We start from the raw sequence: 72,089 nt of genomic DNA, 5'->3' as shown, positions 1-72,089 counted from the left end.
TCCTGTTTGTGAGGCCATTTGTGATGCCCTCAACAGTCTGCTGACTCTGTTGACTCAAAAATCAGATACTGTAGGTATTCAGGTTAAGTTTTGTGCAAGACGTCCCTTTTTGTAAAGGGATTGTGTATTTTTGTGAATTGTGTCCTCCGTCGTGCATGCTTTTAATTGTGTGGCTCAAGAAGTCACTTTATCTTGTGTGCTTTTTTTTTCTTTCTGTAAAATACTCATGAAAAGCAATTTGTGACTCATGTTGTTAAATGGACCGGATTAATAGAATGTATTCACTTTCATACGCACTTATTATTTCACACACACCAGGGTCATGGCTACAGAAAGCACCCGTGAAGGTTAATCTTAATGTGATTTGTGCATTCAAGCTGTCATGGTCACAGTTTTCAAAAAAGTCAATAGATTTACAGAAATTGCAGGACAAGAGAACATGTTGTTTTATTTTCATTGTAGTGTCTTCCCTTAGTTTTTGTAAGTGTACACTTTTTTTTTATCACTATAACTGTCAGTTGTTAAAGCTCATTACGGCTCACAGAGCTTTGGATTCTACTTTCACTTGGAAACCAGTTGTTTTTGTTTTATTTTTGAGCAAAAATAACAGACAACATAAAAAACAAAACAAAAAAAACAGCTCTCAGTTGCAATAAACTTAACATTTCCTGTTGAAACTACTCAGATGTCAGTGTCTCCTCTTCGTTTGTGCATCCAGGGAGTACAGATCACTAACAAGGGGACATTTCAGACACACTCTAGGGAACTCTGAGAGACTCTTATCATTTAGCATATCTCTAAAGCATCCAAACTCAAACAACACATTTCCTCAGGGTGTGTCGAAAAAGCGAAACCCTCTCAGAACCATTTGCTGTGGCATTGTTTACCCCCTGCAGAATGTAAATCATCAGCAGAAGTTTTGGGTTTAGAACTATGAGTCTGGATTTTTCTCTTTGAAAAGCTTCAAAAACTTCTTCTTGAAGTTTATTGTTTTCATCGGAGCTTATGTTTTATACAGTTTATCTGTTAGTCACAGAGAGTTTCGATGCAGCAGCTGCATTTGTCGGCAGAGCTGTCAATCATGGCATTTTATACGTTTTAAAGCTTAAAATAATAGTCAAAAAATTCTCTGAGAATTGGGTTATAATAAATACCTTGCAAGACTGAGTTTGAGAAAAATGTATCTGTTCATTTGAATTCTATATTTTGACCCGTCTCCCTTATTTTACTTTGGAGGAGGCAGGCTTTATGATGAAAATTCTTGAATGCGACGTCATATTTAGTTTGAATAGTGCGAAAATATGCGGATTCAGACACAGCCCGTCTCTTTTTTTATTTTTTAAAGATTTATTTTTGGGCTTTTTATGTCTTTATTGGAGAGTCAAGACAGAGGAAAGAATCGGGAATGAGGGAGAGATAGAGCAGGGACTCTGGGGAATGACATGCGGAAATGGAGCCACAGGTCGAATTTGAACCCGTTCTGCCTCGATGGGTGCACAAACTAACCACAAGGCCACCAGCGCCCCAACACAGCCCATCTCAATTAAAGACTGTGGCTCTTAGGTATCATCTTGTTATCGTTGTTATGAGTTGACGCTATACAAATAAAAATTGATTGATTGATCTTGCTGCTGTATATTACTCTTTTTCTTCATGTGTTTGTTGTGAATGCGTCTTCTTTTCATTTGTCTTTGTTTGTTGTTTACTAGCAGTTACGATCACTGCTGCCTCCTGCATTTGGGTGTGAGTACCGCATGCATGATTGCCTTTTTTCTCCACTTTTTTCACCACTTTATGCACCAAACCGTGGCGTCACTGGACAAACACAAACACCTGTACGCCTTGAATAAGATGTAATGTTATTATTGTTAGTTTTCTGTTCTACTGAACGATTAACATCGCACCTACCTGATACAACAACAACAAAAACGTGATACCCCGACAGTGCGGTAACAAAGTAATCTTCCCCCATCACTCCTCTGTTACTATCTCTGAAGGCGATGAGGGCAGTACGACTTCACCCCATCATTCTGCCTCTGTGCATTACCAAAGGCAGAGGTAACATGGGCGTTTGTGTCGGCCTTGAACCCGCAATCTGTAAGCGCCAAATCTAACCAGGGGTCAGGATTGAGCTCTTTTTTTTATTTTGTCTTTTTGCCTTTATTTGATAGGACAGTGGATAGAGTTGGAAACCGAGGAGACCGTTCAATGAGAGGAGCCCCAGGTCTGTCTTGATCCTGGGCAGTCCGCTTGAGGACTCTTGCCTCAGTACTTTTGGGGGGGGGGGGATCCAACCCCTTGGCCAACAGCGCGCCCAGGATGGTGATTTTGATTTTGATTTGATTTTACGTTCTGGCTTCTAGCCTCTGTATGTTTTTTTTCGTTGTATTTATCCCTTTTATTTTTTCTAATAAACATTTTATCTCATATCAAATCCTGTTTGTCTATGAAGCCTTGCAATAGAGACAATTTAAGACAAGACACATAAAGTTGTTTTTCCACTGGGATCCTGTTTGTGACTCAGATTCATGACGAAAACCCAGAGCGAGAAGTTTTCAGAGACAAAGAGAGAACAAGCAAACACTTTGTCATACCACGCAATACCGGAGGTGTATTTATTTGTTTCATTACAAAATGTGCTTGAGTGAGAGTGGGCTGAATGAAAGAGAGGAAATGTTCTTAGACACAATTTTTGAAGGGACTATATTTTTAAACTTTCCATCTCTGTGACTTTTTCAATGGTGATGACACATGCCTCAAGTTTCTCATGTTCAGTCTTTTGATTTCATAGTTTGCAGCAGTTCTTTTATAAAGAAAGTAATTCCACTGTGTAACCGCCCTCAAAGTACTCTGAGCAGGATTTCACAGACCGAGGAATTCTCAGTGCAAAAAAATAAATAAAATCCATTTCATGGATGAAATATCTTTAAAGTTGATTCATCTTGCTATTCCCAATGCCGTTTTCTTTCTTTTTGACTTTTGTTAAATTGTCACATTGTAAAGAAAAAAATCCTGCACAATACTCTTGGTAAGCATCTCCAATTTATGAGTTTAAAAAAGCATAACGTTTCAGGGTTGTACTACCATAAAACCTTGTCAGTGCTTTTCTAAAATAATAAATTGGTGATGCTTACCAAGAGGAGTGTGCAGGATTTTTTCTTTACAATGTGCCAGTTGAATGTCCTACGCACTTACTTCATGAGATAGTTTGACGTGCGAACACCTCCTTTAAAACAGACATTTGTTGAATCAGAAAAAGATCTGGTTGCCTGTCAAACTCAAGGTGGTGTTGAGACGTCATGTAGAAGTACGTTCCCAAATTAGGTAACAAGATATGGTGTTGAAACCATGTATAAGTGAAGGACAGCTGATTTATTTTCCCTGAAGTCTGTCCTACACTAAAAGGTCTTTAAATTCTTTACAGATGATACAAATGGAAGACCCTCTGATTTAGTGTGTAGAGAGCAAACGATTTGACCAAAACAGAACACCACACACTAACAATCGGTTCATGAACAAATATAATGAAATATCAGAAAATCTCTTGTGGTCAAATGTGACATTATGGGGTAAAACAAACAAACATGGGGGACGATGGGCAAGAAGGGTTGGCATTATTTAAATAAAGAAAAAAGTAAAGCTATGGATGAAGTCGTGGAGGGGGAATAAACATGGGTTGATTTAAAAATCTGCAGCCCCGGAGATTACTCTTTACATAACCTCACACAACGGGGAAATCTGGCAAGATAATCTTCAGAACCAACAAAAGAAACAAGCTGATGCTGAAATTGTTTTTCTTCTTGTGCACTCTCTGGAGTACAAGTAAAACAGCTATTGGTTTTATCATTTAAAGAAAGGCCTTTGTCAGCTTAAAAAAAAAAAAAAAAATCAAACATTCAGTCGACAACATGTCCACCGCAGACATCTGACATCTTGTCTGAAAAGTGATGACGTGTGTTAACAAGCTTACAACAAGCTGGAAATGTGTGACAGCAGCAAGTGGATGTCCCTGTGCTAAAAAAAAGACCTCGAGCGCCAATGCCTCTTCTTATCAGTATGAAGAAGAGGGTTATTAAGCTGTTAACATTGTTTGCATTCCAAACTGTAAACCTGTCGTGCATCTGATGAAATGCAGACATCCAGCACAGCAGATGTCTGTCCATCCAACGTGACACATTTTACTGCCAGCTTAGACTGGAAGTTCAACGACCGAATAGCTGAGTCTGAACCCTGTACACACACAAAAACACATTCCATCAACACAAAATATATCAGATTTTAAACAGTGAAAAGATCAGACTGTGATGGAAGGAGGAGTACATTTGGCGTGTAATGGCACAGTCAGAGTTCCTCAGATGAGAGGAGTTATGAATCAGTGCTCACAGTTTGGTTCACATCAAACGGTTGATTCACAAAAACGATGAACAATAAGAAGGGGATTTTCTTAAAGGAGCAATATGTAAGATATCTACTAACCTGAATCATAAAATGACCTTACTATATGATCAGACATTAAGGAAACATGCTGTGTTGAAGTGCTGGCTTCTCTGACAACAATGCAGCAGCCAGTATGTCCTCCTCCTAACTTTAGATCCTGGTCCTGAATGCTCTGGATTTGTTTGGACCAGAGAAGGTATACGCGGTTTACAGACACCCCGACTCAGCCGTTTTGGACATGCCTCGCTTTGCCAGGCAAACGGCAAACTAACAGGTGTTGCAGTGATGGAATCGGGCAAGCTATCTGGCTCAGATAGAAGTGATTGTACCCGACCTAAAAAGCCTCTGCATGTTTCTAATAAGCTCCACGAGCAGAAATGTGCTCAAACTAGGATCAATACTGGAGATGCTTTTGAAAAATGGTGAGAGGTAAGCGCACAGAAACAAGACCCATGCAGAGCTGGCTAAACACTGAAGCTTCAGTGTCCGCATCGACTCCAGGGAGGAGGGGTTGGGGGGGGAGACAGCTCCCTCTAATGTTTTGAATTTACACTGCAGTACATATTTCAAACGCTAGCTGTCAGAGTAACATGTTGCCCCCTTTAAACAACACAATCTGTTTTTAAGAAAAGGAAACGATTGTAACTTCCTCGGGGAAGAGGGCCGGCCAAAGTTCATAAAGGTTATGCGTTATGCGTCGGCCAATATGTTAATATCTAAGACGAAAACTTCCCTTTGGCAGGAACACACAGAGAGAGTGCTCAGGACTAATCGTGCATCATGCTCTGCTGGAATAAAAACTCCATAAATAAAGTATTCTGTTACTTTTTTTTTGGAAGTGCAGGAGGTCACATTGGGTCGTCAGGCCGCCACTTAAATAAAATACAAATGAATGGTAGGATTGAGGTAACAGAGATTTCAGATGATAAATCCATGTTTTGATGTTAGTTCCCTGCCATCTGGACTGAAAGAGAGAGAGGGTCTTGGGTTGTCCAGTCTGATGTGTTTTAGTGTTTTAATAAATACATATTTACCTTGAGAGGCAAGAAAATGTGGAAGCCTGAACCTCCGTTTGTGCTGACATATTTCTTGTGTACTTTGAAGTACTTACCATGGTGGTGTTATTTGATTGCTGTGGCCTCACCACACTGATTACTTCCTCGTTCTGCAGATCAAAATCTTTCCCATCGCACAAACCAAACAAGCTGTTATCAACCACCTGTTATAAACAGGTCAAACAACTCTCCTTCCCGAGTGTAAATATGTGGCTCTGCAGATCGTTGTTCCAGCTTCTACACTCAAACCTACAATTGAAATCAGCCGACACCTTTCATGTCTCAGATAGTGAGAATGTGTCGTGAACCTTACGAAACAAACGTTACTGTCATCATCTAGAGTGCTGATTTCAATAATGCAGGATATGGGCCTATTGTCCACAGACATCGATTTTTGCACCGGCAGCGCTGACAACAACAGATTCAGAGCGCTTCTTGTTTATTGTTGCCATGGTTACCTCCACTTCCCTTTGTGCTAACTATTAGATGTTTTATAGCTCTGTGTGCTTAATATTTGTTTTTATTTAAAGGATGTATCACCAAGAAAACTTGAACTTGGAGTCTTTTCCTAGCATTAACAGCTCTAGACCTGGAAATTGAACCTTGGATAAGTCAAGTCAATTGGTTTATCCTCCGCCATAGTCGTTTACAACGCTGATACGACAAGTCCCGCCCCTTCTTGATTTTCATTGGTAAGTGTGGGAGAAGAGACGTTGAAGGGCGCCACGCTTTTTCAAAAGTTGAACCGTTTTCAATTGAGACTATTTGAGCGCCGTGCCACTAAACAGCTGATGCTGAGGGCATGTTAGCGCCATCGGTTAGCGCTCAGGACGCTGACAATGAACTGCATGGTCTTGGTGTAAAATGGGCACTGCCAGTGCAACAAAAAAAAAAAAAGCTCTCTGTGGACCCAGGCCGTAAAGGTGTGATGATATTATGAAATATTGATTTTAATTATGTGTCTGCTCAGTGTGTTACTCAAAGGAAAACCATGCTTAATTATTGTAACCCTCCAACACAAACACAGTCCTTAGAGACCGAGTCTTTCCCTGAGTATGTGGAGTGTAATGAGTGATCAGAGTGATCATGCTGATCTTTATCCAGCCCTGTGTTTCACTTATTTGAAGCTCCTCGTGGAGACATAACAGCACGTCACTTGCTCAGACTTGCCAGCAGGAGACAAGAGCAGCCTGAGGAACTGATCATGACGACTGCACCGGTGCCGAGATTGGGTGTCACAAAAGGTGACTCACAGGGAGATCACTTCAGGAGGAGAAACTCCCGAGTCTGAGTACATACGTTACTTTATCTTCACACGCCCAGATCCAAGACGCAGCTTAACAATGCCAGAGATATCTTGTTCTTTCTTTGTGGCTCTTTTAAGGCGTAGCTCTGCAGAGCTACCAGACACGTTTCTGTCTGTCTGTCTTAATAAAATAAAAACACAGTGATTACATGTCAAAATTGTTGAATATCTTGATTGCATTATCATTGTTTCCTGCTAAGCATTTTCAGTGATGATGATGATGATGACGATGATGATGTAATCTAATTTTCCACATTAATTTGATCTAATTAAAGTTTTTTTTGTCTTAATTATTATTAATCATGTAATGAAATTTGGAATGGATTTAATTTCCTGACAACGTCTCAGTAATACACGTATAAGATACAGGAGATTTGGCAGGAAAGGAAGAAATGATTTGTATGAAATGTTGTTGCTAAGATTTAATTAGTGATAAAAAGAAGAAAAACATGTTCAACTGAATTCATAATCCGTTAATCATCTTCCATCTTATGATGACAGAATAAAAAGAGAACATGTCTCATCACCTCAAAGTCTCATAGATGTTTAAAATGTGCAGCTGAATCAGGAACATGATCGGTTGTTAGTGTCGTTTTATCCTGTCAACGCTTTGAGGGAATAATGTGATGATTTTGAAAACAAAATTGATGCCTGTCTTGCAGGGAAGTAAGATGCTAAATTGATTCCATTTCACATGGACAGCATTTATGGTTAGCTTAGCAAAGTTTAACATTTAGTCTCTAGCTTGCTTTTTCAGGATAATGAAGTTGATGTTTAAACACATAGTCGGGATGAAACAAAAGAGATATACAGTGTATATCAGTGGTGTCCAAACTTTTTTTCTTGCGGGCCAAAATTGTCGTGTTAGAATCGCTCGCGGGCCACAGGTTTTTTTTTTTTTTAAATATAGTTGAAAAAATAGTCAAATCAAATATTTTGATTTCTTCGTTCTACTTTATTTGTTTTTTTTACGTGGTTCATGTTTTTTGGAAAAGCTTTCTGTATTTAGCTCAGGTCATTAAACGGTTAAACAACAGTCCGCTTGTTTGCGAAAACTTTGCATACGTTTTTCTTCATAGTTTACAAAAAAATGTGGAAAATAGTAAAAGCTGTAGATTAAAAAAAACAACAACATACATGTTACTGAACATTTTCTATTTTAGGAATATTGTTCAGCCCTTGTTAACATGAAAAAGAAAAATAGGATAATGTGCCAATCTTAATCAAGGCCTCGGGCCAAAACCTTCTGATTCTTCATTTGAAGTCACGGGCCGCAAAAAATCCCCTCAAGGGCCGCAAATGGCCCTCGGGCTGCACTTTGGACACCCCTGGTGTATGTAACTTAAGTCTTTCCCCGAGGATAGCTACGTTTACAAGCTAGCTGTAGCTTCATGTTTAGCTAGGGTTGGAAGTATTGGGGCTAGTGTTCACTTGTGTTGTTGTTTGCGCTCGCATCGCCCATTTTCAGTACAAAACCAATGCAGTTAAGCAATCTCGATCCTCGACGTCAGCTGTCTTCAGCCGCTGCGCTCAATAGCCCCAGTCAGACAGCCTGTTCAAGGTGAGATATTTACGCCGCTGTGACATATTGCTGAATGTTGCAGAGGCGTAATTGGTGGGGACAAATTGATCTACCTCTGTAGTAGGGCTGGTTAAAAATATTGAATCATCAATGCATTGCAATTATTATTTTCCCAATTCAGTATCGATTCATACTAATACTAATGACGCCCCTCTCCACTTAGGGCACTCTGGGAGCTGTTAATTCAGGTCAGGCACAATTGTGCACTTCACACTTTACATGTAGTTTTTGTCCATGCCATTACAGCACTGTTATGTTTATTACTATTTTGTTGCAAATTCAGCTCAGGCACAAATATGCACTTAAATGTTTATTCATTTGTTTTATTAAAAAATAATGCAACGATATAATACATTTTTTGAGTCAGTTTGTTCTAAACCACAAAAAATGCACAAATAATTATTTAACAAATATCAGAAGGCACTGTGATGAGTTATCCGGGCATTCCTGTCAGCATATTAGCCTATTGATCAAAATCGAATCGAAATCGAATCAAATCGTCACGCAAAGAATTGAAATCGACTTGAATTCTGAGGTTTTGGACAATACCCAGCTCTACTCTGTAGCGACTTCAGGGGTAGTAACAGAGTTGTTACAGGGGCGAGACAGGATCGGCGGAGCCAGCGGAGGAGAACGGCGCTGTGTGTGTGTGTGTGTGTGTGTTCATGTCTGAATGTGTGGGTGTGTGGAGGTCCCTGCTGTTTCTTTACAGGTTGTGCTTTAACAATGCTGTCCAATATAATACTTATGTAGAATCATTATGAATGTAAAAAAAAAAGACGTAATGACGGCGGAGCTTCATTACAGCACTATTGCAGAAATGCACTCTAAAAAGGGCTAAACACACTTGTACCTGATCAATCTAAATGAAGTATGGGCGAGACATCTGATATCAGCTTTGTCAACAACAATGGTGGAAAATTATTGGACTCCTCTTTTCAAGGGGAGAACTTCAAGGGCTAAAAGATAATTTTTTTTTCATGCCTTTTTTATGTGAAATTTCCCTGAATTAAATATATTAGGCACGTGGAGCAACTTAAAGCAGACTTAATGGGCACTACAGAGGGAAGTGGAAGTGCATTGAGCCCCTCTTTGTAACCTAGCAACAATAAGCTCTGGTGAGAAGCACTCTGAAATTGAGGTTGTGGGCCCTGCCAGCACAGAAATTGCTGTGAATTGACTCAGGCCCGTAGTCTTCTTACGTTAGTCCTTCTTACGTTACAGACAAGAAAGCAGATAGAGCTATTTCCCAATAATTATTTCTTAGAGTATGTATGCCAGAACTGACTGGGAAAGTGTCTCTGGGAAGACATAACCTCGTGTGCATGGTGCATTTTCATGTCCAGGTATTCGGATGTGAGGTCAGTGTGTGTGTGTGTGTGTGTGTGTGTGTCTGTATGCTACTGCCGGTGGGAGGTCCGGTGTCATTTAACAAAATGTTAGGTAAAGTCTTGGGCTTGACACCTGGGCTGACCTGAGAAAAGCTCGAGGGCTGATAGTGGAGCGCCGATGATGCTGGCTGACACCCAAACTATAAGTTCCTCCAACACTTGAAGGTAACAGCATTCTTCCTGTCACCCTGCTGCCTCACAGGGAGTTGTGTCTGATTAACGCTTAGCAGCTGTATTTGATTTCAGTGAAGAACTGAGAGACACACACACATACACATAATCACATGCATTTTGAGAAGTATATTTGATGAACTAAAATCTCTGCAACTTGTTTATTTCGTCTGTGAATAATTTCTCAAACACTCCTTGTTTTGTTTCAAAATGTTTTCAACCTGAACTTCCAAAAATGTGCCTGTAGCGAGGCCATCATCGTCCAAAAAGTAAAGTCATTCTTCAACTATAAGACACTCAAATGCTCAAAAATGAACACTCTTATGCAATCCCACTGAAGAGATGCGATGATTTCAGTTTTTAGGTGCAAATATGTAGCATCCTTAAAAGTTAGAGATATTAAATTCTAACGCCTTTGTGCATCACCTGCATGAAAAGGACTGAATGCCAAAGATCAGATGTGGATGGTGCTAAAGAGGGATTACTGCGTGGCAGTCTTTACATAAGGAAACCTGTTTGCGTCACACCGTGTTATGAATGTTTCTGTTCAGTCTTGCATGTCAGCAGTGAAAATATGTGCGTTCAAACATAAGAAAAGACAGAGAGAAATAGAGTGTGACATTTTTGATCAATGCCAGAAACAAAGTGCATGAAATGGAACATCTTTGTCAAATAAATACACAAAGATAATCATGTTTACTTAAACATGTCATGAGGATTTAGGACCCCATTACCTTAAAGGTTAGGACTTTGTGTAAAATGTAAATAAACAACAGAATGTGATAATTTGCGAAACAACTGAATCCCTGAATATAACCGAAAAGAGCACCAACACAACATATGCAATGTTGAAACTGAGAAATGTCATTTTTTTGTTTACAGATGATAATATTTTTAATTTGATTCCAGCAACATAGGGTCCTGTTTACCACTCCGAGTCTGTTGCATAATTTTTCCTTTAACAACATTTTGGGACCTGAGGAGATCAGTTTATGTTATTCTGAAAGCAGAATATTTTTCTAACCTTGCTTAATGAAGGATTTCAGCCGTTCAACATTTAAAGGTGTCCTTTGTCTTATTTCACCCGACATCAAGCTCCATCTTCAATGGGTTTATCACCCTGGACCACTTGAAAACCCGCTTATCCCTGCACTCTTTTACAACAGCAATGTCCACAATGTGGTTTGGTATTGTCTTGCAGTAATGAGCACGGCCTAAAGTTTGCTATTTGGCATCATATGTTGTTTCAAATCCTGTTTATATGGTTCAGTATTAATGGTGCCTTCACAAATGTGCAGGTTACCCATGCCATGCACTAATGCACCCCCACACCAACATGAAAACTGGCTTTTGAACTGAGTGCTGATAACAAGCCTGATGTTCCCTCTACTTTGAGTCTAGAGAACAGTTTTTACTTTTAATTCACACAATGTCCAAACTTTTGGGGACAATGGGGTAGTATGTGAAAATGATGTATTCTTCTGCAGCCACTTAAAAAAAACTCAAGCGGATGCTGTTTTAGCTTTAAGCCCTCAAGGGAATAATTTTGGTCAACTGAAATGACAGATGACGGCAGCTTTCACCATCGAGATGTGAGATAAAACATAACGAGCCAGTTTCCTAAGAGACCTAATGAGAGCTGACCGAACCGGGTTTAAAAATGTCAACCAAGAATGCACTTTTGTTATATGTTTAAAACCTCTTGAAAGCAAGTTTTAAAAACAAAGAAAGGAAGAGAAAACCATAAATCTCCAAGTAGGTTGTAAGAATTTTTGATACCAAGTGTTTTAAAAATGATACAATATTTGTTATTTTTATTGATCAATAGTATCCGAATGTAAAAAGCTTTAAATTAACTTCAAATCTTTTGAATCAAACGCTGCGACTTTGAGAGGCAACATTTCCATATTTGTGCAATTTAGAAGGTGTGCATGAGTTTGTCTGCACTTTTCTGTTAATAAAAAACAAGAAAGTAACCAACATTGATGGACTTGGACTTAAACTTTTGTTGCCGTGGTATTAAAACGGGGATCTATATCCTGGATTATTTATACCAATGTTTTTTGGTCTTTAGTTCTCCTCCCCTTTTTTTTTAAAGTTTAAAGTTTAAAGTTTGAATGAGGTTTAAATTTGGTTTGATGATGATGACAGCCCTAATATCCAACATGGCTTCATGCTATGCTGCATCTTTTTAATTAAACAGAAGCATTTGTTTCCTCCCTACAGACGCAGAAGCTGTGTTCTCACCACAGTTTGTTGCACTCCGCCCTGATAGTTCAGCCACTTCTGAAGAAAGAAAAAAAAAAGGACGTAATGGTCTCTGGTTTATTTTGAGTGCATTAGAGTCTGTTTGATTCTAAAATATATATCTGCATGCAACACAGAAGTGCAGCTTGATTTGGTCATTTCAGCCCCTTCATGTCCAGTGATACAACAAGGGACACAAATTTCAAAGAGCTCTTCAAATGAGGAGCAGAGCCTGTGACACTGACATGCTTGTCAAAGCCTCTTTATGCCCGTCATTATCTTGATTTTCTTCTGACTGAACTTTGTCCCTGAAGAGAGCAGGGAAGAGGTGGGGGGGTGGCTCCACATTTCAAACAGGTTTATGACTGCCTGTGAGCAAGTTTCGAGCCCGCCTGATTTGCATGTCAAAACTGGAATCCACACCCTCTATCTGCAGACTGCTTGTCGTGTCGAGACACCTCCTTGTCTTTGTTCCTCCAGCTGCGAGACAGAAGCTCCTCTAAATATTGACCATAAGCTGAACACATACACACCTGACAGAGATACTCTGGGAGCAGTCGAGAGGATTTTCACTAAATTCACAATCTAAATGTAAGTGACTGTTGCTGGGCTTTAGAGACTAGTTTGTAAAGTAGCTCACTGTGCTTTTAAAACCTCTAAGAGGGTTCAAGACAAGAAAGCTGCTCTGTGGGGAATGTCAACTGGCTTCAATTTGAAATGAAGAGTCTACACAGCGAGGGGGCTGAGATGACATCTGTAAACATAAATAGGCTGTTTACACAAGATTGGGATGTGCAGTATGTATTCCTTACATGTAAAAACGAAAACAGAAGCTACATTGTTAGATGACACCGTGTGACATATCTATTTAAATGATGCACCGGCTGAGTGTGCACAATCGCTGATATCCAAAACTTGTGTCAGCATATAGTTATCAAGCAAACAGCAGAATTAAAGGACAGCCGTGCCTGCTGATTCATTTGTTTCACTTTACATTTTACAGGATGTTTAATTCTCCTGAAAGTGAAATGTTGACACAATCTTTCCCACAAAGCAGCTTTATGGCGCTTTATAATCACTAAGTAAACTTGTTCTTGTACTTGGGCTGTTTTCTATATGACAGAAAACACATTCTCTAGACTAAAACAACAAGACTGAGAGTCTCAAACATCACCTGTTTCTGACTGACTGTAACAGATGTTTGCTTTCAGCCGGGGGGGTTTTAAGGGAATTTATGATGTCAACTAGGGCTGCACTCACAATGATTCCACAATTTTAAATGTAGATATGATAACAGAGGGATATGCTTATGTTGAATACCTATTGTTTTACTTTGAAATAAAACATGCTTGGTCTGTTTAAAAAAACAAATGTTGCTTTAGGACTGTTTTCTGACCCAGGACCAGCAGAAACTCAGACTCATACAGACTCGTGCACATTGTGTGATGTCTCTTAAGTCGTTTTGATGTTCTCGTAACTCAAGTTGCTGCTCTACTTTCCATCCACAGAGCACTTTTTGTTTTTACTAGTAAAAATCAAACAATACCTACGACTGTTTTTATAAAACGGCATGAAAGAATTGAGTCCAGGTCATCTACTATTTTCTGTTTTTAATCCAAACTCCTTCACACTGTCTCAACTGCACAAATACATTGGCAATGATTTGGTATGTTGCCAACCTATTTGTGCAATTTAGACAGCGCTCTTTCGCATGTTTGCTCATGGCGGTTTTTGGTTAAAAACAATGACTGGAGACTTTATTTTTTATTTTTTTAATCTTCAGTACTTTTCGATTCTACTGATTATTAAAGTAATGGAGATTGTATCGTGTTAAAACATGTGGTATCAAAAAGTATCAAAGGACCAAATTCTTTTAACCCCCTTAAAATCAGATTGAGATAAGATACATTTATTTAGATAAAGGTGCTTGAAATAAAAATAAGTTTGATTAAATCTTTCAGAGGGTTCTCTCCCCTTTGTAAAAAAACAAAACAACAGTTTTGCAGGAGGTAGGGACTTGTGTTGGGAACAGGCGAGTGGCCAGTCCTGGTGCAGACCATAATATGGGAGTTGGTCTGGTGGCTGGAGAGGTGCCAGGTCTCTTCCAGAGTACCGCAGAGGTGCCCTTGAGAAAGGCACCGAACCCCCCAAACAGCTTAGGGTGTAGCAGTGTGTTTCAGCCCCACTCTGACGTCTCTCCACTAGTGCATGTCCACAGGTCCTGTTTGTGCATGTGTGTCTTTCAGTCCTGTTAGAGTGAGAAGCAGGTCTCTCAGTAACAGAGCGTAAACCTGAATTTCCTCTCAGGGATCAATCAAGTACGTGATTTAGCCTTGCATCATCTGAGTCCACCTGAGAATAATGCAACTGAGAATACTGAGACCAAACATGCGGCTGTTTACTTCTCCACAGACATGATTGATTTCCTTTCACCTCACTTTAACTGGGAGGTGCATTACAGGTGACATTTGCCCCATGGCCATGAGCTGCTCGTCATGCTTTAAATCCTCAGTGTGAACAGGTTAACTGACTATAAATGATGAGTCAGGTGACGTGATGAGGCTTGTTTGAAGTGAATCTCATTTCATCCATTCCCAGAGCAGGCATGTATATGTTAAAGTAAGTCCAATTATAGAGCATTGCTGTGTTTTTGATCCTCTTCATGTGCTACCTAAATGTGTGTACATAGGTGTGATTGTGTGTACCTACTGTGGTACACACAATCCCAATGTAAACAAACACTGGGACCTTTTTAAAAAGTACACAGAGTCACATGAAGCTACTGAGAAACAAGCTACCTGCTTAAAACAACAAAAGGTGTTTTTCTTTCCTTAGATGTCCCAGTAAATCATCTGATTCAGACTCACTTAAACCGAAACGAATAACACTGAGACACCGGTATAATTACAGAGTATTTATCAGTCTATTCTAAAGAAACCCAAATGCACTGTAAAACCTGTTATCTTCTTACTAAGGAAACCTGTTGTTCAGTCTTACTTAGGAACTGTTAAGTTCGCTATTCATTAATGAGCTCACACAGTAGTTAATGATTTGATCCTAAGGCATCGAACTGTCAAACAGACTTTTACAATGCAAGATATCCTCAAATCATAGCAAGAGTGGCAACAAGATTTCCAGTAAAAAAGCCACTTCTGGCTGACATGTTTAAACATCTTATTTCAAGATATTACAGGCAAAAATAAGGCCTGAATTTCATCAAATCAGAGTCAAAAAAGAAAATGTGCTTCAGACTAGGTGCTAAAGACTACATTGACCTTTCTCAGGAAATTTTACTTGTGAAGTTTCTTGAAATAAGACATTACTGTACATCTCATTTTAAGAAACTTAACAAATTTGAAAAAAATCTGAAAACGCAGAACTGTAAAAAAAAAAAAAATCCCCACTGGCAGAGTTTGTTTTTACTCATTACAAGCAATGAGGCCTTATTTTCCCCTTGTAATATCTAGAAAAACAAGATGTTTCTTTGGATTTGTAAAGGAAATGTGGCTTATAATTTATGTAATCAGAAGTTTTAGACTAGAAATGAGGCAACTCCACTCGCTAAGATTTATGTTTTTTCAGTGTGTAGTTTCGTAAGATGTGTTAACACATTTAACCTAGCCATGTACTGCATTGTGGTTGTGCTAAAGCGTTGTGGTTTGGGTTACACAAGAGACATGACATTTTGTCTTTGTGTTATCGGGCACAACAGGAGCCAGCTTTACAGCATTCTTCACCCTCTTATGTTTGCTCCATTATCCTCTCACATAATTTTATTGAATTTTATTATCCCTGACAGGTCCCACTGATACGATCGGGAGAGATGGGGTCTCCAGAGTTTTCCCTCTTATCGTCCTTGAGAGGGGAATTTAAATCAGAGGAATACATCCAACCCCACTACAAGGAGACCTATCGGCTGGCGATCGATCGCCTGGTGAGCGGCGGCAGAGACAATTACCAGGAATTCCTCAAGGGGGAACGTATCGGAGGCTTCCTCTCCGACGATGAGATTCTCTTCATTACTGAAAACGCGGAACAACTTCCCCCGCAAAACCATGAAGACGAAATAAAAGGTTCACCGGACACCCAATCGTCCTCGGGGACGTACTGGCCCGTCCACTCGGATGTGGAAACACCAGATTTGGACTTGGGTTGGCCGGAGGTCATGCATGAGCTTATACAAACTAATATAGACCTGCTGTTTCATCCGGCGAGACAAAACAGCCCCACCATCAAAGAGGTGATCCGAAAGAAGATTCAGGAAGCGAGACAGGTAAACACAACCGCCTGTGAGGCTGCCGCCATGTGCTCAGATGTTCAAGCTGTCAAATCGGTCTCGGAGCAGCAAATTGGCTCAGGTGTTTTCTGCTTATTTAATAAACGTTTAAGACCGATGTCACTATCCAAACATCTTCCCCCATCAAGGCAGCGGCACAGACTTAGTATGTTTTCTCATTTCCAGTAAGGAGTGACTAATGGGGTTGTTACGGTCAAATCTGGTTTTGCAACTCAGCAACATTAGCAGAAAGTGTGAGAACCTGACGCAGTGTTGGCACTACAGTAGGGCGTCAGATCTTTCCCACAATGACTCAGTAATTTTCAATTTGTGCCAGTGTGAATCATATAGATTCAGAAGTGTTAAAGCTCAAAATGATGGTGGTTTGTATTCCGTTAGTATTCCGTCGCATTGATTTTTACAACCTTTCAGCTGCTTCAACGGCTCTTAATTAAGTCCAATTACACAGCGAAGGACTGATGGGAGAGGTCTGCAGAAAACAAAAATACAGCGCGCCGTCTGACAAAGAGCTAATTAAACGATTTTCCTTCCTTCACTATAATTACAACCACCGCAGTGTGAAGCAGCCCAAATTGAATGTGGATACAAATGTCACGCCTGTCAGAAGAGATATTTTGGTGAAATATACGCCTACATACATCAAGGTAAAGAGACTAATATCTTGACATTTCTCATGTTTGATCTGAGGGACAGACATCTCTGAACAGAAAGTTCACAAGACATTAAAGGGGGAAATATATTTATGTCAACACCATGAAATATAACAGGATGCGAGTTCATTAGAGCTCGCAGCGTGAGCACAGAATCAGTGTTGCTTTCAGTCTTTTCAGAACGCACGATGTCAGGATGAATCTGTAACTCTGTGATATGGTGCTGAAATATATGAGGGAATGTCAACCAGGATTTGGGATCAATACATGTAAGGTAACTTACAGGCACAGAAAAATGATCTCTTATAAATCCCCTCTCACCTTGTATTGATCTCAGAAAAACTCATATTGGCTGCTCTCACTGAACAGTCCGTCTCATGCAAGCACTCACAATCTGTTACATTTTACTTCATGGTCGATGATATTATTGAGTGTGTTCTTGCAGAGGTAATAATTTACTGGAATCACAAATGGGTTTTTTGCAAAGGTTTATTTTAGGGCTTTTTATGCCTTTGTTAAAGAGACAGTACAGTGGATAGAGTCAGAAATTAAGAGAGAGAGAGGGAAACGACCTGCTGGTAAGGAGCCACAGGCTGGATTCGAACCCTGCACCCTAACAAACTACACCTTTTTCATAAGACAGGTGTGCTGGAGAAGACTCAATCCATTAAAACCTGCACACTGAAACATTGCCAGTATATTTGTGCTATTTAAACTGTGTTCAGGAGTTTGCCTGTAATATTTGGTATAAAAAAAGAACAAGAAATAAGCCTAGGGTGCCTTGGACTTTTTTTTTTATTGGCTTGGTATTGAAATAGGTATCGTTTGATTTGGGCAAGTTTTAAGTTCTGGTACTGGACTGATCCTGATTCATTAATCTCCACAGGTCATTGCCATTGTGATGGACATGTTCACTGATGTCGATTTATTCAAAGAAGCTGTGGATGCATCTTTACGAGGAATCCCGGTCTATATCCTTTTGGATGATTTCCATCTGAAAAGTTTCCTCGCTATGGCTGAAAATCAAGACGTAAAGATTCAACAGCTCAGAGTGAGTATGGATTTAAAACAGCCATCCATCAATACATTTTATTTTCAACGTGCTAATTCATGAAAGTTTTCTCAAGCATGCCTTCATTTTTCTCATAATATACACAACAACAACAAATTTTTCTAATTCATTTCCAGTCTGGCTTTTTTGATCTAGTTTATGCTTTTTAATGACAAATCTACATTTGGGTCACTTCTTGTTCAACATTTTGGTTGCCTTCACACCTATAGCTCTTTGTATTGTTCTATTTACGTTGATAAAATGATTCAGTGTGAAAAAATAAATAAATTGTAAAGCGGGCCAAAGCACACACCAACTGCCCACTGCATAGGTAAACAGATTGGAAGAAGTGGTAATCAGGGCTGTCAAATTTTAAATCCCAATGAATCCCTGGATTTAAACAGTTAATCGCATTTTCAAAGATCCATTATTTTGCATTTCAAAACAGTTTGTTTTGTTACGCTTTTATTTTAAATTTTTGTACTGTCCTAAACTCAAGGTGCTAAATGCCTGTTTGGATATAAATCTGTTTTTGGAACTTCCTGTAGATCGAATGTTATGACAACTCACTACGGCTCAAAAAGTAAATAAAATCAGCCAATGGGAACAGTAAATGAAGTGAAATGTTTGATGTTACAAGATGTATATTACGTTTGACTTGACAACTAAGCTGTCTTGCAGTTTTTTTTAAAGTAAAATGAGTCATTAAAGGCACAGCGGTGTCGTTCTTTTCAAACATTGTAACAACAGGTGGCTAACCTAAAAGGGACAAAATATAAAGTGACTCGGACCATTGAGATAATGCGTTTTTACGCTGACAGCTGAAGTTGTAATCGAGTGTGAGGCGTCAACTAGTTATTCGGCCCAGTTCTGGCTTGATTGCATTCTCACGGCAAATGAATCGCTCGAGGTTTCAGTTGAAAGCGAGACCTCCTCTTCTAGGCGACGTCGTCTCGTTTGTTTTAGAGTGCGATCCCTGTGTTCACATGTATCCAAAAGAATACTGGATACAACTTTCATGTCTGAGGCCACAGCCATGGGGTATTTTTCTGGTGTCATGGAAACAGGAACATACAGCCGGCCAACTCCAATCTCCAGAATGTTTCTTAAACACCCAATGAGTCATTACTACACTTGTTACACTTGGTTTTGTACAGATTTAACTGACAGGAACATGATATGAAGTTTAATTTGGGATTTTTTTTTAGAGGTGACAATTGGTGGATTTTTATTGAAAAGAGCCTAATCTATATAAGTCCTTTTAACAGTGCTGACAAATGTCTTTTGCTAAATCCAAACCTGGTTCTTCCTGTTTTGGGCGGGTTGTAATTATCTGGGCAAGAGATGTAACAGACTCAAACACACCCTATCCATTAAGTACACATCACATGCCAGCACAAACAACTATGGCAGTGCTTCAACAAGTACTACCCATTTCTAATCCTTAGAGTGATGTAATCTTCACAGAACATCTTCTCAGCTGCTTATGTGATGATTGACATACTTATTACCTTCTGCTGTGATATCTTTTCTGAAATTTTCCTGTCACTGCTCCTACCACAGAACATGAGGGTGCGCACCGTGAAGGGTCAGGATTACCTCTGTCAATCAGGAGCTAAATTTCATGGGGCAATGGAGCAGAGGTTTCTTTTAGTCGACTGCCAAACAGCCGTTTATGGATCATACAGGTAAATGAAACTGCAGTGCAAGAAGAGCCGTGGTTAAGACCACTGAGGTGTAAACTGAACGCATTTATGAAGCCAAGCTCTACTTTTATTTTCACTCTGTAGAAAATGTCATAATTTAAACTTTTCTTTTGGTTTAAAGCTCCTGTGAGGAGATTTTAGCTGGTTATGAAACATACTGGAATTATTACTGATATCCCATAATGAGCTACAGAAGCAGACCATCTGCAACAAGATTTACTATTTCTACATATTTTTAATGCCTGTTGTTGTTGCTAGTAGAAGAGGAAGACAATGAATCGATTAATGTAAAAATTTAAATTCTTATCTTCTGAGATTTTAAATAGATTCACAACTTCCAAAAATCGATTTATTTATTTTTTGGCTAATCAGTCACTCCCTGCTAAGTGCTAAGGCTAGCTCTTTAATTCAGTGGAATGCCAAATGGAGCAGGAAGAAATTCAGCCAGTCTCACAGATGAGTGGAGTAGATCCTGAAGCATGAACTAATTCAAAAATAGACTTTGAATCATGAATCCAGAATCCTTTTGAATCAAAAATAGATTCTAAGTCGAATCATGACCCCAAGAATCGAGACACCCAAAGATTTCAAGCCCTAGTTGCTGGGTAGATTAGATTTAATTAGATTAGAAGACTTTATTTATCCACAGGGGTGAAACTCATTTGATACCTTGTAAATTGACACTCACAACCAACAATATCGACATTACAGTCCCAATACACAACAAGCCTATAAATAATAAACACCTGGAGGGGTAGATGTCAGATGAAGTTCTTAAGTCGAGCTTCTGATGACCTTTTTTTACATGGAAAATATTGTTAATAGAAAGCAGGATGAGATTTTTCATCAGAAGACAGCACTTTTAAGTGTACAGGACAGGATCAGCAAAGACGACTTCGTGCACGGGGGTCGCCAAAACAAAAGCCCGAACAGAGGTTCCTCACAGGACTTTTAAAAAATTTCTATAAAATTGGGCAACAGTTATAGAAAACATACCTAGAATGTTTACCTAGAAAACATAAAAACAATGTAGAGGAAGCCTGTCCTGGTATAAGCCGCAGCTTCAGACCTGGAACTTGTACTTCTGAAAAAAGGAAAAAAGACTTGTCAGATCAGTTTCTCCTCTGCCATTGTTTTTGACAAAAAACAATGATATCAGAATACATTTGATATCAGAAGTCCTGACTTTCTTGATGTTGATTGGTCAGTGACATAGAAGTGACATTGACGAGTAAGACTGTGTTCCAAAAGTTTAAAACTAAGAGCACTGTGAACGCAGAGACAAAAAGCAGCTGGCAATGAGGGCGTTTTTGTGCTCAGGCCGCCGAGCGCTGATAACCTGAACTTCATTGTTTTTTTTTGTTTTTTTTCTAGAAAATCGCGATGAGTTAAAGTACAAGTACAGTACAAACAGTACAACAGTATTAAGTGGACACAGGCCCATACAGCAGACTTTTCTGTTACATATTAGGTATGTTTTTTCTGTGGTAAATTTGTAAATGTTTGTCTTTATTTGCAGCTTCTCCTGGTCATTTGAGAAGATCAATCTGAGCATGGTGCAGGTCATCACAGGACACCTGGTAAAGTCCTACGACGAGGAGTTTCGAACTCTCTACGCCCGCTCCAAGGTTCCGGCTGAACTTTGCCCCCCAGAGGGATCGTTCCAACGCAATGGATCACTTGGGCGGCAGAATTTGCCAAAATCTCATTCTGCCCAAAAAATTGACCGCAGGGACCAGTTGAGGCATACGTTAGACACAGTGTATAGGAAGACCTGTGAGAGGAAGCTGGGCACCAGAGACTTTGAAGACAGGCTCTTTGAAGAGGACACCAACAAGCTCGGGCCTTTGGGCGAAAACGGGATCAGTGGTCCAAACCAGATGCCCCCATATCAGTCAACAGAGGCCATGGACTTCTTGAAAAGGCACAGCTATGCCGGTGAGAGGCAAGGTGGCTATGTTCCAGAGAACATCAGACCCAGAGCGAGCAACTGGAATATCTCCAGAGAAGCAGGAAATGGAATCAACAACTACCACATGGACAATTATTTGCCACAGATGTACAGAGGTCAAAACATTCGTCAGTCCTACAATGGCAACGACAAACAAGTTGTGTCCATTCAGCAGAACATGCCATCACTGGAGAATACGTCAAAATCGTTCATGCGCACTTTGAGGATCGAGTCTTACCTCAAAAACCCAGACGTCCCATATGGAGACTCTTTGGACCAGTCTGAATCAATGGACAAAGCTAACTCCTTCATGCAGGGAAGAATGAGGACTTCCCTTGCTTTCAAGTCCACAATACCAGAGCAAATGGAGCCAAACCGACACATTAACAACTCCTCCAATTATGTCAACTCCTCAACAGCACAACACACTCCTTTGCACTACTCGTCGATGCAGTGGAATCCAACATCAGCCACTGAAAACAGAATGAATCAGGACGAGTTCATGTTGAAGAGGCAAAGTTCACAGGTTTTGGAAGACCATCGGAATAACCCGACCTATGGTCAAGGTAGAAACACTACGTACCAGTCTGTATACTCTAGTCTCAGTAGAGCTAAAGGTGGACACATGATCACAAACCCTGATATTGGGACAGACAGCTGGAACAAGAGGCACAGCGTGGCAGATCCAAGATCAAACACTGATTACAAACATGAGCCTTCAGCCAACATGTATGGTGCTTATACAAGGATGCAAGCAAACAGAAGCACAACAGGGATCAATGCACAGAATGGTGGATACGTGTCGAATCTTAACGAGGATCAAAGATCTGTGTCTCACTATGATGTCAAGAGTATCACAAGTACGAAGAGCCCCAGTATTCCCAATTGGGAGCCACCATTAAGGACTGTGTCTGCAGCGGCTCTGGACCTGAATAGAAAAGAGTTGTCAGACAAATCCCACAGCATGGTCTCTCACCTTTATCTGAAGAAGAGCACCAAGACAATAAAGTCATTATTACACATACCAGAGAAAAAAGAGAGTTCAATGAGTAACTTCGACACACAGAGTTGGAAGTCAGGTACAAGTACAGACACCATAACAGCCGAGGATGATGAGAAGATGTCAGGTGAAGGAAGACAACGTTACCAAAGCACAAGCAACTCTGTCAGGTCCGCTCCGGGACAAAGGAGATACCCGCTAGAGGACGACCATCTAAAACCTTCACAGCCTCGATTCGGAACTGAGGAGCAACGAAATCCACCACAGAATCCAGTCCCCAAAACCAGTACTACTGCCGGTCTTGCAAATAGCTCAAGGACAGACCCTGACTCAGAAAGCTGGAGCAAAGATCGCAGCAGTGCCGGGACTCGCCCGTACAGCAGATTTGAGCCTTTCTGCGCGTTGGAAAAGAAACACCCTCTACGCTTTGCACACAGCTTCGGAAGCACACACATTCAGGATAAAACCAAAGGCCCTCCAAAAGTAGAGTTTGTTACAGATCACAGCGTCGGCCGGGCTTCACGAGGGCACCATGAAAATAAGCTGGAGAAATTCATCCAACGAGTAGGAAACCTCATACACAAGAACAAGTAGTGACAACAGCTCTTGCACAAGTCTTACTCCACAGAGGTTACTTGATGGATACTCAGGATCCTGGTTGCTAACCATTTGACTTTTTATGTCTATTTTATGTTTATTTGATTTTCTAGTCTACATATAGACGGAATAATCATTTTTGTGTAGCAGGTTTTTATTCTGTGTTGACTATGGAACTGTTTACATTTCGACCTTTGCTCTTTCTTTTGTACAGATGCACTATTGAACAAGATTGCACAAAGAATATTTTATGTTAAAACGTGCAGCAGGACTTCAGATACTAGAGTCTGTATTCACCTGTAGGTGTCTGCATAACACAGGGATTACCATACCAAAGGGTCACTCTGCAATGCTGTTTGACAGTCAAGGTGAAGGTGTTGCAAGCTAACCACTTATCCATGTGATGAAAACAAACCAACATGCCACTGCATTCTTCATGTCCATGTTTTACTCAGAGGTGTTGTAAGTGCTATGGGGGGTTGCAATAATTTTGAGTAGTAAAATAAAATAATTTTTTTACAAATTTTTCATTGACTTTTTTTTGAAGAAACAAAAAGGACACCTTTATTCAGTATTTTCTGAACTGCATGATTGCGTAAGGAAACACACATTTGTGAATTGCCCTTGTGAACCTTTTCATTGTTTGAGTTCCTTGAGGCCAAATTCAATGGGCACGATGAGAACAAAGAAAAATACAAAACCTGTGTCAAATGTCCCCTTGTGTGACCCTTCAGGTATTTTTTCTTTCGTTGTCAAGGTGAGAGTCTTTTGGAAAACATAAAAGAAACATGGTTTTAAGTGCAAAACATCCGCACAATCACCAGAAGATCTTGTCTAAATGTTTATGCTGCATTAGTATTAAAACTGAATAGTCAGGGTTTTCAATCACATTTTTCATGGTGGTTCTCATCCAATACCACAGTGGTAAACCGGTTATTTTGAAGCAAAGAAATAAAAAGCTACTGATGCATGTTGTCTGCCACTTACAACTTGCTTATTTCCAGCTTTAAGATTTGACTTCTGATATACTGACAATTATGAAAATGGAAGTGATTAAAAGACAATCTTCTTTAAAATTGGAAGCAAGTTGCCAATTTTCCACTTCAGGAAACGGCAGCACGGTCAGCTTTCAGAGAATTGTTTTCAGAAACTTTTAAGCTGATCTTGATTAAGTAAATCAACCAACAGATTATGAATATAACTCAAAACAATATGAAGAAGAATTAACCCAAACTAGATGAATTAGAGTACGACTACAGGAACAAGAAAAACTCAAACAATCAAAGAAAAAATGTCCACACATTTGGAAAACACTCACTTGCTCACTTTATGTAAACAAGCCAAGCCTGGCTCTGACTGCAGGATAATTGGGCAAATTTGAGTTCCCCCGTCCAGACAATTGCGGGGGGTGTTCCCGACTCGAGGCTGCTAGAAACTGATTATCTTCCAAGATTATCTAGTAGTGTGAGTTCTGGTATGAATATACAATCTTAACCTCCCCAAATCTGCTCGAAGATCGTCCGGGACGCCTCGATTTATATCCAACATGTTTGATATTAAGGATTTAAAATCTTGATGTTTACATCATGCAAAGATCTGGTAGAAGTCGTGTGTAACTACAACAACCGCAAGAGATGAGGGAGGACAGTAATAAGTGGGCAGTGGTGGCGACTGGCGGCAAGATTGAAACCCACACAGGTGAGCAGGACGACTGGAATGCATCTGACAGCTACAATCTTACCTCCAGCTCTTGCTGAAGATATAGACAATCCATGTTGTCCACGTCGCTCCAGACATTTCTTCAACCAAACTTGTTTAAAAAAAAAGTTTTTGTCCTCTCTGCACAGAGCATTATAATCAAAAATTCAACTGCTGGGGCGCTGGTGGCGCAGTGGTTAGTGCGCCGCCCCATGTATGGCGCCAATAGTCTTCCAAGCCCAGGTTTGAATCCAGCCCAGGCTACTTTCCCGCAATGTCATTCCCCTCTCTCTCTCCCTGATTTCTGATTCTATCCACTGTCCTATCTCCCAAAAAAGACAATAAAAACCTGCAGTATGTGATGTCGCATGATTGTGATTACAGAGAAGAATATCTGTTGAGATTCTCATTATGTGTGTGATGCTACCCAATTTAAAACTCCTGCAGTGACAGACACTCTGGAAAAAGTATTTTCTACATCAATCACTGACTCGTTAAATATGTGTCACATCATGTGTCTAGAGTAACATGATGAAGACAAAGTGTTATAAATGAAAAATCATTTTATATATATTTTTTAATTAGATTTCATTATTTATAGCTTTAAAAAGAATCTGAAACAAGAACTTAATCTTAGTGTGAAGCTTGAAACACCACTGGAGTCGTTCAGAAATAATAAACCTTCAGTTTGTGTTGTTTGTCACGATGGGTTTGAATCTGACACTTAAATGGCTCAGAAAATAACAGTGATTAAAGTCCAATAGTTTCTATGTAACTACACGTTTGTGACACAAAAGTATGAGAGAAAGAAATACCGACATGCTACCCAAGTAAATATTTTTGCACAAGATAATGGAAATACATAAAAAGCAATTTAAGATCAGCCTGTACCACCGAACATATATTATTTTACTTGTTTATTTGAACACATAACCCACAGTCTATCGAGGAGGGAGTCAAATGATGCAAGCCAAGTTTAATTCTACTCCTGAGTGCTGCTAAGAAAACACTATCATGCTGTGTTCATGAAACTTTTGTTTAAACATCTGCTACTTTTAGGACCCTTATGCTGAAACGAGACCTCCTCTTTCTATCTCTCTGGAGTTATTTTTCTAATTTCTTCAGATTAATGGCAAGAACATGGTTACAATGTCCCACTGTAACAATCAGAGTTGAAGGGGAAGGTTTCCCTCCCCAAATATTTGGTGAACATGTTATCAATGGAGACGATTACAAAAGGGTACAACAGGAAGGTATTTGGATGTATTTGGTTCTTTCAAGTAAAAAATAACAAACCATCGAGACACTGGTGGCACAGTGGTTAATGTGCGCGCCCCATGTATGGAGGATATTGTCCTCCAAGAGCTCGGCCCGGTTCAAATCCGACCTGTGGCACCTGTCCTGCATGTCGTTCCCCACTCTCTCTATGATTTCCAGATCTGTCAAAGATCCTATCTCTCCAATAAAGACATTAAAGCCTCAAAATTAATTATTAAAAAAAACAAAAAAACATGATTATATAAAAGAAGAAGAACCATTTTCAGGGTGCTGATGGTCTATCGGTTAGGTCACGTCCAATGTACAGAAGAGTACAAGTCCGACCTGGGGCTCCTCTGCCTCACGTCTTTCCCCACTCTCTCTCTCCTGGTTTCTGCAGAGTATTGTCTGTTTCAACAGAATTTCAAAGGGATTGCACCATATAGATGTACTGTAACATAAGAACCTGCATCTGCCTTTGTTTTATCAGATTTCTGCAAGCAGCCAAAATCCCACAGGAAAAAATAAAGTATGACTCCTCCCGCTCTATCATAACCTAACGTTAAAGCTTTATCTTTAATATCGTTCTATCTTGCACATTGACTGACATTTAAAAAAAGTACAATTAAATAACATAATCCATTTACTTTCACTGACATTGTACTTTCCCTGAATTTGACCTGATCTGACCCTCTCCCAAACTGCTCTCCACAGCACGGGAAAGGGTGTCTGATGGGATTCAAAACGTTCCCATCCCATTTAATGAAACTCACGGGCAAGAAGTGTGAAGGGTGTGTAAACATGAGCTCCCAGTGGTGAATTCACAATTTATCACACTGGGATGGTGCTGCTTGAGTGACAGAATCAATGATGACAGATAGTGATATAACAACGTTTTTTAGATGATGGCAGTGATGCAGGAATGTTCACTGCAGCTGCCTTCTGCCACCGCAAATAATAATGATAATAGCTGTATATAAAAAGTTAAAACATGAAAGTAAAAACTGATTCATGTGCACTGGATAAAAAGAGAAAAAAAATTGCAGGTGGATGAAAAAAGAGGGTCCAGTGTATAAAGCAAACAGCCTTCATAAATAAATGAAACCAAAACAAATGAAGGTCTAGGTCTGAAATTGAAAGCAGCTTTATTTAAGTGTGTTATACTGTCTACGCTCCTCAGACAGGTCATGAAAAAGTCTTGGAGCTCCAACAGCAATGCACAGTCATCTTTGTTTAGACATCTGACATGTGACACATCACAGATCTTTTGTACCTAAGGAACTCAGGGAAAATCCTGTGTGCAGCGTGTTCTGTGCTCTAAACGACAAAATGTTCTGTCTGAAGGTCTGGAGGGCGTCCCAGCTGTGGCCTTGCTTGTAGTCCACTACGACACACTACTTGTATAAAAGGATTGATTTGCGGGACAGATAGTCGTGCTTTTAACTTGTTGTCTGACCTCGGCATGAATTGCACAAATAGTTTGGCAACGTTTCAGTACTTCAAAATTCAATCTATGTTCTTCTTAGTGTGCAAGAGTTTTCCTGCAATATTTTGTAATTAAATACGTTTGATTTTTACTAATACCCTGATTAAAACTCTGGTATTGTGACGACCCTAAGCTGAAGCAGTGTTGACCTATCCCTTCCACATATTATTAAAATGTATCCTGTCCTTTGAATTCCTACCTCTCCTCTCCATCTTAGAACACAAACATCCACCCACCACGGCCTCAGTATTAAATGATGCAACACAGCCATAAGACATCCCTCTCCGCCTCCACTCTTTTTGTTACAGATGCTCCCCCTTTGATGGCGAACTTGAATGCACTACAAACTCTGTTGATGAATTTGGATACACCTATTGCACATCTTCTACACCCGACCCTGATACTGAGCTATAATAATTATCTATGCGGCATGAATTCTGATGAACCTCATTCGATTGCAGCTCTCTTCCAGTGTTAGAATTTCAGCACCAATGATTACATAGCTGTCACCTCTATCAGAGAGAGTGACAGACCTGCACAGTCCCTCAGCAGGCTCAGGTCTCCTGACAAGTTTTGGTATAGTCAGAGTGTCAGCTGATCATTCGAATCCACTTAGGAATTGGAACAAATGGGAGTTTAAATTATTTACACTATTGCTCCACAATGAACATTTACATTTTTATTTTCTTGGTTGCATTTCATCGGGTTGTGTTGCACTGTCCTATGTCTTTTTTTAATTGGTGTGTTTTTGTCCACTGCTTTAAATACATTTTGCGTTTCAGGGACAATAAAGGGGAACTGAATGAACGGAACAAAAGATGACAGCTGATTCATTTTGATTTTCATGATTTTGAGAATCAAAAAAGATAATTAGTGGTATCTTTGTGTGGTTTGGTCTGATTGTGATTATTTCACACAATCTGTACTACTAGTATAGTAGGTGGTTGTCCGACCACGTGGGGCTTTGCTCTATAGCTCCACCTCCTGGTTAAAATGAAGAGCTTTAGACAAAAACACATCCTGGTTGTTTAAAAAACTGTTGATATATATAATCAAATACTAAATAGATCAATGACTAATGTCTGAAGTTATTACCCCATAGGGGTCTGAACCAGGATGTTGTTTTGCTCAAACACTCAACTCTGAGTTTCAACAACAACATACAAATAATGTAGCCTGTGAGCTAACGTTGAGTTGATGTTATCGATGTGGAACCCAGCTAATTAGAAATTAAAATGTATGCCTTAATGTCCTGCAGGAACAAGTTAAGCCAGAGATCAGTGGGATACATACAGATTTGTGTCAGAGCCTGCGGACAGTGTGGAGTGGTAAAGTGCCTGAGACTGCAGTGCCATGAACCTTGAAGCAGATAAAGCTCAACAATCAATGGGGAATAATTTACACAGAGCTCAGTGTTGAACTATGACAAATGGGGTTTTATCTCTGGCAAACACTGAAGGACAGGAACGAGAATTTATATCCATCCACAAATCCAAACTGTTTGATTTATTGTAGAATGGTATCTCACTTTAAAATTATTCTCAGTTGTTGAAGCTATATTGCCTAACACTGCAGTTGACATTCTTTCCACGGTAAACCCTTTAACAGGTGCCCACCTTAAAATAGAAACACTTTTATTCATGACTTGGATATGATTCAAGCTTGAACATGTACATATTAGTAAGGTTTCACTTTCCAGACAAGAGCATTACATGATGTTACTCAGGGTAGAGGTTGTTTTGCAAGTCACAGGTAAGTCTTGAGTCTGTCACTTTCCAAGTGTTTTCTGCATCAGGGAAACCATAGGGCCATAAAATAACACATTTAAATCTCTATTTTTGAGTCATAAGGCTCAAGTCTAAGTGAAGTCACGAGTTATCATATTATCAAGTCGAGTGCAAAGTCATTAAATCTGTGACTGGAATCCAAGTCATGTGACTCGAGTCCACACCTCTGACTTAGGGGTTACTTTCTAGGTTTCTTTCACAGACAGCAACAGATCACTCTGTGCATAGAGGCTTTTGGAAAGTTCTGGCTCAGGGTGGGTAGCCCTTAAAGAGATTAGGGCTAAAACAGTAAAACAGTACATCGTAGTGATGTTTTTAAAATCCTGAGATTCAATCTAAACTACTCTACTTGAGTCCCAGAGTAACGATAAAGTCATAATGAACAAACTCCTCTCTTTACTTTCAAGGATGAACATGCTTAAACATGAAGTCAAGGTGTATCCAGGAAAGAGAATCAGGAGTCTCAATATGCAAATCATGCCAAGTGATAAACTAGAAGACGGATGTGATTACACAATTTTCACAGCTATATTATAGTTATCATCTTCTGAGAACAGCCACAGGAGTCTTTCCCAGTCATTTCTTTCAGATTATCGTTTGTTCAAATGCAAAGAAATATGCACCCACTGGATCATATACAACAATACTAACCATTCACTAAATGACGAGGAATAAATTAAAGGATCATTCAAAACAATGCTAACTATTGCAAAAGTAATAATACAATCTTTGATTATAAGCTGTTTTATGTTTTGATGTGACACTTTAATGTTAATAAGTGTTAATGTAATTGTCCAGGGTTTCATGTCTTCACAAAGTGCTGATTCAATGTTTTTCTACCCAGAGAACCACATAGCTCATTTGTGATCATCTTTATGTTGGACTTCCCATTTATGAACATTTCAGTGCCTGGAGTCTGGAGCTGAAATAACAAGGGCTGATAACAAATAGGCCTCACATCACAACAGGATAAACAAGAATTATCCCGAGTATATAATTGGATGAATCTTACTTAAAGTAAAACCCAAGCAAAATGATTTATGTGCTTCATACAACTAGACACAAGTCACCGCAGAGTGCATCTGTGGATTCACAAAATACAATCTTTGAGCAGAAATGAGCGGGCACTGCCTCATCTGAAACTCAGTGGTAAAGTATTGAACACAGGTAAGTAGAGGTGCTGCCAGCTAGCAGCTAGAGAACAGCCTAATGATGCACAGATGGTTGGTTTAAGTACTTAGAACAGATGCATCATAAGGCCCTGTGTAACTATAGTGTTCCATAATAAGGTCATTAGCTTTAAAATACCCAAACAAAAGAATGTGTTGCCTGTCTCAACAAGTCTATCTGACACTTGGAGTTATCAGACTTGCAACTAAGCGATCCAACCAATCAAATCACACAGACGTGAGACATTAATGGTCATTCTTACTGTCATGACATCACAGGAATGTCTTTAAGACAATAAGAATGTGATAACAGTAGTTTTATACAGTAAATAGAATCCCAATCTTTGTCTTTATATCCATACATGTCATTTTTTACTCACATTTTCTTCTCTTAATAAATTATTATGGGTAGGGGCGCTTAGGGAAGCTTGAGAATATTGATCAAAAGCACAGAAATGTCAAAAGAGAGTGGATCATTAGTGTAAAAGTTTTCATATTGGGAAACTTCTATTTCAGGTAATAATTACAGTGAACTCCTAAGGCCCTGAACACACCAAGCAGGAAATTAATTGGCTGGGCTTCAGGGAAGACAACAGGAGATAAACCAATTAAAAACATACTGTTAGGAAATGATAGATGAAGTATGATTGTTATTCAAACAATGAGCCTTTTGTTGCACCTTTGTTTCATTAATTTCAAACACTCAATTAAAACTGTCGTCAGGATATAATTGCAGTGAAAGAGTTGTAACTAAAAAACCTTTTAAGATTGATGTAAACCCTGAATGCTACACAGAAAGTTTCTTCTCTTCAGAATCAGAATTGTGGGTTTTGCCAAGTGCATTTACACATACAAGGAATTTGACTTGGTTTTTCTTGGCTTGTTTCTGTGAAGCTGCATCTTTATGACTTTAATGTTTAATAAATGCTAAGCTTTTATTATTTATAATATTTTTTTATCCACATCAGTCCTAAAACTGTTTAGAATTTATAAACAAATTTTAAACTTCCAAACTCCATTCGATCTGCAGAAAAAGCTAAAGACCCAGCTCTTTCATGAATATCTACGACCTTAATGATGATGATGATGATGATGATGATGATGATGGTTTCGATATTATTGATGATGGTAATGACGATGGTTTTGTTTGGAAAAAGACGCTTTGTTAAGATGGTTTCTATACTGATTAGAGCTCTCAAGAACTGCCCTCAATGTTGTGCTTTGCCTCTGGTCACTTCCTGTCAGCACCTGTGTGTCCAATCAGACTCAAAGCTGATCGTTTGCTCTTACTGACATTGTTCCCTTTTTTAGATCCTTGCTTGTGTCGTACTTACTCTCTGATGTTCGTCGCTTTGGATGAAAGAGTCTGCTAAGTGAATCGTAGAAAGAGGTTTATTAATAAACTAAAGACAAAGGTACAACTCAAAACAAGCTTCTTCCACAAAACAAACACAACAGAAGTGAATCTAATCTTAAATAAAAGTCTTAATTTACAGGCAAAATGCAACAAAAACAATAATACCTCAATCAAATACACACTCCTTCCACAGAAGGCGTACACTGAAGTAACTGGCAACTGGCTGCCTCCCCTCCTGCTCTTTATAGCTCAGCCCCTGATTGATAAATTACCTCAGGTGTGGCTGGGCACGCTAAGGCTGAGAAGCAAACACCTCAGAGAGCACACAGGAGAGAGAGAGAGAGAGAGAGAGAGAGCGAGAGCGAGAGAGAGAGAGAGAGAAGCAAAACAAAACACACGTACACAACACTAAGGCACGTAACAGCTTATGCTCAAATGAAGATGAATGCCAATGAAGAAATCAAGACGGACAAGAAATTGGATGTAGTGTTCTCACGGGGAAAACCCCTGACTGCTGTGTGAAGGCAATCATAAACCCTCAACAAACTAAATAAGAGTTTAATGTGACTTCTCAATTCTGAAAGCAGCTGAGCCCTTTGATACTCCCATAATTAATATCATGATCATGAATTTATAGGCACATTTATTCAGATCATTTGGGCTATGATGACAATAAACACACACAGGATTACAAATTTGATCTGAGGGTGGTCTTTATTTATTCCTGTTAAAGCCAATCACCTGTCATATTCTTCTAGACCTCCCTGCAGTTTCAAACAGTTTGTATTATTAGGTTTAAAAACAATAAAAACTATACAAAACTAATGGGAGATATCGTGGGATAGGTTTAAAGAAAAATAGAAATGTTTTCAAAAGGTTTCACACTAGGTCTTGTGTTGTGTTTTTGTGTTTCTACTACCAGCAGGTTCTCTTTTCCTGAACTGACCTTGTGCTTTTGTTTACAACGCTGAGGGACTTGAGTCTACATCTGAGACCGTCGCTTTCAGAAGTGCTTCTTCAATTTTACACGGGCACAATTGTGATGACAGCTCATTCAAGTTTGATCATGGAGGTTAACTGGATGTATGGCCTCAAGAGGTCTTTGGATTATTAATGCATGAGTGCATCTGCACAGTATTCAAAATAAATATAGATTTGAAAGCTCTTTATTTTATCAAGTCCACTACATTCATTTTTTGTGCAGTAATGCCCCATTGAAGGATTACAATCTGAACCCTAACCTAATTTAGCTTTAACTTAATATTGATATTTCAGATCTCTTTAATGTAGAGATTTATTAAGTTTACTGATATTTATGGAATTTAAAAGTATGTTTACTCATAGAGACATCTATATATATATATTATATCTTTATTTTAAGAAAAAGTTATCATCATCGCGTTTTAAGAAAAGTTTCAGTTCCTGTGATGTCATGTAATGGTGACTGGACGTTTACTGCTTGACATTTTTAATTGGTGGTGTCTGGTTATATATCTGTTTGAATGTGTGTGACAACAACACAATAAATTACTCTTGCACCATCTAGTAGTCATGTCAATTTGTTGAAAAACTACATCTTGCTTCACTGTGGATTATGGAGAACAATACATCGGGATTATCTGGATGGCTAAAATAACACACAGTTTATTCCTGCAATGGGAATGCTAGTGCAGTGGAGATATTGTGTTTCCTAAGTTAAGGGATAATGATGACAATAAGTAGCACGGTATAGATGAGCGCTGTCCCAAAGAGATGCATTTATTATTAATGTTATTATTATTATAAATGGACGAAGCCTGAGTGACGTCATCCATCTGTTCCAGCAGGAAGCTCCAGAGGCTCAACGTCAGCCGCTGCCATGCTGGAAATCCAGTCTCAGTCTAACTTTCAGTCAAACTTACGACCCGCGCTTAAAAGCCGAGGCGGGTTTTAAGCCTCTTGACCGTTACACCTGTCAATCATGTCAGCTACGCTCTTAATTATAGATAACAAGTATCATTCATTAAATCAAAACAGAGCCATACAGTGTGTGCCAGTGATGACAATAACTGATCAGACATATTATGTTTTTGTGTACCAGGCTGTAAACATCTTAATCTATGCTGTAAAAACATATTTTTTGCCAGTCATGCGTATGTGACTTCGGAGCGGACACTTGACATACTGCAGGATTTTGCACTTCCGAATTGGCTTCATTTTTTAAGACCGGAAGTTGCCACTTGACGTGGATCCACAGAAACGTCTAAAAATACTGTCATATACAAACGAGGTGTAAACATACAAAAATCGCTAATGCACAAACATTTGTGTGGACAGACGATGAGTTTGTGTTGCTACTCCATGTGTGTGTACACTACAAAGTGAAAGAAAATATCGACTGGGAGTCACACCAATCAACAACTCGTGCATGGCTTTTGACTGGAAGCGTAATGCGCAGGTGCATAAAGTCTGAGTTTTAAGAGGAACTGTATATTTCCTGTTTTCACAGCAATGGAGTCTATGACGTTATATAAAAGTTTGCTCTCTGGTACATGTTTTCAAAGTGTTTTCAGGCACCCAAGACACCATTTTTGATATTTTTTTAGAAAGCTTATAAACGAACAGCCAACAAAAAAGCTTAGGTTTTTGGCATAAATCCTCCTGTATGTGCCTAAATCTACCAGGTGCAAAAATGAGTTTCAGCTCAGAGCTTCAGTATAACTGTATACAAATCAAAAGACACTTTATGGTCACCTTTTCTTGGATGTTGTATATTTTTCTTTTGCATTCATTTTGTAATTGATAACCTGCAGGATTCATGTTTCTTACGCTGTATGTTTAGCACTGAGCACCTTTTGATTTCTATTGCCTGCTATAGCAAATCCCATAATTTTTTATTTATTGTTGTTCAACAAGTTCCCTGAAGAAACTAAAATGTCACACCCAACCAGGAGAAGGACTCTGTTATCCTCTTCACTCGGGATTTCCCCATCTGAATCCCCTCTTATCTTTGAGGGGAGTGTGTATGTCAAAAGTAGTCCCAGCTCAGTGTGTGTGTGTGTGTGTGTGTGTGTGTGTGTGTGTGTGTGTGTGTGTGTGTGTGCGTGTACGTGTGTGTGTGTGTGTGTGCAGGTGCACGCGTACGCGTTTGTGACCCTGTTGTAGTCGCGCGCTGAGGGCAGAGGAGGAATCAGCGTCACACTGACGGTCCGTGAGGCGCGTAAACTATCACTGCCTCGTCTCTGTTAACAGTCTGCTCAGCAAGCTGCGGTCACTTGTACGGTTTACAGCAGAAATAAGAAGCAGTCACTTTAACTCCCGTGAAGGATGTCTGGTATCACCGGGGATGAGGATTGCGATGTGCAGCACACCCCTGTGGATGATGACGATGAACTTCTGAGATACATCTGGAGGGAGTACTTACACCCAAAGCAGTATGAATGGGTTCTCATCGTGGCTTATATTATTGTCTTCTTCGTTTCTCTCATCGGAAATTCTCTAGGTAAGTTTATTTTAGTTTTTGTTTAAGTGTTTCCATTCGTGCGTAATCAGCCCCTGAGGTAAAACACTTTGAATAACTTATTTGAGCTATTTTTACGCATATTTTACTTAAAGGTAAATCAGACTGAATGCTACAACATTCAAACTATTACATACAGTGGGCTACGTTTGTGATGTTCAAATGTCAGCAGTGCGTCTGCTGAAGGAGATAAATCAGGGAGGATGAGTTCACAGAGACCGTTTCTCTCTGCAGCTGGAAATGAGCTGGGTTGGACCCCCACCGATAGCCAGATTCAAATTGTATCACTTATTTCACACTGTGAGAGAGTGAGTGTGTGCATAGGGGTGGAAGAAGCTTTGTTGATTGACATGGTGACTCCCAGTACTCTCATCTGCTTTTTCACCTCAGTTTCATCTTATCTGCTCCTCATCACTCTGTTTTATTGTCTGTTTCATTGCTTTTAGTTTTTTGATATATTTGAGAAACCCACTGACTTATTGGTCAACTTAAAATATCATATGAATGATAAGAAGGAGATTGTTTCTGCATCAAATTGGAGGGGGGCTTTTGAATGACCATGCTGACGCCTCTCTAGAAATATACAGCTATTTTCAAGCATATATATGTCAATTTGTAGGCTAACAGCTGTAAAATGTTTTTGTATTTTGTATAAGGGAGCTAAAATATAAATCTGCAAATGTCTTAATAGCAGTTTGATACCTTACATTAAGAAAAAGAAAGCCAATAGATAAAGGAGATAGCTGAGGAGGCTACTTCAGAAATGAAGGTTTCAAAAACAGGGGAAGATCATACAGCAAAAAAAAAAAACTGTGAGAAGTAAGACTGCTGTTCTGCTTTGTGGTCAATATGTCATAACCAAAAAAAATCTAAGGCACACTTGCTTTGTGAAAAGAAAAAAGCTCAGCTCCAGCTTTTTCCTTTTTATTGCTGTCATTTATCATGTCAACCTATTTTTTTTAAATCATCAATTACAGCACAGTTTTGTTCATAAATACCTTGTCTGCAAACCGAAGATATAAGAAAATGGAAAAGGGAGGTGTCGAGGGGTCCACCTTTTTCCATTATTTCTTGGTTTGCAACCACATGTATTGCAGTATTGCTCCTGATTGTGTGAGACGGATGAGGTGTGCATTTTGATGTAGTGAATTATGTGATGCATCAAAGATTTGTATGCTTGTAGTAAGTCCCCACAAAGAAAAAAAAATGCACATTAGAAGTACAAGTTAGTGTTACCATGAAATATAGCAAGGAAATGTTTTTTCATTTGGTCAGACATAAGCAAGCACAAGCTTTATTTCAGAAACGTCACAGAGAATGTGGAATTTATGCCTGATGATGGCACAAAAAAAGGATGTGTGTCAAATGGTAAACAGACTTGAGCGTATAGTGCTTTTCTAGTCTTCTGACTACTCAAAGTGCTTTTACACCGCAGGTCACACCTACACATTCACACCCATTCACACACTGATGGTAGTGGTCACTATGTAGCATAATCCATTAGTCAGTAATTAATCCCATTCATACACCGCCACCGAAGCAGCAGGAGCAATATCGGGGTTAAGTGTCTTGCCCAAGGACACATCGGACATGTTGCCCAGCTGGGGATCAAACCCTCGACCTTCCAGTTGAGAGACAACGACTCCACCAACAAATGAGCTCAGTTGGCTCAGTTTAACTAAACTGAATGAAGTCTCAATGACGCCACCTGTTGGTTACTGAAAGGGACTTCTGAAGCCTGTTGATGGCGGTCGTCCATATTGATAATACTGTCTCAACCATAGCGGCAAAGAGCTGGCCAACGAGCCTTGTTATGAATAACTCCTGTCCTTCATAAGAGCCTCTAAAGTTGGCCTATTATGCTGATCCCCATTTTTAAAACTCATCTATTGTGTTAATGATGCATGTCAATATTGAACGTGGGCAAAGTGTATTGTTGTGTACTCATTGTCAATAGTCTGATTGATTACTTTGGCTTAGGAAGGCACACAGGAAACAGTCCTACACGAATAGGCTTTTAGAATCATTCTTTGTGAAAAGGGGCCCCACACTTTTGTGTTTTCTATTGATTTGTATCGCAGCTTTTCCTGCTGTCAGTCAGGAAATTTGATATAACTAATTCTAAACTAAACATGGAAATTACTGTCAAAAGTAGGCTTTCATAGAACCTTTCTTGGTGGTTGCATATGTTACTTCAGTCACTCTTTCCTATTCCCCTATGCAGATAAATTCATGATGTGCCTTTCTGCCCAGGTCCATACTGCACACAAAACAGTCGCCAGCAATGAATTATGTAATACTGTGTTTAAACAAGCCAAGAAAATATCCCCAAGAGCAGCCAAGAGGATTAGTTCAGTGAATAATGATCTCACTTTACACCTTGCAGATAGTTAGCCGCTCTCAGCTTTATCAGTAACTTTAAGCCTTTATATATATATATATATATATATATATATATATTTATATATATATATGTATATTATATATCTTAACTGGTTGATTCTCCAGAATTAGATAAATTATTAAGACAGAAAACATATTGAGACAAGTAAACGTGGTTACTGCTGCTGTAAGGTTGGGCATTTATTATCGGGCTAATGGGTTTGGTATAACTTTTGGAGCTAGCCTCAAGTGGCCACTCAAGGAACTGCAGCTTTTAGCACTTCTGGGTTGGCTTTATGTCTCAGCCTTTGAGGGCGACTTAGTGAAAATAAGTTCATTTTGTCTGTATCTAATTCACTTAAGTGACAAAAAGATTGATCTGTTTGGTCAGGTTTAATAACGAGAGGAATCTGGTACAGTAGGAGGGCACTAGGGCCAATCAGATGTCAGAGGGGGACTGTGATTATGACCTCCTTCGAAAGTTACAAACACTTCTTCTGGCACTTAATTAGCCATTCTCCACTGAGCCCCTACCACAATAGTAGCATGACACTGTAGTTAATTGGTCATTTATTGAGTGGGAGGTTGAAGTGTGTAAAGCCCAGTAAAGACGTTTTTTAGTGGAACTGTGTCTTACATATCTCAGTGTGCCCTCTTGTTAACTATTTCAAATGTTTACAGGGGGCAATCAAAACACTTTTTATACTTCAGGCTGACTATCAACTGTTGCTGTTTAGTGAGGACACATGCACTTCAGCGAGCTGCACATGTCGGTATCAAATGTACAGTATGTCTAGGTTCAAACTAAATTCCATCCATTCAACTTTGACAATAAGAAGAGAAGGTCAAAGAGCGGTTATGTTCCTGAAGTAGTGGAAGCCTCACAGCCATGGACCATGATGGCTAACCTGCCGCATTACAGAAATGTTATGAATGTGCACTGTACCTGTGAAGTTACACTGCAGAAATAGGATCAATAAATTCCAGTTCATTCAGTGCTTTCAGAAAGTGGCAGCAACCATTCAACACTCTGTAGAGCTGCATGCAGCACGGGCTTGTTAATGTGCCATCTCTTTGTGATACATGTTTACACCTCCAGACAACCGCAGAAAAAACTAGATATTGTGATAATGGCACTTGGGAAATCTGGAACCCTAGTACAGCACTCCCTGTCTTCTTCTGGGATGTTTAAATATGAATGTGTAGAACTCATTACATCACCACCAGTATGGAAGCCTACAAAGGTGCTGACAGCTGTATGTATTTTTTATGTTTCTATAATGCTGTTGTTTTGGAAGTGAAGGGTGTTAAAGCATAGGTCAGAGCTAATTAGCATAATTAGTGGATTGTGGATGGCATTAATCCACAATCTCCTCTACTGAGTTTTCTATCTCAGGTTCAATTCTGTAGAAGTACAACCCGAGTGCTTCTCCTCATTGGTCGATGCCTAGCTGCATCCAGAAACCAGTAAGCCAACAATTCCTTAGACCAATAGCACGTAATTCATTTCTATGTTAACCTCTGGAAGCATCCTCTTTAGCTGTTGAAGAAGATCCTTAATTAATCCCTTGGGGGAATTTGAATTTTACACTTGTTGAGACATGCTAGACACACACAGGCTGAAATACACACGTGTACAAAACATGATCGTATGGACTTGTGGAGAGATGTGTAAGGGGTCTGCACATGAAAGAGTGTCCGACCAGTTGGCATACATTGCCTTGCTCAAGGGCAGTGCTTATGGTGTATGACATTTAAACGTTTGGCACAGTCCAATTTAAAGCAATATTGAAAATGTTGTTTTGGAAATATATTTTATGGTAAAGTTCCCATCATGGGGAGCTTGTTTTATGCCAATGCCTGTACCATATGAGATAATAAGCCTCCTCCTTAGCTGTACTTAAATAGAATAGAATAATAGAATAGAATTACTTTATTGATCCCAAACTGGGAAATTGTGGCGTTACAGCAGCAGGTTATCCAACACACAATATGAGTAAAGTAAGAAGAATTAAAGAATTAAAGTATCAACCCGATGACCGTTTTGCCAAACAGACTGGAAGAAAAAGAAAAACAACAACAGAAACAGAAACAGAAACAGGAAAGCTCTGGTCAGTGTCATCCTTGATTTGAATTGAAAGGAGTGTTTGCTGCTGTGCCATCTCTGCTGCATTTATATGAATCCAGTCACCCTTCAGGGATTTTTTTATATTCACTGTATTGATTTGTGTGCATTTTTTAAGGTGAGACTTTTTTTTAGTGTCTGCCTTCTTGTGATAGCGCCTGCAGCAGCCTGGTCCTTGCAGATATGTGGGGAGCTATAGGGGACACACTGTGGCAGAAAAAAAGGCTTGCTAGTTTCTTTAAAGAGCCCATATTATGCCCTGTTTGGGGTTCGTATATTTAATCTATGTTCCTACTTTTGTACGTTCACAATAGCTAAAGTCCGAAAAAAAAGTGTCTGTTTTCATGTACTGCTCCTCCTTACTCCCTCTCCGCTCTGAGTCCGTCAGCTACGCTCTGCTGAGCCCCCACTGTTAGACCCCACGTGGGCCAAGTCTGCTCTGATTGGTCTGCCGATCCGCTCTGTTGTTATTGGTCAGTTGCTCAGCACGGTTCTCGGAAATGTCCCGCCTCTTTTACCATATTGGGAATGCAGCCACTGGCTCCGTCCGAGGGGAGCATAAACATTAGCACCTTAGCACTACTGTGCTACCGCAGGCTACGGCATATCGTGGGCGTGCTACAGAAGCTAACGGGCGTGCAACATGAGCTGCTGGGCTTGCCACAACGAGCCAATGGGCTTAGATCAGTGATCTCACACTGACAATGACGTCGGAGTGACAAATTTTTATCGAGGGGGGCTAGAACCGAGCGTTACATGCAGCTAATGCTACAGCTAACAGGAGGACGTAGGAGAAGCCGCGTTTCCGTGGACTTTGAATTTTTGCACATAGATGTGTCTAAACATGCACAGGACACATGGAAAACACACTAAAGAGCATATAAAACCAGAAAAAGAAGAATATGGGACCTTTAAAACACCTTAAAAAAATAAGTGTGTCCAATTGCTGTGACTGTTATGTGCAAGATGCAACTAGATTGCTTGTCCAAACAACAGTGTTTTTTTGTTTGTTTGTTATTACCTTTGGGGTCTCTCCAATCTCGGGACCCATCGACAATCATCATCGTTTAATAGACGATAGATGCTTCAGGCGAAGCCAGCGGTTAGGGATGGACGACTTCCAGGCAAGAGTTCCTTTTCTGTGCTGCTTTTACGTCTGCAACAAAACCACTGTCATTATAGTCCATAATATCCTGGAAGAGTTCCCATTCATCTGTTGAGTCTCAGTTCAACAGTAGATCAAAACTTAAACAACGGCTTGACTCCGGCTCACTTTGGAGACGGAAAACGGAACCGATTTTCTTGTGAATAAATTGCAATTAGTGGGAGTTAGGTTTGCTGAAATTAATTCATGGTGCATATTTGTAAAAGGTAAAACGTTAAGCTTTGTCAGGTCTGCCCTCAAGAGGCAAAGAAAACAACGTTTGTTGAGTGGAGATTGGATCGATTATTTCTGATGCACTTCAGATTGTTGGGGAATCTACACATTGATTGTTTTTTGCGACACAGCTTCAAGCAGATTAGTGGCTCAAGTTGAAATGTTTGATCTTATATGGATTGTTAGCTTCACTTTCATGCATTTATCTGTTTGTAGAGATGAATAAATCATTGTTCGTATAGTGCTGATGGGAGCCAGTATGTTGTTAGGATAACGTTCTGCCTGTTTGTCAAGCATACACCAAAGCCTTCTTAAATGACTAATACAGCTCGGTCTTGCAACGGAAACCAGAACACTTTCCATGCCAGAAAATCAATCGACAACCGCCATGAGTGAGAAATGAAGGTGTTTGTAAGGAGGCTGAAGACCCACCCTCAGCTACAGCTCTTTGCCTGTTGTTAGGTTTGACTGAAAGTTATGTTGAGACAGCGTTTCCATTATGGTGACCTCCATCAATGGGCTTCAAAAGTCTGCTTCAGAGACCAGTGGGGGACTTCACTGAGACTCCATGTTTCTACAGTATATGCAGAAAATCCAGACCCAAGTGTACAGAATCCCTCATGCCTGTGTGCTGTGTGTAAAATGTCAAAAAACTTAAATTTGTTCAAATGAATATGTCAAAGAAGTTAATGATTTTACTCTTTTGTTTTCACTAGAGTAACTTGAGCTCTTTAATGCAGATCAAGACAACAAAGCGGAACAAAACCAGACAAAAATGATCATTTAAAATGGATACAATAGTTGAAAAATTATGATATAAATACAAAACAAATGTCTTAATAGAGTCAAAAGGTTCTACAAATCTTCAACAAATGCAAATGGTGCGAATAAATGTTGAATGGGAAATGCACTAGATTACCTTACATGAATGTGTGGTTGTCATATTCACGGCGCTGCTCAGGTATGCACAAAGGGATCATTTCAAATGCCTGTATCCTTTCTTTGATGTTGTGCATAGCTGCAGTGGCAGACTTTTCATCCTGTTGAAATAATCCACTTCATTCATTTTGAAACACTGAAACAACCCTACAGGGTTTAAACAGCTGATGACATAAGAAAAGTAAATAAAAATACTTCATCATGCACTTGAAACTGATAGCAGTCACTGAACATAAGTTCTACATATTTAGACAAGCAACCTGAGATGCAGTAAAAGCTCAAATCCATTTGTAAAAGATCTGATTTTGAAGTTTAACTGGGCAGGTATATTCACATGTGTTGCCTGGAAAGACCTGTTCTTATAGACTGTGTAGGAGTGAACAGACTTCTTTTTGATTGATGTTCAAGCTGTTAAGGCTGTCAAACTGATTTATATCATTTTTATGGTTTGTTGGGTCACGCTTCAAGGTGCAATCAGACTGAATCCCTCCCCCATTTATACCTACGAGGCTCTGAGCCAAACGAAATGTGTTCTGATTGCAACTGAACTAAAATGTTTTTCTTGCAAATTCCGTTTGATTGACTTGCCAAATTGGGAGGTTAAAGCACACGTGTAATAACGCAAAGTCATGATGGCTGAATTCCATTTAGAACAAGTCACCTATTGGACAAACTCTGGTTTGTTTTCATGGTCAAGCCTGAGGCAAAACGTTGCCGAGTGTAACACGGTCTCTGGGAAAGATCAGTGGCAGGTAGTTTGTACAACAATTTAAACTTATTATGCTTCAAATCTCATAGATAATTGGAATAAACAAATAAATTATGAAGAAGTAATTACACAAGCAAAGGTATTTTGTTAATATTATTATTTTGTAGCCATCAGCTAAATTGCTATTTCAAACATCAGTATAGGCCTGATACTAACAATCATTGCTCCGTGCAACCTCGCCCGACACAGCCGGACAGCTGGAGTGCAGAGACAAAGGAATCCCTGCGGTAATTGTACAGATTCACTCTCGACAGCACGAGATGATAAGATGTATGTGGAATAAAACAGTGTACAACAGTCATTGTTCTGAACCGTCAAAACAGTGTTTTATCCTGAAAATTAACCGGATGTCTGACTTCCCGTCCTGCTCGATATTTTCTGTGGTAAATTGATGCGCCATGCTCCGGCAACCGGCAAAAATAGAAGCATTGTGTATCCGCTACGGACTGCCGGAGCTAAGATGCGGCGCAGCGGAGCCAGTGGAAGCGCACACATTGAATAAGCTCCGCTGCCGTAATGGAGCGGAGACGGACCAAACACGAATCTGGCGGAATTTAGGCTTAAGAAGGTTGCTATGTGGCAGACACTGAAGCTTCAGTGTTTAGCCAGCTCTGCATCAGTCTTGAAATCTTTATGCACTCTAACTTCTCTCCGTTTTAACATTTCTGATATTTATCCTAGTTTTACCACGTTTCTGCTCTTGGAGCATTTTAGAAAAATGCAGAGGCTTTTCAAGTCAGGTAGTTCAACCAGTTCCATTGCCCGCTTCCATCGCTGCAACACCTGTCGGTTCGCCGCTTGTAAGGCAAACCAAAGGGCGTGGGGCAAAACAGCCTTGAGGGGGTGCCGCTTACATCTCTGGTCAAAACAAAAACATACCATTCTGGACCAGAATCTAAACTTAGGAGGAGGACATACTGGCTGCTGCATTGTTGTCAGAGAAGCCAGCACTTCAACATAGCATGTTTCCATAATGTCTGATCATATAGTAAGGTCATTTTATGATTCCATTACGTACAGTAGAGCAAGCATTTTTTTTGTTAATGCTGAGTGCAAGTGCCTATACAAGCGAGGCCCCTGTTGTACACAAGATTCTATATCTGCTCGTAGTTATGATCTGCAGGAACTGGAAGAATACAACAGAAGTGGCACTTAGAAGTGGACATCTGAAAGACAGCCCTGAAAGAAGCTTTTAAGCTGAACAAAGAGAAGGAAAAGAGCGTCTGTAAAAAGTGACCCCCTCTACCTGGGGGGCAAAGATGCCTAGCGGTTAGGTCGCTCCTCCTGTATGGAGGCTAAAGTCTTCAAAGCAGGCAGCCTGGGTTCAAGTGTCTCCTTTTCAAACCACCATTCCCAAATCACTCTCCTTCCCAAATGTCCTACTCTATCCACTACCCTATACAATAAAAAAGCTTGAAATAAAAATGAAAAACTGCCTGTTTCTATCACTGAAAAATAACCTAATTAGTTTTGAAGGTTAAGTCCTTTTCATAACAACTTGGTTCCACTCACAAAGCTCATCAAATCTCTGAAATGCTTTTGGGCTAGCATCACAAATAGTCAATAATTCATGTTCTCACCAAAATTGTTCTTGAAGGCAGGATTAATGAGGCGACCCCTGTGAGCTAGTTCAGGCAGACAACTGGAGCTGCACTGATTTCTCTCCCTCTGCTCTCTGTTTACCAGCTCTGACCTGCATTAGTATTGCACCCTTGCTCAGCTCCCCGTAGCATCCACCTTTGGCGCTCCGACTAGGTTTTTCTTTAAGATACAATCTCATTACTCCTCAAAGTTTTGCATGTAAAAAAAAAAACTGTGGGGAATAAAGAGGTTGGAGCCTAGACTGAAACAAATGCAAATGTGACTCGTCTGACTGAACTACTAATATGGATAAAACAAACAAATACATGCTACCGAGTGCATCTGCCCTCTTTCAAAATACTTCCTAATACTATTACAAAGTGTTAAAATAATAGGTATAATGTACAGTACATTTAAAGTTGAACTTTTCTTATTTTACAATGGTCCCATCATGAGTTTGAATAAACAAAAAATGATATGTGACTTCAAGTGTGATCTAACTTTGAAGCCATGAAAGGTGTTAAAGTTCAGGTGCTTAAACGAAAGTGCATTATTAGTATAAAATATATTCATCTTAATAATACATTGAACTGGTGTCATCACAGTTGTCCATTATCGAGTCTTTGGGCACTCACTGATTGTGCATCTTTTTCAGTTTGTTTTGCAGTGTGGAAGAACCGTCACATGCGCACCGTTACCAACTACTTCATAGTGAATCTGTCCTTTGCTGACGTGTTGGTCACAATCATCTGCCTGCCTGCGAGTCTAGTGGTGGACATCACAGAGACGTGGTTCTTTGGAAATACTCTCTGCAAAGTCGTGCCTTATCTGCAGGTAAGAGATCCACTTTACTCATTTGTTTTTCAAACATGGTATCAGAAATTATGTTTTTTTTTCCTTTATTTTATTTAGACTAAAAAAATCCTTGTGAGCAGATAAAAATAATCCAATGCAAGATAAATGAACAAACAAAAATTTTAAATAAAATAAAAATGATGATTTAAAACAGACATACCATTAATAAGTAATGTTAACTTCAAAATTGAGTGAAATAGGAGAAATCAGAGGTTAAGATGTTAACAATTACGGTTCTAAAATAGCCATAAGAAACCAGAGCATTGATTTTTAAAGTGCCAAAGGCAGATCTTCAAAGCTCAGAATGAACTCTGAACCTGGAGTGAAAGACAGTTATTAGACCGGGTGTGCTCCAGAGGAGTGACATGGAGGAAATGTCGAGGTGGAATCCCAATAAGAGCTTTGTAAATGAACGAGTATGCACCTCACACCTTTCAGAAAGAAAAGACCATCCAACCTTTTGCCCCCTCAGAAGTTTGTGATAAGGAACCAAGACCTGTTTCTATAAATCGTACACTTTTCTCTCTGTATTCATGGAGGTATAAAAATATGTCATATCCCAAGAAAGATGCACTGTGGGAGACCTTTGATGTCAACCCATGGGGATTTGATGCCTTGGGCAGATCTTGCTGTTGAAGTCTTGAAAATTCCCCATTTAACATTTCCCTGCTGCGCAAACACATCAGCAGAAAGAAACTTTTACATTTGTTCTCATGCTGTCGGGCCGCCTTGATGTATCCTACACTATACTGCATAATCCTATAAAGTAAACATCCTACTGTATATGAAAGTTAATTTAGGTCCAACTAAAGGAAAACATTGGTATTCCTAACTGGACAAATCGGCGGGGGTTCTTCTGCTGGTCTGGCTGCCAGTTTAGCACATCAAACCTCTGGCTCTGCATTAGGCATGTATTTGAAGGCTTTCATGGTAACAAGTCACCCTGCTCCCTGCTGCGTGTTTCGCTTTTACTTCGACCGCTACAGTATGTGCCATGTCAACCTCCTGCTGCAAACCCCTTTTACTCCCAAACCAATGCCTAATTGGGAAGGACCTCAGTGCTTCCTGTGTGCAATGTCACATATTGCTCAGTTTTAAATCCTGCAGTGCTGCGGTGCTGTGTGGCCTCAGGAAGGATCATTCTCGTAAAAGTAAATCTGGACATGTTCCATGTTTCTCTGAATTGCAGTGATGACGCGAGTGATTCCTGAAAGACATTTTGAGACAGTTGAGAAAAAATTGCAGGTGAGCGAATGTTGAGTTATTAGAAACAAAGAATTGAGCCCTCGGTTTGTAGCAGTAGTCATTTAATTGTTGCAGTACACAAGAGAAAAAAACTCACAGGCAGCCCTGAATGAAAGCTTCATGCTGCCTGCACACTGTTTCCCCTGCCATTATATTGGGCTCGTCGTGTCGCTGTGTCGGCATGTCGGCTTGTCCCCACCCCCCCAACGCTGTAAACCTAGGGGAAACACTGCTGCAGAATGTATATTTAAGTCCTTCAATACACTGAAGCAGCTTTATGTTATTTTTAATTAATCTACACGACAACTTGGTTCCATTGTGCTCATAAAGCTCATCAAATCTCTGAAATCCTTTTGGGCGAGCATCGCGAACAATCAGTAATTCACATTCTAACCAAAATTGTTCTTACCAGGAAGATTACTGAGGCGATACCTGCAAGCTAGTTCACACTTGCTCAGCCCCCCGTAGCATCCACCTTTAGAGCTGCGACTCATTTTTTTTCAAAGATATGATCTCATTACTCCTCAAATTTCTGCATGTTAAATAAAACTGTAAGGAATGAAGAGGTTGGAGCCTAGACACCAAAACACAAATTACCTTCTGCTGCTGCAATACTTCAAACAAATGCAAATGTGACTCGTCTGACTGAACTACTAAGAGTGCATCGTCCCTCTTTCATAAATACTTCCTAATCCTATTACTAGCCCTGAATGAAAGCCTCATGCTGCCTGCAGAATGTATATTTAAAGTCCTTTAATACACTGAAGCAGCTTTATGTTATTTTTTAATTAGGGCCAATATTTCAAGCAACACAAATACTAGCAGGTGCGGACTGGAATAATAATTCAGGCCAGGAGTTTGATTCCACCCCAGGCCACCCTGTCGACATGAACCACTTCACTGTGTTGGATAACTGTGTCCCTAGTTCTACATTTCAGGTTCAGTTAAAAACTAGGGCCAGACTGATATGGGATTTTTGAGGGCTGATACTGATATCGATATTGGGGATAGAAAAAATCAGATACCGATATATCAGCTGATATCTTTCTTTCTTAATCTATTTTCAATCTGTAGAGAAAGATAGATTTAGATGCACATTTATTGACTTGATCCCTGAAATTCACCTGTCTCCATACACTTATCAATATTATACCAAAGTTGAACAAAAAACATGCCACTGTACAACATTTTTGGCAAAAAGCAAAAGTTTAGAGTCACTCCATAGCTGTTTCGGAGTAACCAGTAAGGAATTACCAGTATACCACTAATAAATGAATACACCACGTAGTAAGGCGTTGTGTCAGTTATATCATCTTTATCGAGTCCCAAAAGAATCTCCTACAGAGTTGCCAGTAGCGGATGACGCTGTCGATATTTGTCATTGACCCCAGTAACGTTATGATAAAGATACAATAGTTCAATGGTTAGCTGTAAGGTACAGTATGTATGTGCTTTCATTAGCTTGTGCTATTTTTAACTTGGCTGGTTGAAACACACTGCCGTCAGTGTTATGTGATCACTCATTATCGCTATGATTTAATTCCTCCACAGGGAGAGACATGCTCACTGTGGCGCCTACAGGACGTTTTATCCCTCTGTTATTAGCCAGGCTACGCAGCTAGCCATGCTGGGTATGTGTAGACCAACCAGGTCCCTATACCCTAATGGTGAACATGTCATTTATTTCGAAAAGCTTTCACTGCGTCTCTGGCAAGGGCCTCGCTCTCTTTCTTATTCTCTCTGTCTCTGCTCCATCTTTCCTTCCTCTTGTGACCCTCCTTTTCACCTGGTGATAATGCTGTCAGTTGAAAAGCAGCAGGTGGATGGTTGCTATGTGCGTCTAAGGGACTCCTCGACCTCATTTTTTTGGAACACTATTGCATCTTGCCGTGCAATATAAACAAATCGCAAGAGTCACACTTGCATATCATGATGCATGCACTCAGAGATGTTCTATCAACTAATTATTGATGTTTACATTGACTGCTCACCTCATGCCACCTGGACATGTCCCGATGCTCCATACGTACAATCTGCAATTGTATTAAACGTATCTTGTGTCCATCTTCTTTGTATGTATGGGAAACTTAATTCCAGATATATGAAGATGAAATGTCCTAAAACATGTACACAATATTGAAGGAAATACATTTGAGATGATATGATCTGCTGAGGGCTGCACAGCCCTGCAGTGGTGAGTGCTCCCAGTGCCTCACAGCAAGAAGGTTCCTGGTTTTCGAGTCTCCTGTTGTCGGGCTGAGCCTTTCTGTGTGGAGTTTCCATGCATGGGTTCCCTTCTTTTACTCTTCCTCTCACAGTCTACTGGTGACCTACATGGCCCATAGGTGTAAATGTGAGTTTGAAAGGTTGTTTGTCTCTGTATGTCAGCCCTGTGATCGATGACATGTCCAGGGTGTACCTCACCTCTCACCCAACGACAGCTGAGATCAGCTCCAGCCCCAACCATCCCCGAATGAGATAAGCAGCATACATATTTAACTGGATGGATGGTCCTTTGACAATGACTTGACATTTAAATGTCATTCAATGCTCACATTAAAAAGAATCCCTCCACTATATGTTCCCAAAAATCAACCTACACTCACACATCTCTGGTTTGTTGAACTGATACATATTACTGTCCTTTTCCATGGAAATGTCATGCCACAATCTTTACATAGCACACAGGTAGAAATGACAGTTAAAGGCAATAGGAACCCAATAGCTTGACTCCAGAGGCAGGCGTTACAGTAAGGAATCTTCACTTAATATAGAAAAAAGGGAAGTGTCAAAATATGACAGGAGAAAAGAAAACCAGCAGGATATGACTATATTAAACCCCCCTGGCTTGCTGAGTCTGAAATGACATAATAAGCACAGGTAGAACACAAGCAAACTGAATAAATAAATAATAAAACTGAATATTACAACCTCCACTCAGAACATCAAATATTAGGTTGATGGGGGCTACAGCTGGAGGAAACAAGCGTTTCCTCAGTCTTTTAGTCCTGGTTTAATGATACGGTACCACCATTAGTGCCTGAGTTCAGTGTTACAATAGTTTACACAGGATTGTTCCTACATACCTTTCTGACTTAATGTGGACTGGCAACAATTAACTAGTCAGGTAGCTAATGATTTTTTTTATTTGGGGGGTGGGGCTCTGCCTTTATTTACACATTACAGTGGATAGAGTCGGAATCTGGGGAGAGAGAGCAGGGAGTGACATGCAGGTTGGACTTTTTGAGGGGCAATCCTCATTTACAATGACATCGAGTCATTTCAGAAATAATTAGAAATTAAACATTAACAGACATTAAATCAAAACAAAAAACAGGGGGGGGGGCGCTGGTGGCGCAGTGGTTAGTGCGCGCGCCTCATACATGGAGGCTGTCGTCTCAAGCAGGTGGCCCGGGTTCACCTCCCGCCCGTGGTGTCACCCCATGTCACTCCCCGCTCTCTCTCTCCCCAACCTCCAACTCTATCCACTGTCCTCTCTATCCATTAAAGGCACAAAACACCCAAAAATAAATCTTTAAAAAAAAAGAAAGAAGAAAAACAGGGGACAGAAAGTACAAGACTGCTTGAATCAGTCTACAAAATGTACAATGTACTAAGATAATTAAGCGAGTACAAAACTGCAATAAATAAACACACTTATGTAAAACAATTACAAACAGAGGTTGGGAGGCTTAAAATCAGGTTTCTAAAATACCCAAAAGGTAAAAGTTAATTTCCCTCAAGAAGATGCTGTATGTTGTTCCAAGAGACTTGAACCCGTCTGCCCGCTTGGAGGACTATAGCTGCCGCACATGGGGCGCGACCTAACAGCTAAGCCATCTGCACGCTGTAATGCTGATTATGATGGTCATATATTTTCTTTGGCAATTAAAAATACAATTTTGGAGTGCTGTCCTAATCGTTTTTCTTGTATTGCAAATTCAGCACCCAGTTGTTTTACGTTAGAAGGTTAAGTGTGTTTTCTTGTTCCATAGATTTTGTTTAACATTGTAAAATGGCCAGATTTAGCTCCAGGTTTTCACTATAAAATGTCTTTTAAGTTTCTATGTTATCCACAAAGTGATGAAATGACAACAAAAGTGTTGGTACCCAGCGTTTATTAAACCTACAACCTGAAATGCATTGGTACAACATCATCACAGCCTTGAAGCTTCCCACCCTGAGTTTATATTTGACGAGTGATATCACCACTGCGTATTTTTGGTGAATTCAATTTAAGCTTCAGTTCTTTTGCAAAGCTTAATCATACTGCGGCAATAAAGGAAAATGTCATTGGCTTGACTCACTCAAGTGGGTCTTTTGGACAACAACAGCCCGAATGAATCAGCTCCACAGAGACACTGCTACATCACCTGGCATCAATCACTTGTTGGTTTTGTTCTTTCTTTACTGGATGTGTGGGCTCTGAAATATATAGAGAGTATCCGCAGACTTGGGCCTTTGATTCCTCTGCAAAGGATATGACGACAGACCTACTAGTGGCTTACAGTTTATCCATAAGGTAATTCCCCTCTGTTCACAAGCTGCCCTTGTTTCTAGTTTGCAAAGAATTCACTCTTTGACATCACCATCCAGGATACATCCATACTTCTAGGATCTCACGCAGAGCTCAGTAGATCTGCTTTTAAACTTTTTATATGACATAAATTAGTCAGAAGGAGGTTATGTATGATACCACTGGCATCCCAAAGCGTAGTATTTCAAAGTGATGGAGCCCAGTGTGTGTATCTCTCACAGAAAATGAAACTCCCAGAACAAACAGAATGTGTCTCCCATGTGAATTCAGTGCACTGCTGGGAACCAAAAAGACTCATTGAAATTCCTGCCGTAAATCGTCTGCAAGCGTGCCGACATCAGATGAGAGCATCTCCCACATAGGAAGTCGCTCATGCCCCCATCATGCCACATCTAACTCGCCGAATTTCACAGACCCATAATTGAAAACTGGCCTCGTCTCATCCAGTCTAGCTAAGCCTTCAGTGATGTCTGTAAAGCAGATGGCGATAAGAAGAGTCTGTGCCGTGAAAGGAGACGAGGAAGAAGGTGAAGATGGTTGTCTTTGACTTGCTGACCGCATCTGACTAACTGGACCTCGCAGTCCACACAAAGACTCACTCTCATTTCCTGGTGGATAACACTTATTCATTGTGAGTGGCTCACAGTAACTGGAGATAATATACACCTGACCTCAGCAGAGAATCAGTCCTGGGCAGTTAGTATGTATTTTACTGAATGTGCATGACTTATACTCCAAATTCACCTTAGAAAATAGAATTTAAAAACTCCATGAAAAAACTGGTGGTTGCTTCAATTTTCATTATTGTCTAAACCTGATGCCATCAGTGAAGATCAGTTTCTGCAGAACTGATAGAAGACTGTTTGCAATTGGATCTTGGCAAGCTTTTGTCTGTGGCAATAGATTTACCTTGGAAAGCCAATTGTTTTTTTTACTCAAAAATTCAATACATATTTAAGAGTAGCTGTTTGTTTCTCTAAAAGTAAAAAAAAAGGGGCCCAAATCTACCTGAAGGACCTGCTCAACCCCTCAAACCCCTCAGGACTTAATGACATACAATGGGGGATCGGGTATTCCATTCTGCCCCTCCATGGCTGTGGTATGCTACCCACCCCCTCCCCCTCCCAGACCACCTGAGGGCGCCACAGCCTATTGACAGTTTTATAAAAGGACTACTAGACTTTGCTTTAAAGAAAGAAACATTTACTTAGTTCGCACTGACTTGTTTTTATGCTGATTTTTATAATCCTGGTTTATGAGTGAAATGAACGTAACAAGGCAAGAGGGGCAAAAAGACAAAAAAATTAATTGAGAGGACAACATATTGAGACAATACACAGACATACAAACAATAATGGTTACAGTGGAGTTATGTATGTGTTATTGTTGTTAATATTAATTAATCGCCTGCCTTTGCTGCAACTGTGACAAAAGAACTTAAATGAGATGCTCGCTAAAATTATGAGACAAGACAAATCTCCAGCAACTACAAATGATTCATTTATCGTTGTAATTGCTTTTTTTCTGCAGCCCATAGTCTCCACAGAAACATGTCAATATTATACCCAGATGAATGTCTCAAGGTAAAATTGCACAACAAGAATTCAAAAAGCAGTGGTATCTATTTCTCTATTTCTTCTCAGTATACCTTTGTCTAACTGTTGTTTATTTTCTTCCCCCCCCCCCCCCCCCCCCCAGACAATTTCAGTGTCTGTATCAGTCCTGACACTGAGCTGCATCGCCCAAGACCGCTGGTATGCGATCTGCCACCCGCTGATGTTCAAGAGCACCGCTAAGAGGGCTCGCAAGAGTATTGTTGTCATCTGGGTGGTGTCGTGCGTCATCATGATCCCTCAGGCTGTTGTGATGGAGTGCAGCAGCCTCCTGCCCGAGCTAACAAACAAGACCAGTCTGTTCACAGTGTGCGATGAACACTGGGGAGGTTAGTTAAAAAATCGAATTACACAAATTACACAAACAAATTACACACAAGAAATACAGCGCCTAGTCTCTCACTTAATGCCAGGCGCACGACTTTAAGTTACATATTCTTTCAAAGGGATACCAATATCAGAAGAACAATAGAGCTCCAAAATCTGTCATTATTCTATAGAGATATAAGATATATGAAATTCTTCACAAAGGAAACTCTAGTCCCTTCTGTGGTGGAATTTCTGAAGTTATTTAGATTATAATGTACAGACATCATTAGGTTTATTCACTGTTCTCTAATGTCAGTCAACCCTGATAGAGTTCAGCTGTTATTAGAACACCAAGGACAGCTTAGAGAGTGTCAACTGTTTTTCCTCATAGCTGCAATGATGTTTGGTAGACTTATTGTCTGCTCCAGTGTAATTGACGACACAGATTAGTTTAGGTGGGTAAATGTGACCCTGATAATGATAATGTCTTCTAAGTTCTGCAGATGTGGTTGAGCACTACACGAGTACACAAGTGTGATGCTGTCATCTTCTGTAAAAACGTTCATCAACGTAAGCCGTCTGAGTCAAGTTTGTGTGAAGTCAAGTCTTAGTAATTCCCTCATTACTTCAAAATCACAGAACAGTCGAAGTATAAGGGGAATGTTATGTGTTAAATGTAGCATGTTTAAGGCAATGGCATTGGCGTGTTTGAATCCCGTCCAATCGCTGAATTGTAACCCTCTCCTTAAACCGCCTCTGCGCTGTCATTGGCTGGGGGAGACACACCACCTCCCCGGGCCTAGAAACGTCCCATGTCAACCAAAACAATACAAAACATGAAAATCCAGGCAGAGGACAGAGTCTCTGCAGACACAATCACCACCACACGTCGTGTATGGAGGCCTGTAAGTGACTAATGAGCAGCATTATTTTTGCACAAGTCTGCATTTTATTTTTGAAGAAAAAGCTTCAGACTCTGTCTTTAAATTGATAATGCACATGATAATCAAACGTTTCAGAACACAGTCACATTAAATTGGTTGATAATTCCCATTAGTATGATGGGTTAAGGCTTAATCTTGTAAAGATTTCTAAGCAGAAGCAGTGCTTAAAGAGGATGTTATTTGTCCTGTTTATCAAAGATGTGTAATGATCAGAGGTGTATGAACTTTCAAAGTCACTGTTCCGTCGATTCATTACTCACTTTTTCTGAGAGAAGAATCAATGGCCTTCTAAATGTGTTTTTCCAGACATATTTACTAAAAAAGAAATGCCAGGCGTCAAATCACAGCAAAGTCAACGTCGATCAAATCAAGTGTGTTTGATTCCGGTTATTGTTTGATTCAAGTAGTCCTGATTGAGTCTGCAAACTGATTGCAGCTGCAGAAAATTGCATCCCCTCTTTTCTCTGAACATGTGATTATTACATGTGTAGAACTCACAGTGTCATAACCAAAGATGTGCACTCAAATGTGCAGAGGTTTTGGGTCAGGGTTATGTGTTTTGTATTTCCAGAGTGTCTGAAAAGAAACTTCAGAGCTGGATATATTTGAAGAACTGATTTTTTAGACCATCAGAGATTTCCCTCATCATTTCAGCTGGGAAGTTTTTTTTGCATTTGAAATTATAACTTTAAAAGCCAAAACAGCCCAAAAGTTTGTGCTGAGAAACATTCTCACTGCAGGGTCTGTGTGGAGAAAGTGTGAGGTTTGAGCAATTGGCAGAGGTCATGTTGTGTTTCAAGGTGCACCCTCTCTCTTTCATTCCCTCAATCATCCACACTTTGCCCGAAAAAAAGGTTACAGATGGTCTACGATTCCTTTGTGCCTCAGAGGTCCAGACAAGCTCTCACTTGTTTATTTGGTTTTCTGAGATCTTTTCGTTTTTTAAAAAGAAATGCAATTCCTGTTTACATCCTGCCAAATTCTCTGCCCTGCTGTCTGTAAGATAAGAGTTCTGATCAACATGAAAATTAACATTCAATGTATTGACTGTTTTTAAAGCTCCCATAGACCTTCAATTATTACCTGCATGGCTTTTTATTTACTTTAGTCCTTTACTTGGGACAGGCGTCAGTCCGAGACTGCATGGCCTTTAATTATTTTCAAACTCTAAACTCGTGCACAGCAGAGATGGAAAAGAACTTAAATTGTAAACATACACCAGAAAGAATATTAAACTGTTTACAAAAGTAGGACATCGATTTTTCAAAAATGTCTACAATTGTGCAACTCATTTAGCAGACGCTTTTAGCCACATCAACATGTCTTCAAAGCATCAGTTAAAGCATTAAAAAGTCCCCATGAGGGATGGGAAAAAACATTTGTTGTCATAGTTTCAACCATTATTTCCATCTCTGCAGCCAGCACAGACAGTTCTCCCCATCACTCCTGTCGCTCACTGAGGTTTTATCCAGATCGTCATGCAGGACGCGACAGAGAATCTCAGCAGCATATTTCAAGCCATCTTCCTCATAGTTACACATACTATCATTATTCTGTCTTCCTTGGAACGATTTTTAAGTTTCTCTTTATTTTTTGTACCTTGCTGCTTTTGTTTGTTCTGATGAAACTCACCTTCCTCTGCTTGCAGTAAGACTGCTTATCCCTGTGTTGATTTAAAGTACCCTGTATTTTGAGTGACTATGTGTTAACACTGTTGATTTTACCAGACACAGGAAAATAAACTGAGGTCATGTGTCTTAACCAGCTTTCCATAAAGTTTTGAATCTATTTCTAATATTTTTTTAATTGACTTTTTCCAACAGCTGAGATCTACCCGAAGGTGTATCACACCTGTTTCTTCATCGTCACATACTTTGCTCCGTTGTGCCTCATGATCCTGGCGTACATCCAGATCTGTCACAAGCTGTGGTTTCAGCAGGTGTGTATTCCATCACTTGTTTTTTTTTTTTTAATCTATTTTTAAAAGTGATATTCTTGCTCAAGCATTGTTTAAAGATGCTTCTTAAAGTTTTGCGTGGAAGAAGTAAACATATCAAAATGGTGTCTATTAACACAAGGGGTTCCCAGACGTTTCACCCTGCGACCCCCAAAATAACGATGCGAGAGACGGGGGACCCCCTGTGTCCCTGGAAATGGCTAAAGCATTTAAGGTTGCGGCAGAATTGCACTAATAGGCTTATCCAAACACTGACATTCGAACAACTCTAAAGAAAACAGCTGTCTGTGTGCATTATTTACTGATACCTTCATTGTCACAGTCCTACTTTCATTTCAGCACAAATCTCACTTAAGGCTTATTTCATAATAATTGCTAAAAAAAAATGCAATTTCAAGTCTTTCAAAATTTGTATTTGTTTTTGGAAGGCATCTCGTCGATCCACTAAAGTATCTACCTTTTTTAATGGATGATTCAAATATTCGATTTCCTTCCCCTGGGATCGATGATAATGCCATCATATCCGTTAACAGAATAACAACCGACATGAGCCCAGGAGCAGCCCAAAGTGTAAAGGAGCAGACAATGCACGCCTTGTTTTCTCATTAGCTCTGAGTCTTTCAAGTTATCAATGAAGATACAACTCCATCAGACTGTCTGACTGAGCCAGCTTATAAATGAAGAAAGTTTTAGTCATGGGGAAAAATGTTTTATCTGTTTTTCCATCCAAACTGAAAGATGATAACCAGTGGAGAGTTTCAAACAACCGTGTCACCTCTTTGAGCAAGGAGGATAGCTCGCTAATTAGCTTCTGAGCTCACGTAATGAACAGTCAGTGGATCGCTATAATTGGACAAAGGCATATCATCCCAGTCCTACTTGCTCATTGTTTAACAACTAAGTAGCAACACGTGCAGTATTTCTCACCTGACAGACCAGTACACACTGAATTCAGCTAACAAGATTACAGCTGGCACACTGCACGCTCCCTCTTTGGTCTGAGTATGAACCCTTGACTTCAGGGTGCAGGTACAGAACGCCCAGGATGTGGACTATAACACAAGCGCATTACTCTACAGCGCTTAACTCTTCAGAGTTATAATGTTCGTTATAATCCATATAGCACCCTCTGCTGGTGAAAGAGAGCTGCTAGTGTAATACAATGAAACTCAAATAAAATGCTATTAGACTGGTTAATAAATCTAGTAATAACAGCGCATATTGCATATGTCACTGGATATTCTAATATCGGCTGATATTATCGGCTGGCCGATATGATGGACATACTTACAGAGAGTGGAGCGGGACAGGTGCAGGTGCAGATGTGTGTGTGTGTGTGTGTGTGTGTGTGTGTGTGTGTGTGCATAGCCTGAGAAGCAAGGTGAGACAATTAAAAGCATTCTTGAGCAGAGAACAAAATAAGTTGAAGAATAAAGCACAGATAACTTGATACACAACCTAAGCTTATATCAAAAGCGTAATATCTTTAAACATTTTCAATAGACGACCACCGTCACTCTGTGGAAAACACTGTTGGACATAAATAAATAGGAACCTAGCGACCTCCTTAAGGATTGGCTCAATTGTGTCTTTTTATATTTTATACTTTGTGTGCAGCTTCTTTATTTTTTAACACATTGTCCACATTGTGCCACCCCTGTCTTTTGCAAGCATTTTCTATTCTATTGTCATTTGAATACCTTGGAAATGTACTCTGGCTTTGAACAGTACGCGTTGTTCTTCTCTTAAAAAAAAAGTTTTCAGCGCCTGATGCATGCACATCATTTCATCAACAGATTCCCGGGAGCACATCAGTGCTGCAGAGGAAGTGGAGGTCGATGCAGTGCTCAGCCTCCTCTCCGGCGCTGGGAGAGCCCGTGAGGGTCCGCACCAGCACGGTCTGCGCCGAGATCAAGCAGGTCCGGGCGCGCCGCAAAACAGCCAGCATGCTAATGGCGGTGCTCTTTGTCTTCGCCCTGTGCTACCTGCCGATCAGCGTGCTCAATGTCATGAAAAGGTAATTATCCGTGGAGCTCTGCAGCATCCGGGATTGAAAAAAAGCAATTCAAGCAGAGAGAGTCGTGCTGTAATGAATCAGTTCTCACTGTTTGGATTTATTTTATTATAAGAAGCTCACCTTTGCATCTCCTTTTCTATAATGACGGATTCAGTACATTTAAAGCACTGACACGCTCCTCCTCTCTGCCACCATATATTTAAAACTATACAACTGATTTATATGTAATGAAAGTAAATAATGAATAGACCTTTAACTAATACCTCTTTCTTTTTACCTGCAGGGTCTTTGGGACGTTCAAAAAAGTCAATGACAGAGAGAAAGTGTACGCATGGTTCACTTTCTCACACTGGCTCATATACGCCAATAGTGCAGCGAATCCCATCATCTACAACTTTCTCAGCGGTGAGTTTGTAACGCGCCCCACATCACCACCTGGAGCAGTTGTTAGGGTTTACTACTGACCTCTAGTGGACAAAGCAGGTGGCAAAAGTAAAACACATTTTTAACACTTGTGGCAACCATAAAGACTCAGGTAAAAAGTACTGAAGTGAAAAGGAGTTAATGTTTTCCAAATACGTTATTAATTAGATTTCTCTCTCTTTCTGCCCTCAGGTAAGTTCCGCAAGGAGTTCAAAGCAGCTTTCTCCTGCCACTGCTGCAGCAAAAGCCAGAATCAGACAAAGAGGATAAGGACCAGAACGAGCACGGAGAGCCGGAAATCCCTGTCGACTCAAATGAACAACATGGACAATGTGTCGCGCATATCTGATCAGATGGTGTAGTTGGTGCAGAATCTGGGTGCCCAACCCAAGGACTCATTGCAAAGTCAAGAAGTCTCGACCGGATCCTTTGATAGAAAATCACGTCTCATCACTTATATTTTATGTTTCGCTTCAAAAGGACACTTTATGGAAACTTTAAAAATCGGACCTCTGTTCTCTGAGGACGTTCGCACATCTTTCACATCACGGACACAGAAAACATGACAACCTCTTGTATATAACAGAAAATATATATTTACTATGAAAAGAACATCATTTGAATGTTACGTCTTTGATTACTCGTTTGTACTTTATGATGTACAGTTCAGTGAAATAGTTTGCACATAATGTAATGTATTGGTAATGTACTATTTTTGGACGTTTAACTTTAAGCTGGTTCAGATCAGAAGCCCGAGTCTGTAATGCAGAATCTAATTTAAAGGTCACATATTATGCAAAATACACTTTACCATGTTTTAATATGTGCCCCTTGACTGACCCCCAATTATGAGAAAAGTCCATCCTCTCCGTCTTTTCCCTGCTCCACTTTTCAGAAAATGTGTGCTCAAACAGGCCGTTTGGAGATTTTCCCTTCATGACATCACAAAGGGCAGTAGCCCCTCCCCCAGGTGGGTGACACTCCCACAGCTAGGTGTTTGTTCTGCCCTCTGAGTCTGCCTTCTCACCGTAAACAATAGGACATGGAGCGAGAAAGCCCGAGCCACGCAAGCCCTTCCAGAGAGGGGGGCGTGGTCAAACACAGCCCATTAGAATTTAAAGGTACAGACACAGAAACAGCCTGTTCTGAGCAGGGCTGAAATAGAGGGATTTATAGGCATGATCAAATACAGGATCAGAGTGGATTTAGAACAAGAAACTTGATACTTATTTAAACTTGTTGAAAAGGAGGAAAATATGTGACCTTTAATTAATTACTGCTGACAGGATGTTTATTGTGTTTTTTCTAATGTTTTTTTTTTTTTTTTTTAAATACCAATTGAGGATCAGGTGCTCTAAAGAAAATGTGTAACGATGCGCAGATTGGTAATTTTCCCCTCTTAATTAGCAGGTAAAAGTCAATCTTGGGTCTTTAGTGGAAACGGCCACAGATGCATGATTGCTTGCATTAGCAGTGGGTAATGATTCGGGGGTTTATCATCATTATTCTACATTACTGGTGAATATTCAACAGCTTTCTTGTGTGAGTGTCAACCTCATTACTCGACACGCTGACTTTTTATGGAGCCATCAGCGAGGCAGACTCATCACCTCCGTCAGGCGTCAGCAGCCAAGGGGGATCAATCTTGTGCCTGTCTGCAGCTGATCCTGCAAACAGCTCGACCCATCGTCCTTTTGTACAATCTAATGCCTGTATTTTCATCACCCTGTTGTATTTGTCAGTTTTTGTTATCACTTTTTTATTGATTGCTGACACACGTTTGTTTGTTTGTTTGTTTGTTTGTTTGTTTGTTTGTGTTAACGTGCAACAAGGAGTCACAGGTGATTAAAAACCTCCTCAGATTGAAATCTCGTTTCATCTTTGGAGATTTGTCTTAAATGGGGACGATGTCTGCGATGATCAAGGTGAAGTTGGCAGAAAGATGTTTGAGCAGCTATTGTTGTTGTCAAGGCTGATATAAGAAGCCCAGCCTTGAAAATGGGAGCTGCCAGCGCTTAAAGGCTTTATATGCGATCCAGCAGATGTCGCCCTTGAGCACCAGCATGAAACCAAAACAACTTGCGCTGCATTGTTGTGTTAGCACGCTAATGCTAGCGATCTTTATTATTCTCGTATCTTCACACTGCATGTAAATTTACCTGAAATGAGCGTGATCTAGAAACACAGTTAAGCAGTGAGTACAGTATGTTATTCTTCTTTTCTCTAGTCCCTCAATTAAACAACTTTTATACGCGAGGGGAGGAGTCAGCCGGCCGTCCCGGCGATGTAAACAAAGTGAAGATAGGACTCTGAAAACTCTGAAAACATCACAGACAGTGGGACTCGGGTGTTACACCCATTGTAGACAGTCATGACTCACAGAGTTATTTTCAGAGGAGATACTTGATTTATATTATATTTAAGTGTGAAAAATCCTAACCCGCATATAAAGGCTTTAAATGTCCTTTATTTTGCGATGCAGTGGCAACTTTTTATGCCATGTGCTTGTCAAAATTAATAAACTCTCACTAAATACCCCTGTAAAATAAGAACAAAGAAAAAACATAACAAGTCTTACCCATTCTGTTGCCACATTTGCCACATGTCGTAGCTAAAAAAAACAATTTATTTCCACACATTTATTCAGAGTTCTCATTCTTCATATTTGTCGCTCCCTCTATCTTTTTCCTTCCGGCTCCACTGATCAGCTTACTATGGGCATTTACTCTGAAGTACTAAACCAACTGGATTTCAGCACAACCCTTATTGACCAATCATCCTAAAATGTGTCTTCTTGTCCTCTCTGCTGCTCTCAGTTCAGATTGTTAAGACCCTCCTCCACCCTGGTCACCTCCAATCCGTCTCATCAGTGTCCACATCCAGCACCCTACAATCACCCCACGTCCTTCATCACCACCCTTATTGAACAATCATCCTAAAATGTGTCTTCTTTTGTCCTCTCTGCAGCTCTCAGTTTGTAGTTCTAGTTTGATCATAAGGGACCCTCCTCCACCCTGGTCACCTCCAATCCGTCTCATCAGTGTCCACATCCAGCACCCTACAATCACCCCACGTCCTTCATCACCACCCTTATTGAACAATCATCCTAAAATGTGTCTTCTTTTGTCCTCTCTGCAGCTCTCAGTTTGTAGTTCTAGTTTGATCATAAGGGACCCTCCTCCACCCTGGTCACCTCCAATCCATCTCATCAGTGTCCACATCCAGCACCCTGTAATCACCCCACATGCTCCATTACCATCATTACCGCCGTCTAGACTCCATCATGCAGTTCTCCGCCTAACAACTCCCACGAGAGCATGAAGACAAGACATTGTGCATTTCTCATCGCTTTCTAAAAACTTAGAATGAACCAATAATGAAGTAGTGACGGGACTAAAGTTAAGTACAGAATGAAAACATAAATCCCTCTTTTATTATCTATAGCTGCACTCTCCACTGTATGGTTTATGGTCTGCTTTTTTAAAGTTACCATTAATGCAAGTGGTGGTCAAATGTCCTCACAGTGACTCAACACAGCGCTGGGAGGAAGATGTAAGATTCACTACTAGTGTTTGAGTAAGGGAGAAAGTGTCTCAGTCTGAGAGACCTTGAATGAATCCATCCATTATCTTTACAGCTTTTCCTGTTCGGGGGGTTGCGGGAGCTGCTCCCAGCTGTCATTGGATGAGAGGCAGGGTTACATCCTGGATTGTTCACCAATCAATCACAAAGCTGACGTTTCGAGACGGTCAACCAGCCACACTCACATTCACACCGACAGGCAATTTATCAATCAATCAATCAATCAATCAAACTTTAGTTGTATAGCACTTTTCATACAACAAATGTATCCCAAAGTGCTTTACATCAACATAAATCAAACAGCAACAACATGACTCCCTCCCCCACCCCTATCCCACAATCCAAAAACTAAGGTAAAAATAACTAGATAAGAACAGGTACTGAGGAAACGCTATCATTTATTCTAAATGAGGAAACACAGGAGGTTCAAAATGTAGTAAAACTAGATGAAATGAGATTCAGTTAAAAGCTCTACAATTTAGTCACCAATTGACCAAACGAGCATGATTTTGGACTTGTTTTGGAAGCCTGGAGTACCTGGAGAGAACCCACGCATGCACAGGGAGAACACGATAACTCCACACAGAGAGGCTCATGTCCAATGGGGATTCAAACCAGGGAACTGTCTTGCTGTGAGGCAACAGCGTTAACCACTGCAGCACCGTGCAGCCCAACTTGAATTAATGACCTTTTTCGATGATTTAGACTGTAAAGTGTTTATGTAAAACATTGTTTTTTCACTATGAGCATTATAGAAAAGCAGCAGATTTTTTTATCCAACCTTGATTTTTTTAAAAGTCTAAGACCGCCTGAACCATACCATGAGAAACACAAAGAGACTTGTATCTGCGTCATCCTCAGAATGAATGAATGTGTGTGAGCACAAAAAGCCTTGAACGTCAAAAATAATTCAAAGGACACGGTCAGAATCCAAAGGAAGAACTGGAGCCCACGAAGCACTTAGGGCAAATTAACTAAGGTATGTATTCCTCAGAGTATAAAATGTTGGTCCTTTGCACCTTGTCATCATTGATTTTTCAACCCCAGTAAGGAAGGAATTGAATGACATGCTCATGTGATGGCCCTGGCCATGGTGTTGTGCTTGGTTACTGTTGTTGTTCTTTTGTGTTTTCAGAGTTAACTCAAAGTTGTCAGAAAAATATGTTTCTAAAACAAAGGCACTTGTGCAAATTTGATTTTGTTTGTAACCTCGAAAAACAAAGCCTGAGACTGTGATTAATTAGTCATTCTGACAGCATGGAGTGCGGTGTGTGTGTTTGCTGGCAGAACTCATGACAGAAGGAAAGTTGCACATAAGTAGCATAATGAAGTAGCACTGTCAAATCTGATTTCTAGTTGCTGATGACACAAATACCTCTGAAAATAAGCACCAAGTTTTTGTTTTTTTACTTTGTCACTGAGTTTGAACTTCAAAAGAAATATACGACATTAGAAGCTCTTCAAATCAGTAACTCAATAAATAATTAAAAACTTTTGACCCAAATCTTTTTTTAGGATTTTAAATCTGGTTTGGATACACTGTCAGTGATCCCATCACATCCTTATTATTAATTCACTATTATTATGTAAATAGTTAAATTATTCTTTTAGCAGCAATCATTTCTAACATGTCAGTCTTGTCAACAAAAACTAGTCGTTGTTTTCCAACATATGATGTAAAAAAATTCCCACTTAAATAATATGACCAAACGATTGGATGTCGATTTTGTTCTTTTATTCATCTTTTTATGTGTGAACAGCTTGTTATTTCATTACACGGTGCGGGGCACAGCCCACAGTAAATGCTCTGGTAAATGTGTCTCCTCCTCGTCTGTGGTTGGTGCATCCATCCGAGCTTCATCCCTGGCACCAAAGTGAGAGACGGATCAGCTGCAGGAGAGACTCAGTGGTTTGTCCTCTGACAGCTTCACAACTGTCAACATGAAACTGGAGGCTGCGGTCGTATTGGGTGAGTGATGCTATAAAATGATTCTTTTTGTTTCTGATAATGAAATGTATTGATTTTATCTTTCTCTTGCAACTTGAACTAGAGCCTGCATGTTTTTTTAGTCTGAACTGTAAAGTCAGCAACAATCTTTGATGTTAAACTTGCAGAAAATACTTTTTGAACATTTGTTCTGCAAAAACACAAAAACTAAAAGAACATGTCAATACAATTTCAAGATAACGAAGTGTTGTTTTTTTTATAATCAATTTGTGTTGCAGCGATTGTTTTTCCTCAGATATTCAGCCTCAGCGTGTCACCTCCACCTCCAGACTATTTAGCTGCTGTTCATACCTGCATGTCAGATTTATGCAAGAAGGAAAGGGCTTCTTACGGCGGCACCTGTGCTGGTAATTTAAAAAACAATATATCTGCTACAGTGTTGATTGCAACATGGTGTAACCCTTCATGTTGTCCAGTGGTATTATAAAAGTAGTGACTACATGTCCTCAGGAGGCTCAGGACATGAAGCTTTTCTCAATTGAATTGCAGCTCCTCGAGTAAAGCTTAAATGTAATAACATGAGGCGATAGCCTGAAGCAAAGTTTATATAACTACACAAACAGATAATAATAAATAGGCCTTCCCTTAAAATAGATCTGTTTTGATATTATAGCCGTGTATTCCACGCCTTTTAAAGAGAAACAATCAGAGCAGGTGCGCTAAACACCTGTCGCACACGGCTCAATCACATAATGGAAAATCCTGTTTTTCTGCCTCTCCTCTGTTTTTTGTTATTCAAGATGAAGCGTGCCAAATTAAAGGCTCACAGGCCTGTAACATGACCATCCAGGCCGTGCTGGTCCAGTTTCCCTCCCTGCAGGGGTGTGTGTGTGCACGGGAGGAGGAGGAGCTTTGTGGCTCCATACGAGAACTGGCCACACAATGCCGTCCAAACACAGGTGCAGTATTTTCTGGGAAGAATGAGAACATCGTTTATAGGTGCAGTGATTGTGTTGTTGACTCAAGGTGATTTGGTGTTCTGTTTAAATAAATGCTTTTTGTGCTTCAGGTTGCACATCATTAGCAGAAGGGTTTCAATAAGCATTTGGTATGGTGGCCTTGAAGGATCAAAACCTACAACATTTCACAAACGCATCATTTCCAAAACACAACTAAAAACCATTAAACAAAAACACACCATCATTACACAAAAGCATTTCAGTCAGCTCACGTTTGAATTTGTGTGAAATATTCATTGCAGCATCAGAACACAGTTTGTATTTGGCGTCTATAGGCTCTGACCTCATTTAATTTAACATGCAGATTTTGAGGAGTGATGAGACGATGTCTTGAAAGCCGGAGCCTTTTTCAGATATCCTGTTTTGTGAAATGTTGTGTCTTTTGAGATGCCTGATTTCTTTTGGTAATTTGATGTTGTGTGAGGCCTTTTTTTAGAATTTTATGTTTGAAAGGGTTCTTGTTTTATCCCCCTTTACAAGATGATGTTCTGTTGAATGAATGGTTGTCTTATTTTGAAGTTCAGGGCCATCATAAAGTGGTTTTGGATTTACTAATGATTCCTGATTCCTCAATGTCTTTTCAGCATCTCAGCAGAAGAGGAGCTCAGGGATGGACTGGCAGTCAAGCACTTTGATACACAATGGTGATCATTTTACAAGAGTATAACCTCAAGAACAAAAATATTAAAATACAAAACAGTTTCCTGAATTCAATCAACATATATCTGATGTTTATTCAGTCTTTAAAACTCACACACCGCGTTTCCTTTCCCAGCGTACGATGCTGCTGGATCCTGCTTGGACAGAATGACAGAATGTGTCAGTGATGCAGTTTGTAACAGGTACCTGGCACCGGTTCTTCAGGCGTGCACAGCAGAGCAGTGCGACAGCGACCGCTGTCAACAAGTGACTCAGCAGTTCTACAGCAGCATGCCGCGCAGCGTGGCAGAGATGTTGGTGCTGTGTGAGTGTGCAGCTTCAGATCAGAGCTGTCTGCACATGAAAAGCACTCTGCACAGCGGCACCTGTGGAGTCTCCACATTGATCTGTCAGGAGACAACGGACCAGTGTGCTGAGGACGCAGACTGTAGGTATGTTACTACTATAACTCGACAATATAATACACCCATTAAAACCAACAAACAACAATCTGTCCTGTGAGTTCAACTCACTGCCACTTAAAATTTATTATTACGAGGGCTGCCAAACTATTTCATTTTTGTTAATCGCTAAATTCCAATAGTATCACGATCACGTGCTAGATATGCCATTATTTTGCATTTCAAAACAGTTTTTGTCATGCTTTTATTTTGTATTTTGTACTGTCTTAAGCTAAATTTCCCTCACTTTCTGTTTGGATCAAAAAACTTTTATTTTGAAAGAAATGAAAGAACTCCTGATGGATCGAAAATTCTGGACATTAAATAAATCACAGAATAAGGAACTTGCTAAAGATGGAAAATAACATGAAAATAGTGAATGGGAACAAAATGTCACCTCATGCCTGCAGGAAGACACTGCGGTGGTTTAACTTTTGGGGGCGGCAGTAGTTCAGTCTGTAGGGACTTGGGTTGGGAACCGGAGGGTCGCCGGTTCAAGTCCCGGTGCAGACCAAATATGGAAGTTGGTCTGGTAGCTGGAGAGGTGCCAGATTACCTCCTGAGCACTGCCGAGGTACCAAACCCCCTACCCACCGCCAGCTCAGGAGCGCCTGCCAGGGGTCGCTCCGTCACTCTGACATCTCTCCATTAGTGCATGTCCATAGGATCCTGTTTGTGCATGTGTGTATATTTCAGCCTATGTGTGTGTTGCATGACTTACAGAGTGTAAAAACAGAAATTCAAACTGAATCAATAAAAGTAAATCTTAATCTTAAGCTTAACTACACCGTAGCGTGGTGGAAGGGATGAAATGGCTTGTGATTAAAATAATCAATGCAATAACTGCTTACCGTAAACGAATCCAGATTAAAGCATTAAGGCTGACTGCCCAGTTACATACATAGGCCTACTGTAAATTGAAAAAACAAGCCGTTGCTCTTCACGCACAATAGGAAGAACACCTGTCATAATTTGTTGACATGTAAAGCGTCTCTCACAGTTTAAACATCTGATAAGATTTGGAAAATCTTTTAGTGTGGCTCAGAGTAAGCGGATCAGGTTACTGGAATGGATGACATTTCATGGAAATCCATCCAACAGACTTGCTTAAGAATCAGAATTAGTTTTACTGCCAAATACATTTAAGAATTTGACTTGGTGGGGCTTCTGTGGCCGAGTGGTTTGGCCACGCGTCCCATGTACAGAGAACTGTAGTCCTAAAAGCGGTCGGCCCCGGTCCAAATCCGACCTGTGGCTCCTTTCCTGCATGTCATTCCCCACTCTCTCTCTGTCCCTGATTTCTGACATAAATCCTACAAAAAAAAAGAAAAGGGATCTGACTTTATGTTTTGGTGAAAACAGAAATAGGGCAAAAGTAGTGAGAAGCTATGAAACAGCGACGCTACTGCTGACTTATATAGAATAAGATCAAATATACAACAAGCAATATAATCTATATGATAGAATATAAGAACACAAAATGTACAACCCAAAGGTGCACTGGAGGAGCTGTACACTTGTGCAAGTAAGTGCATGATTTTCAGAGCAGATAACTTACAGTGTAAACAGAAGATACTTGACTGAAATGTTCTCTGACTGTGGAGCTACATGATAATTTAGAGATAATTAAGTAAAACCTGGCTGGTAGTTTGGCCAGAAATAAGAAACTGCAGACTCGCTGCTTCCTGCTTAACATGAAATATTCTATAAGGGAAGGCTTAAGGCTGAGCAAACCTGCGACATGGCTCCAGTTATTTTACACTTCTAAGAAAATAACTTTACCGTATAGCAATTAACACACGAGGGCAGATAGCGAGCATGTAGGTAATATCTCGACTGTGGCTTATGAATTAGCGTCTCAGGGCAAACGATGAACTTCCTTTCCCCACGACTTGTCACAGCAGACGGGGGCACAATTCCAATTTGCATCTAATGAAGCTGAAATGTCTACAGGCAATTATTTAGAGGAAATGTCATGTTGTTACAGTAGGACAGTCGGCGAGGCGTTTAGTTCTGCCGTTTTCCCACAATTCAGATGTAATAACTAAACTTATGTGGAGCAAGAAGAAGGCAAATAATCCACTATTCTTTTTTTTCTAGAAATCTACAACAGCAATCTTTCTGATGTCTGATTGATCTCTAAAACATGTGATTTTCTTTTAGCTGAAGCTTCATCATGTTAGTTGTGCAGCATCGTGTATTTCTAATTTCTTGAAAAACCAGAAAACATGTAATTATCATATTGTTTAGCATTATCATGTGCATGTGCAAAGAGTGAAATAACATTATGACTGCAGCAGCCTGGTACAAGAAACAACTAGAGATGCACCAATTGGGAAAACCAGAGCCGATATGGATGTTTGTCTCATGACTTCTTTTGTTGTAAGACTCCCACAATGCCACATTATTTCTCTTCTGTTTGATTTGTTTTTATTCATTTGTTTAACAGGCAATGAAGATCGCTTCATACTGTATGTAAAATACAAAGTAGATGCCATTCATACATGTTTCTAGTAGGACCTGAACCCTTTGGGATTTTTGGGGCCGATACTGATATTAGGGAGCAAAAACATCCTATACCGATATATTGGCTGATATCTTTCTCATAGATTATATCTTTGATTTGTAGAGATAGATATACACATATATTGCGTTGATCCCACACATGAAGTCATCAAACACAACTGGAAGGTAACTGCGCATGAACGTGCATCACCGGCCGACACTCTGGAGAGTCATAATGCTCGTTATAATCCATACGGCGCCCTTTTCAGGTGACAGCCAGTCCAATACAATTATACTCAAATGAAATGCATTTTGACTGGTGATTAAATCTAGTAATATCGGTGCATATCTGCAATAAAATTAGCCGATGCAAGAGTCACTTGATGTGCTAATATTTGCTGATATAATCTGTTGGCCGATGTACGGTAATCGGTGGGGCTCTAGTTTCTAGCCGTGGTGAATTTTTAACCCCCTGTCCCTGGCTAGAGGCGTTTGAGATGAAAACAGAATCATAAGACTTAAAGAAACAGTGATACTATACACATACAGACATTTTAAGCTCTATAAAAATAATAGACTAAATAAGACCCAACAGTAAAATGAGGAATATAAGAGGAAACAGTCAATGCTCACAGACTTGCTTCAGTTTCAGACACATGCGTCTTAAAAAATAAAACAAGTCAGTTTGTTTAACAGGTGACTTCGTCTGCCCAATAAAAAACTCTTCTCTGGATCAGTATTTAGGTGTACTAGATGTCAGCATTAAATTGAAATTACACATCAGATACACATCGGCTACTGACATCGCTTCATGCCACTTTATTTTCCGATGTGCCGATGTCTGTCAACAGGGCAAATATCGACCGATATCGATGTTGAACTGATGCGTCGTTGCATCCCCAGAAACAGCTGTTCTGTTAATTATGCATAATCACAGAGAAAGCATTTTGTTGTTTGGTTTTCAGCTGAATCAGACCTTTTTATTTTGCCTTCGCAGGCGTCAGATCTGGATCTGCTCCTAATTTGAGTTGAATTAAAACCTCAGTAACAAAAGCTGAAAAACAAAAAGGTTACAAAACATAAAAATGCCTCGAGCTATTGTCTGTCATGGGTAATTAAGGGTTATAAAAATGATGCATTTGCTTTGTGTATTTTTCATAAATACAAAGCAGCCATGGACTGAATATGAAACATGTTTTTCTCTCATTTATCAGAAAACTTTTAAAGACTCTCAGAGAGAAATGCTGGAGCTCTGAAGGAGCACAGTGCAGCGACATCGACCTCGACAGTAATGAATGTTTCACCTGGATGGATCCAGCTTTAATCCTCGGTGCAGATCCAGAATGTCAGAGAGCCTTTTTGGCCACCATGGGCACCGTACTTCACTATCCATGTACATGCAGAGGAATGCACGGTGATGACCTGCTGACGTGCAACATGATTTATGAGGTTTTTCACAACAGATCACTCTTCAGTAAGTAGGGTGCAGATTCATCAGCATTAAAATTATTCATTCTTTTTTTCTTTTTTTGTCATTTTAAAGCCTTTTTTTGTGTTTCAGTCACATCTTGGAAAAAATCCACCTCCAAACCTCCCGGACTCAGCGACCCTGAGGATGGTTACGTGTGGTCAAACGGTAAATTTCAGTCCATGTTCTGTTAATTCCAAAGTCAACCTGCATGTAGGAGGTGATATGATTGTGCATTTCTCTCTCTCCTCTCTCCTCTCTTTATCTAAACTCTGTAAACTCTATGATTTCCTCATTGTTATTCATTTGAATTGAATTGAATTAATTTGATTCCTGTGTTCTCAGATTATCTCCTCTACGCTTTTGCAGCGTTACTGCTTGTTGGAGTGGTGATATTAATGGCTCTGGCCGTTATCAGTAAAATATGGTAAGAACATTAACATGAATAAAACATGTCAAATCTTTTATTGAGTGCTAACACTTTTTCATTTTGTCTTGTAGGATGCTGAGAAGAAGAGAGAAAACTAAATTTCACCATCCGCAGAAAAGCCCTTGTGTTGTTATCCTCTGATATTTCTGCATGTGTTAAATGTATGTCTTTCACATTTTAATCTAACTCACAAATATTTAAGATTACTACCAGGGCTGTCAAAAGATTATAATTGTTAAACTGGCTGTTTGAATTCAACCCTGCTTTTATTTTGAAATAAAGAAAGGCCCTCCTGGTAATATAGATCAAAGGTAGTTACAGTGGATATTACTTTTGACTCTCAGACGAATGAGACATTCAGAGATGCAGCAGTGTTGTTTCTTCCATCTCTGTGACTACAGGGAGACACTGCGGAGGACTATCTACGGTGCGCCTAAAGGGACAAAATAGCCTTTGACTAATGAGATTAAAAAAACAACTAATGCTTTAACTTCAGACCTAATTGACAGTACTGCTGACAGCCCTATTATATTTTGTTAGAATGAACATTATTGATATGTGATAAAAAAAAAGTCTCCATGCACAGAGAGAACAACATGGCAGCTTAGATATTAGACCGTCGTCGTGTGTTCTAGTCTCTGACAGGTTATTTTCATGAATCACAGAAGAAAAATGTTTTCTCTCCTCAGCTTCTTCAGAATCGATCAAAAAACACGTCTTCTTCTTCTTCTGTCATCAGTTGTTGTTTTGTGATGATTTATTGGGGCTGTTTGCTTTCACTGCATCTGACAATAAACTCCACTCCAAACCATTTGACATTACAATCCACCTTTTTTTTTCATCCCTGGACAAAAAAAAAACTGCCTGCACATTATCCTTTACAGTGAATTTTTTGTTTGTGTTTTTTAAACCCTGGAGAGCAGAAGAAGGTGTTGTTACAGTAAATTGCATTCTCTGATTCTGTGACACACGATCCTCGGGAAGTTGTCCGGTTGTCTGGTTGTAGGTTTACGACCCCCCCCCTCAGAACTTGGTGCCCTAGGCGATTCCTATATTGCCTATATGCTTTGAGCCGCTTGATCCACAGCACAGATAACTATAGATCACAAGAAGAAGACTAGGAAATTGTCACTCCATGAGAAAAGCTCAATCACACATCGGGCCAGAAGAATGGGAATTCATTCATTTGAAGTTAAGGAAGATACTGGGAGAACTCTGTTGTAATACCACCGACACATCTACCTGGATTCTGAGACAGAAAATGGTTTA

At 39.9% G+C, this 72,089-nt stretch overlaps 3 protein-coding genes across 3 annotated transcripts; all 3 read left to right on the top strand.

Annotated features, from left to right (window-relative positions):
- Positions 1-12,596: 12,596 nt before the first annotated feature.
- fam83b (family with sequence similarity 83 member B) lies at positions 12,597-23,959 on the top strand. The gene is made up of 5 exons (XM_061039629.1): positions 12,597-12,780; positions 15,989-16,462; positions 18,023-18,187; positions 19,751-19,875; positions 21,413-23,959. The coding sequence occupies exons 2-5, from the start codon at positions 16,013-16,015 to the stop codon at positions 23,436-23,438; spliced, it is 2,766 nt and encodes a 921-aa protein (XP_060895612.1). The 5' UTR covers positions 12,597-12,780; positions 15,989-16,012; the 3' UTR covers positions 23,439-23,959.
- Positions 23,960-35,232: 11,273 nt separating this feature from the next.
- hcrtr2 (hypocretin (orexin) receptor 2) lies at positions 35,233-59,592 on the top strand. The gene is made up of 7 exons (XM_061039624.1): positions 35,233-35,676; positions 45,524-45,702; positions 53,204-53,447; positions 56,195-56,310; positions 58,125-58,345; positions 58,629-58,750; positions 58,961-59,592. Exons 1-7 carry the CDS (start codon positions 35,502-35,504, stop codon positions 59,128-59,130), a joined length of 1,227 nt encoding a protein of 408 aa, XP_060895607.1. The 5' UTR covers positions 35,233-35,501; the 3' UTR covers positions 59,131-59,592.
- A 4,612-nt stretch (positions 59,593-64,204) lies between these two features.
- gfral (GDNF family receptor alpha like) lies at positions 64,205-71,527 on the top strand. Its single transcript, XM_061039623.1, has 9 exons — positions 64,205-64,319; positions 64,577-64,705; positions 65,099-65,257; positions 65,902-65,961; positions 66,093-66,408; positions 70,137-70,396; positions 70,484-70,558; positions 70,736-70,817; positions 70,892-71,527. Exons 1-9 carry the CDS (start codon positions 64,292-64,294, stop codon positions 70,959-70,961), a joined length of 1,179 nt encoding a protein of 392 aa, XP_060895606.1. The 5' UTR covers positions 64,205-64,291; the 3' UTR covers positions 70,962-71,527.
- Positions 71,528-72,089: the final 562 nt, after the last annotated feature.

Source organism: Labrus mixtus, chromosome 6 (assembly GCF_963584025.1).
Source record: "Labrus mixtus chromosome 6, fLabMix1.1, whole genome shotgun sequence".
Taxonomy (NCBI): Eukaryota; Metazoa; Chordata; class Actinopteri; order Labriformes; family Labridae; genus Labrus; species Labrus mixtus.
The sequence above is the reverse complement of the archived record's forward strand: the minus strand, read 5'-3'. Positions and strand labels throughout refer to the sequence as shown.

What these genes read in the sequence shown, in the direction of transcription:
- fam83b (XM_061039629.1), top strand. Translation starts at nt 16,013, where the DNA reads ATGGGGTCTCCAGAGTTTTCCCTCTTATCGTCCTTGAGAGGGGAATTT. An exon ending in AGATTCAGGAAGCGAGACAG is followed by an intron (nt 16,463 to 18,022) that starts GTAAACACAACC and finishes TAATCTCCACAG; the next exon opens with GTCATTGCCATTGTGATGGA. An exon ending in GCCGTTTATGGATCATACAG is followed by an intron (nt 19,876 to 21,412) that starts GTAAATGAAACT and finishes CTTTATTTGCAG; the next exon opens with CTTCTCCTGGTCATTTGAGA.
- hcrtr2 (XM_061039624.1), top strand. Translation starts at nt 35,502, where the DNA reads ATGTCTGGTATCACCGGGGATGAGGATTGCGATGTGCAGCACACCCCT. An exon ending in GTGCGATGAACACTGGGGAG is followed by an intron (nt 53,448 to 56,194) that starts GTTAGTTAAAAA and finishes TTTTTCCAACAG; the next exon opens with CTGAGATCTACCCGAAGGTG. An exon ending in ACAAGCTGTGGTTTCAGCAG is followed by an intron (nt 56,311 to 58,124) that starts GTGTGTATTCCA and finishes TTTCATCAACAG; the next exon opens with ATTCCCGGGAGCACATCAGT.
- gfral (XM_061039623.1), top strand. Translation starts at nt 64,292, where the DNA reads ATGAAACTGGAGGCTGCGGTCGTATTGG. An exon ending in TTACGGCGGCACCTGTGCTG is followed by an intron (nt 64,706 to 65,098) that starts GTAATTTAAAAA and finishes TTGTTATTCAAG; the next exon opens with ATGAAGCGTGCCAAATTAAA. An exon ending in ACAATGCCGTCCAAACACAG is followed by an intron (nt 65,258 to 65,901) that starts GTGCAGTATTTT and finishes ATGTCTTTTCAG; the next exon opens with CATCTCAGCAGAAGAGGAGC.